Genomic DNA, 72,089 nt, shown 5'->3' with positions numbered 1-72,089 from the left:
ATTGCCCATTGACTTTACTTGCTTCTAACATATTTTACTTGTCTACCTTCAGGAATGTTATTGTGGCTTGGCAGAGGTTATGTACGGAAACCGATTGCTCACCGTATGTTTCGCAATATTTACCCATATGTGGCAACCCTAACTTTAGCCCTGGTCTCTCCAACCAGATATTCAAAGACTGGGAGTTAAAAGGTCTCAAAACCATGAGTCAAATTCGGGATGCAGAAAGTCATCCATTAACGTTTGCAGAAATTGCAAATAAATTTGACTTAGTAGCACGCGAATTCTATGCTTACCTTCAAGTTAGGCACTTTCTTCAAGAGTTGCTTAAGAACTATGGAAATAATTGGTCTATGGGTGAATTGCAGTCTAGGATATCTGTTTATGCATCAGGAATGTATGCAATTTCCCCATTATATTTACTTTTAAATCAGAAAGCTTCGAGTCTGCAGGTCAGCGACATGGTTGCAAAGTGGGCCACCCAATTCCCAGATATAAATGAGCAAACTATTGTTGGGAGCTTTAAAATAAGTCAACAGCGTTGGGTTCCAACATCATGGAGAGAATCGCAGATAAAAGTCGGTCTACAGAGATACTTTAACCCAGGTATTCTATCTAAGTGGTACAATACAAGGGTTCTCTGCTCTAGATGCTCGTCAATAGATGCAGACTTATTTTATTGTCTATGGGGCTGTCCAAAAATCTTCCAGTACTGGAAAAAGATCTCATATTGGATGACTGCAGTTTTGAAACTGGATCATAAGTTAATCCCTATTGAAATTTTCTTTCTGGTGAGATTTCAAGGAATAATCAAAAATTATAGCCTTATAAATACTATTATATTAACTGGACGTAATCTTATCTTTTAATCATGGAAGGCATCTTCAGCACCTACAATGACACAATTTAAAGTAGCTTTGGTTAACCAATTTACGATAGAGCAGTTCAATATACCATATCCACAAGACAAGTATTTGGTCGTATTTTTTAAAAAGTGGGAAATGTTTGTTAGATCCCTGCCCCTAGTATACCAAAAAAATGATTAAACCATTCAGAGAGTCTGAGTTTGTTTTGATAAATATTCTGGCGGACCACTTTCCTGGAGATTGGGCAGCGGGCGCGGAGTGACGAGCTCGGGGGGGTCTGGTGGCGGGAGAGAAGGTATCCATCCCTTTTTTTTTTATGATTTGATTTGTTTTGTTTTGTTTTGTTTTTGTCTGTCTTTGTCTTTCTTTAAAAAAATAATGTGAAAAAAGCAAAGGGGAAGAACGGTTAGCAATATGATATAATGGTCACATATATGGTTGTCCTGTAATTATTACAGGTCATGTATTAATTTTATTAGTCCTTTGATTCTTTCTGTGATATCTATTGGTATTTCTGCAATATTTGTATGTAATATTTTATTAATTGTGGTGCACTGTACTATATTTTTTAATTTGTTTTGTTGTTAAATTTCTTCTCTTTATATCTATAAATAAAGATTTAAAAAAAAAAAAAAGATGTGGTACTGCTCAATTATGACTTTAGATAGATTATATATATGTACAGTACAGTACAGTATATCAATAGCGTGAGGATTGTTAGTGCTCCTACAAGTTCCCATCAGCCCCAGTAATACCTATCAGCCTGTAGGTTGAAGCAAGTCCCACTGCTGTCATTGTCTCCAGCAACTTTTATGAAGGCTGCTAAAGTTTTGCAGAGAGCAAATGGGCTGTGCAGTGCACCATTATGCCACCATATATGACCACTACTATGAAGCCCAAGTTAGGCAGCAAAAAATAAATATGCACATAAAGAAAAATTATGCACCAAATTTGTACCCCCCCCCCCCCCTTAGGGCAACCTTAGGCATCTGCCCTGGGCCCAAAAAGAGATGAGTATTCCTTTAAAAAGTTCCAAAAAGCTTTCTATTTATGATATATTTTAATGTTTTTAATCTTTGTCAATGTTATTTCATTAAGTTATTGTTTATAGTGTTTATAAACTGGAAAAAATGCTACTTATTTCTATTTTGTACTTTACAGATATAAGAACCTTCAAATATATAAAATATGTCAAATGTAAACTACATTTTGCTATTATTCATCTGCAAGACAGATATGACCTTTATTTTCTTTACTGTAAGAGTGTTACAGGGACTATGCATAGCACATTAAAGGTTGACTTCTTTCATTATCTTATCTTATAGACAGGTTGACTTTCTAAATAAATGTACTCCTGGTCTAGATATGTATAAATCAAGACAATGCTAAGTTGACAGTTATGTGTCAGAGTTATTTTATGAGCATCTAATGGTTCTTTTTTTAAATGCACTTGAATGGTCACAGATAATATTTCATTCTCTCTCTGTGAAATGCTATTCAAAACCTACAGCAAAATAAAATCAATGTGAATAGACTATTTTCATTTTGATGGAATATAATAAATATAGAACAAATTTAAGTGCATAGTGTTCTTCCTTTAAAATTCAACACAATAAAATAAAATACAACCAGTATATTTTAGTGTGTTAGCTGTGGTCTCAACTTCTGAAAAATGTCACATATTGAGATCCTTAATTTTCTAAAAAGTAAAGAGTTAAGTAATTTTCTAATTGACCTTGTTCTATTCAGCCCTATTAACAACTGATATTACCACTAGTCCAATAGTCCTAATCAAGTAAGACATTTTACCGCCCATGTTTTTTAATATTGAGTAGACTAGTACTTTTTTCCATGTGGACTAGTAACTTTCTCTTGATTACAAGTTCTGCGTTAGCCTTAAAAAGCAGCGTTAAGGGGTCCTAACGCTGCTTTTTAACACCCGCTGGTATTACGAGTCAGGCAGGTACAGGTGTACCGCTCACTTTTTGTCCGCGACTTTTCCATACCGCAAATCCCCTTATGTCAATTGCGTATCCTATCTTCTTAATGGGATTTGCCTAACGCTGGTATTACAAGTCTTGGAGAAAGTGAGCGGTACAGCCTCTACCTCCAAGACTCCTACCGCATATAAAAGTCAGTAGTTAAGAGTTTTATGGGCTAACACAGGAACATAAAGCTCCTAACTAAAGTGCTACAAAGTACACTAACACCTATAAACTACCTATGAACCCCTAAACCGAGGCTCCCCCACATCACAAACACTATAATAAAATTATTTCAACTCCTAATCTGCAGACTGGACATCACCGCCACCTACATTATACCTATGAACCCCTAATCTGCTGCCCCTAACATCGCCAACACCTACATTATATTTATAAACCCCTAATCTGCCACCCCCAACGTCGCCGCCACCTAACTACACTTATTAACCCCCTAAGTTAAATATAATTTAAATACATCTAAGTAAAATTCTATAATTAAATAAATTAATCCTATTTAAAACTAAATACTTACCTATAAAATAAACCCTAATATAGCTACAATATAACTAATAGTTACATTGTAGCTATTTTGGGATTTATATTTATTTTACAGGCAACTTTGTATTTATATTAACTAGGTACAATAGCTATTAAATAGTTAATAACTATTTAATAGCTACCTAGTTAAAATAATTACAAAATTACCTGTAAAAAAATCCTAACCTAAGTTAGAAATACACCTAACACTACACTATCAATAAATTAATTAATTAAATAAATTAACTACAATTATCTAAAATAAAATACAATTAAATAACTAAACTATATTACAAAAAAAAACAAACACTAAATTACAAAAAATAAAAAAATATTATAATAAATTTAATCTAATTACACCTAATCTAAGCCCCCTAATAAAATAAAATAAAAAAGCCCTCCAAAATAATAAAATTCCCTATCCTAAACTAAATTACAAAGTAATCTGTTCTTTTACCAGCCCTTAAAAGGGCTTTTTGTGGGGCATTGCCCCAAAGTAATCAGCTCTTTTACCTGTAAAAAAAAGAAATACAATACACCCCCAACATTAAAACCCACCACCCACACACCCCTCCTCTAAAACTCACCCGATCCCCCCTTAAAAAAACCTAACACTACCCCATTGAAGATCACCCTACCTTGAGCCGTGTTCACCCAGCCGGGCACTGATGGGGCAGAAGAGGACATCCGGACCGGCAGAAGTCTTCATCCTATCCGGGCAGAAGAGGACATCTGGACCGGCAGACATCTACATCCAGGCGGCATCTTCTATCTTCATCCTTCCGCAGCGGAGCCATCCTCTTCAATTGAAGTCCTAACGAAGAATGAAGGTTCCTTTAAATTACGTCATCCAAGATGGTGTCCCTCGAATTCCGATTGGCTGATAGGATTCTATCAGCCAATCGGAATTAAGGTAGGAAAAATCTGAATGGTTGATTTAATCAGCCAATCTGATTGAAGTTCAATCTGATTGGCTGATTGGATCAGCCAATAGACTTGACCTCGCATTCTTTTGGATCATCCAATCAGCCAATCGGATTGAACTTCAATCCGATTGGCTGATTAATTCAACCAATTGGATTTTTCCTACCTTAATTCCGATAGGCTGATAGAATCCTATCAGCCAATCGGAATTCGAGGGACACCATCTTGGATGACGTCAATTAAAGGAACCTTCATTCTTCGTTAGGACTTTGATTGAAGAGGGTGGCTCCGCGTTGGCTGGATAGAAGATGGCTCCGCTCTTTTACAGGTAAAAGAGCTTATTACTTTGGGGCAATGCCCCTCAAAAAGCCCTTTTAAGGGCTGGTAAAAGAGCAGATTACTTTGTAATTTAGTTTAGGATAGGGAATTTTATTATTTTGGGGGGCTTTTTTATTTTATTAGGGGGATTAGATTAGGTGTAATTAGATTATACTTCTTGCAATATTTTTTTGTAATTGAGTGTTTTGTTTTGTTTTGTTTTGAATATAGTTTAGTTTATTTAATTGTATTTTATTTTAGATAATTGTAGTTAATTATTTAATTAATTTATTGATAGTGTAGTGTTAGGTTTATTTGTAACTTAGGTTAGGATTTATTTTACAGGTAATTTTGTAATTATTTTAACTAGGTAGCTATTAAATAGTTAGTAGCTATTGTACCTAGTTAAAATAAATACAAAATTGCCTGTAAAATAAATATAAATCCTAAAATAGCTACAATGTAACTATTAGTTATGTTGTAGCTATGTTAGGGTTTATTTTATAGGTAAGTATTTAGTTTTAAATAGGAATAATTTATTTAATTATAGAAATTTTATTTAGATTTATTAAAAATAGATTTGTTAGAGGGTGTTAGGGTTAGACTTAGGTTTAGGGGTTAATACATTTAATATAGTAGTGGCGACGTTGGGGGCGGCAGATTAGGGGTTAATAAATATAATGTAGGTGTCGGCGATGTTAGGGGCAGCAGATTAGGGGTTCATAGGGATAATGTAGGTGGCAGCGGTGTCCGGAGCAGCAGATTAGGGGTTAATAGTATAATGCAGGTGGCGACGATGTTGGGGGCGGCAGATTAGAGGTTAATAGTGTAAGGTTAGGGGTGTTTAGACTCCGGGTTCATGTTAGGGTGTTAGGTGTAGAAACTATGGGGCTTCGTTAAGAGCTGAACTCTGCTTTTTTTTTTTTTTTTTTCAGCCAGCTCAGCCCCATTGTATCCTATGGGGAAATCGTGCACAAACACATTTTTCCAGCTTACCGCTACCGTAAGCAACGCTGGTATTACAGGGAGAAGTGGTGCTAAATTTGCTCAACGCTCACTTTTCTGAGGCTAAAGCAGCTATTCAGAAAACTTGTATTACCAGCGTGGTTTAAAGTGAGCGCTGGAAAAAAAAGGAGCGTTAGCTCTGCAAGTTTTTACCGAGAAAACTTGCAATCTAGCCCTTTATTTCCCTGTCTAGTAAACTATAGTGGTATGTTTCCACCCCTTATAGTTTCCATTACAAAAAGATTATGGAGTGAAAAGCATGGTATATTTATTAATATTTTTTTTTTTTTGAAAATAATTTTTTTATTGAAGTTAAAGCATATCTCATCACAACAAGGACTCGCCCTGAGGCCAAAGTTACAACAAAGAAAATAGTACATTGTCTATACAGAGGTATTATTAAGTAAGCAATATGCATATACATTTCAAATCTGGATATGAAGATAGACAGTATCTTAGGCGAGATGAAATAGAACTTCATTTTATTTTATCAGCGTATGAGCTCCACATTCCAATAGTATTTTACCTAAGATCAAAATATTAGTCTGTGGAGATTTAACATGAGTATCAGCCACTCTTGGGCCGAGCTATATAGGGGGGAGGGGGATATTCAGCGGGTAAGCACCGCTATGCTCATAGGGGAAGGAGGTGGGGGGGGGGGCGGAGCCATGTTTAAATGTTAGTAACAGAGGGTGCCTGGAATGGGCATAGAGTTGTCCGATCGAAGAGATCTTATGTTATTGGAGTCTAAGTATTGTCAACGTACTTTACATTATATATGGAACGAAGTGGGGAAGTTACTAATGTCTTCTGTAGTTACATTTAGGCTAAAGAGTAGATGGGTTGCAGAAGGGTTGTTTTAGGTTGCAAAATTTATGTGTCTGTATAAGATAAAGCAGATGCTTTCTTGTCTGGGCTAGTAGCTATTTTCTTAGGAATAAATATCCAGTTATTGGCATATGTCAAGACTTATGTGGTGTCGTGTAGCAGACATTCCATCTATCTTAGTACATTTGAGAAATATTTTAAGCATATCTAAGACATAGAAAACATGAGGAAACTATGACAAAACAGACATAATATAGCATAAAAATTGTATATCAATTAGCCAACAAAAATAGATACCTGTAGGTCTAAAAATAGAATTGAGTCTATATAACACCATACAAATAATAGAGCATGCCTAGACATAAGAAAGTTACCTCTAAAACAGTAAGGAGCTGCGGACCTATACTACGTGTAGATATAACATATACCATTCCTGATAGGGGTTAATATTAGAATAAGAAGTGACCCAGCAATGCATAGAACTAGGTTGAATATGGACCAGGATGCTAGGGAACACCTAAATACATATTTATAGGCACATAGTATCTAAGGGTCAGATAGACCTAACCAGGTCAAGTAACTGCTATATTTAATAATATCACAAGGCCTTTATTATTATCTAGACTTAAAACGCTATTCAATATAGTCATAGCCATTAGCAATAGAGGCTAAGCGTAGGGGAAAGCATTTAGAACTCTTCATATAGACAACAATTTTAGTGTACCTCAACTCAACCATGTACTTTTAAATCAAGCTTCATCATTAACATTTGAGACCTGAGACTCAGAAATAGCATTGTTAAGCATACCACTTGGTATTATATCCCTCTGTCAGGAGATGCCTAGGGTTGAAATAACTGGTAGAGGGGTTACAGCAGGAGAAACAATATAGAAACTCAAATCAAGTGTACGGTAGGAGAAGTAGTAAGATGACTGAGCATGCACCAATTAAGGGGTAGAATTAAAACAAGGCACCCACTTAGACAGATATCTCTATCACCATGTATGCTGCTAGGTATTGTATACATATCTCAGACCAAGTTCACTAAATAAACTATCATGCTGAGCCGTGTCTTCCCAGTGAACACGGCCCAGCAACGTCTACAATAGCTAAAGGAGAGATTATATATTCTTAGATGAGATGTGGGATGGGGGAGTCATCTGCTAATGTAATAGAGTTTACCTGGGATGGGAGAGGAAATCTTAATGAAGCTGGGCGGGGAAAAGACTGAAATAAGTAGGCAAGCTTAATTAAAGGGTTACTACTTGTATGTGCAATAATCTACTGTAAGGCTTATTATGAAAGGAACTAAGCTGGCTGTTATATCTCCTAGAATAATCCTATGAATTCTCCTCAGAGTTACCATTTATATATAAGCATACCATAGATAAGGAGTTCAACAGACATTAGGCATTAAGCAGCACTATTTCTAGAAGTATATATATAACCTAGTAAGGGATAAACTGTGCGCTAGCCTAAACAGTGATAAAAGTAGTTTCAGTATTATATGAGCATGTGCAAATGAGCTAATGTTTCTACACACTGCAAACAGTAACAGCTGGGTACTTAATATATGCAATATAGAGAGCTAATCAAAGATATAATATAGATATATGTGAAACATAGCTAATACTAGGAACTAGAGATTATTACCAACTTTGAAGTCTAAAGCTATTCAGGCTGTGACACGGGAGAGTCTCTCCTGCTTGGGTGGTCACAGTTCTTGGAATACAAGATTAGGTTATAGTATACTAGAAGGTTCCATTGATACGTTTAGTTCTAAAACATTAAGTTAGTGATAGATTATCCATCGCGCAAAATCAATATTGCTTAATGTGGCATTCTGTTACATATGAGACCTTTCATATATCTAGTTAATATTGCAGTACAAACAGCTTAATGACAGCACCAATGCCACTGGACATTTGTGGGTGATGGCACCGTCCTGAACAGTGTCAGCCATACGGATAAAGCATATAATTGCAGTGCAAAGAAAAGTTTCACTGTAAAAACATACATTTAAAACTAGCATATAAATGATACCAACTAATGCGGAAAGTTTAGATCATAACACAATAGAATTAAACAAGGTAGGATTCTGATAAGGGATATAAACTATGATTAACTTTTAAGCTATAAACTGAGGTCAGAACAATATGCATAGCAAATGGTGCCTGTATAGATAATTGAGTTCATTATATATGTATATTGCGTTAGGAATGTGAAAACACATATAAGTTGTCTAGACTGCAAATCTAATGACACAGTCATATTCAGCAGTTAATAATGTAAGCGTATGCGTTCTTTAGCTGACTGGAGAGATATATATTAGATCAGCAAGGTTTAAATAGATCGTAGTTCCCTTTTCAAAGTGTTCCAACAAACAAACAGTCCATCGGCACATAGGGTATTGAGAGTTGACATACTTCACCCGACTCCGTTTCGAATGGCTCTAAACTCATGGCTCTGAGCAGGTATATTTAGTAGTACCCAACTGTGTGCGGACAATTTCCCTGTAGGTATAGACAGCCCTCCGGTCTTCCATGAGTAGGCGGACACATCCTCCGCCATGGCCGCTGACATCTGCTCCACTTCACTCTGGGCTGGCAAGTTACGTGCGGCTATTGATCTCACCGCCGCCGACAAGGCTAGTGGTAGGCACCGCTCTTCAACAATTGATAGGTGCGACTTAGGGTTCAGTGCCAGTTGTAGCGAGCGCTGCATATCTATGCTTTTGAAGAGACTCTCTATTCCCTCTAGTTCCGGCCCAGCGATCTCTGTGTGGACTAATATGGCTGATCTTGCTGGTGCCAGGCCGCTCAGGTCCCGTCTGGGTAGCGCAGGTTGCGGTGGATCAGAGGGGTGTTGAGTAGGCAGTAGTTTGTCTGGCCGGCTATCCACGTGGGTAATGCATCTTGTAGAGTGAGTAGCGCCATCTTGGTCGCGCAGCTTTTCAATGTCAGATCTTAAGCTGTAAAAATGATCATCGGCTTTGACCAAAAGGTCTCCCAAAATAGAAGCGAGGTATATGGGAGATTTCTCCATCTTATAGGCTTAAAAAATAAGCTAGAAAGTTTGTTAACACGGCTTATAGAAAGGCTTTTGGGATCAGGTTTCAGGAGCTCTCCTAAAACATGTCTTTACTCAGTGGCAGTTGGCTCCGCCCCCCCATATTTATTAATATTTTATTAATTTTACATTTTGTTAAAATTAAGGATGATATAAAAACTATATATTACTTTTTAGTCTGGTATTGATTTAACTTGTGGTTCTGTGATAAATACATTTTGAACAATAATTTTCAAATTAAGTTCTCAAAAATGATTAAAAAGTGTGAACTGGGATAATTTATTTTTTTTACCCTTTTTTAGTCAAGAACTTAAAGAAGGGAAATACAATACCTTTAGCACGTTACTATTCATGTACTGTTAAGTATGAGGTTATTTTCATTTGAAAGTAAAAATAAAAAGCAAATACCAAAAGCAAAGAGTCCTCTGGTTAAAAAGAAAGGCAGTCTTTATTTTCAACTGTCCTTAGCAGAAATCCTCAAAGAAAAGAAAGAACAGCCATAGGCCCAAAGTTATCAAAGTCTGGCGGACCTGATCCGACAGTGCGGATCAGGTTCGCCAGACTTTGCTGAATACGGCGAGCAATACGCTCGCCGTATTCAGTATTGCATCAGCAGCTCACAAGAGCTGCTGGTGCAACGCCGCCCCCTGCAGACTCAGCAGGGGGGTGTCAATCAACCTGATCGTACTCGATCGGGTTGATTTCCGGCGATGTCTCTCCGCCTGCTCAGAGCAGGCGGACAGGTTATGGAGCAGCGGTCTTTGTGACCGCTGCTTCATAACTGCTGTTTCTGGCGAGCCAAACACGGGCCATCAAGCTCCATTCGGAGCTTGATACATATGCCCCATGGCGTAAAACAGTAGAAATATATGAACAAATCCCACACTTGAGTCAATCCTACTCACATGTTAAAGAGCTATTATCAGCTCTAGTGTAAGTGTTCTATAAGAATAACCTTCCGGTAATCTTTTTGCTTGAGTCACTATGGTGAAGACCAAAGAGCTGTCGAAGGACACCAGAAACACAATTGTAGACCTGCACCAGGCTGGGAAGACTGAATCTGCAATAGGCAAGTAGCTTGGTGTGAAGAAGTCAACTGTGGGAGCAATAATTAGAAAATGGAAGACATACAAGACCACATAATCTCCCTCGATCTGGGGCTCCACGCAAGATCTCACCCTGTGGGGTCAAAATGATCACAAGAACGGTGAGCAAACATCCCAGAACCACACGGGCGGACCTAGTGAATGACCTGCATAGAGCTGGGACCAACGTAACAAAGGCTACCATCAGTAACACACTACGCCGCCAGGGACTCAGATCCTGCAGTGCCAGACGTGCCCCCCTGCTTAAACCAGTACATGTCCATGCCCATCTGAAGTATGCTAGAGAGCATTTGGATGATCCAGTAGTGGATTGGGAGAATGTCATATGGTCAGATGAAACCAAAGTAGAACTGTTTGGTAGAAACACAACTCGTCGTGTTTGGAGGAGAGAGAATACTGAGTTGCAACCAAAGAACACCATTACTACTGTGAAGCATGGGGGTGGCAACATCATGCTTTGGGGCTGTTTCTCTGCAAAGGGAACAGGACGACTGATACGTGTACATGAAAGAATGAATGGGGCCATGTATCGTGAGATTTTGACTGCAAACCTCCTTCCATCAGCAAGGACATTAAATATGAAATGTGGCTGGGTCTTTCAGCATGACAATGATCCCAAACACACCGCCTGGGCAACGAAGGAGTGGCTTCGTAAGAAGCATTTCAAGGTCCTGGAGTGGCCTAGCCAGTCCTCAGATCTCAACCCCATAGAAAACCTTTGGAGGGAGTTGAATGTCCGTGTTGCCCAGCAACAGCCCCAAAACATCACTGCTCTAGAGGAGATCTGCATGCAGGAATGGGCCAACATACCAGCAAACAGTGTGTGACAACCTTGTGAAGACTTACAGAAAACGTTTGACCTCTGTCATTGCCAACAAAGGATATTTAACAAAGTATCGAGATGAACTTTTGATCTTGACCAAATACTTATTTTCCATCATAATATGCAAATAAATTCTTTCCAAATCAGACAATGTGATTGTCTGGATTTGTTTCCACATTTTGTATCTCATAGTTGAGGTATACCTATGATGAAAATTACAGGCCTCTCTCATCTTCTTAAGTGGGATAACTTGCACAATTGATGGCTGATAAAATACTTTTTTGCCCCACTGTATATTCACCCATAGAAGTCAATAAAGCAAAAAATGGGGCAAAAACCTTTGCGAGTGCAAACCCCAATCGCATGTTCTCAAGTGCGCTAACTCAACATGAAAATATTAATATTTCACATTCCAATGTTCTTCACATAGAAGAATATAACCTATTTATTCATAAATACATATATATATATATATATATATATATATATACACACACACACCCTAAATGGCCACTTTATTAGGTACACCTGTTCAATTGCTTGGTAACACAAATTGCTAATCAGCCAATCCCATGGCAGCAACTCAATGCATTTAGGCATCTAGACGTGGTCAAGAAGATTTGCTGAAGTTTAAACCGAGCATGAGAATGGGGAAAAAATGGGATTTAAGTGATTTTAAACATGGCATGGTTGTTGTGCCAGGCGGACTGGTGTGAGTATTTTCAAAACTGCTGATCTACTGGGGTTTACAGAGAATAGTCCAAAATATCTAGTGAATGGCAGTTGTGTGGATGAAAATGCCTTGTTGATGTCAGAGGAGAATGGGCAGACTGGTTCGAGATGATAGAAAGGCAACAGTAACTCTAATAACCACTCGTTACAACCAAGGTATGCAGAATACCATCTCTGAACACACAACATGTCGAACCTTGAAGCAGATCGGCTACGGCAACAGAATACCACACCGGGTGCCACTCCTGTCAGCTAAGAACAGGAAACTGAGGATACATTTTGTGCAGGTTCACCAAAATTGGACAATAGAAGATAGGAAAAATGTTGCCTGGTCTGATTAGCCTAGATTTCAGATGCAACATTCAGATGGTAGGGTCAGAATTTGGCGTAAACAACATGAAAGCATGGATCCATCCTGCCTTGTATCAACGGTTCAGACTGGTGGTGGTGTAATGGTGTGGGGGATATTTTCTTGGCACACATTGGGCCCCTTAGTACCAATTGAGCATTGTTCAAATGTCACGGCCTACCTGAGTATTGTTGCTGACCATGTCCATCCCTTTATGACTATAGTATACCCATCTTCTGATGGCTACTTCCAGCAGGATACTGAAGCATGTTACGAAGCTCAAATCATCTCAAACTGTTTTCTTGAACATGACAATGAGTTCACTGTACTCCAATGGCCTCCACAGTCACCAGATCTCAATCCAATAGAACACCTTTGGGATGTGGTGGAACAGGAGATTCGCATCATGGATGTGCAGCCGACAAATCTGCAGCAACTGCGTAATGCTATCATGTCAATAGGGACCAAAACCTCTGAGGAATATTTCCAACACCTTGTTAAATCTATGCCACAAAGTATTAATGCAGTTCTGAAGGCAAAAGGGGGTCCAACCCAGTACAACCCAGTACTAGCAAGGTGCACCTAATAAAGTGGCAGGTGAGTATGTATATATATATATATATATATATATATATATATATAGTTTTTTCTACTTGCTAATTTTATATATAGGTATTGATATATGCATATATATTATCATTATTATCGGTTATTTGTAGAGCGCCAAAAGATTCCACAGCACTATATATATGAATATCTATTTAAAAAAAACATACGCCTAGATTTAGAGTTCTGCAGCCAAAGGGGTGCGTAGCTAACGCTGGCTTTTTTCTGGCCGCACCTTTTAAATACCGCTGGTATTGAGAGTTCACAGAATGGCTGCGTTAGGCTCCAAAAAAGGAGCGTAGAGCATATTTAACGCAACTTCAACTCTCGATACCAGCGGTGCTTACGGACGCGGCCAGCTTCAAAAACGTGCTCGTGCATGATTCCCCCATAGAAAACAATGGGGTTGTTTGAGCTGAAAAAAAACCTAACACCTGCAAAAAAGCCGCGTTCAGCTCCTAACGCAGCCCCATTGTTTGCTATGGGGAAACACTTCCTACTTCTGCACCTAACACTCTAACATGTACCCCGAGTCTAAACACCCCTAACCTTACACTTATTAACCCCTATTCTGCCGCCCCCGCTATCGCTGACCCCTGCATATTATTATTAACCCCTAATCTGCCGCTCCGTAAACCGCCGCTACTTACATTATCCCTATGTACCCCTAATCTGCTGCCCCTAACACCGCCGACCCCTATATTATATTTATTAACCCCTAATCTGCCCCCCACAACGTTGCCTCCACCTGCCTACACTTATTAACCCCTAATCTGCCGAGCGGACCGCACCGCTATTATAATAAAGTTATTAACCCCTAATCCTCCTCACTAACCCTATAATAAATAGTATTAACCCCTAATCTGCCCTCCCTAACATCGCCGACACCAAACTTCAAACATTAACCCCTAATCTGCCGACTGGAGCTCACCGCTATGCTAATAAATGTATTAACCCCTAAAGCTAAATCTAACCCTAACACTAACACCCCCCCTAAGTTAAATATAATTTAAATCTAACGAAATAAATTAACTCTTATTAAATAAATTATTCCTATTTAAAGCTAAATACTTACCTGTAAAATAAATCCTAATATAGCTACAATATAAATTATATTTATATTATAGCTATTTTAGGATTTATATTTATTTTACAGGTAACTGTATTTATTTTAACCAGGTACAATAGCTATTAAATAGTTAAGAACTATTTAATAGCTAAAATAGTTAAAATAATTACAAAATTACATGTAAAATAAATCCTAACCTAAGTTACAATTAAACCTAACACTACACTATCAATAAATTAATTAAATAAAATACCTACAATTACCTACAATTAAACCTAACACTACACTATCAATACATTAATTAAATAAAATATCTACAAATAAATACAATGAAATAAACTAACTAAAGTACAAAAAATAAAAAAGAACTAAGTTACAAAAAATAAAAAAATATTTACAAACATCAGAAAAATATTACAATTTTAAACTAATTACACCTACTCTAAGCCCCCTAATAAAATAACAAAGACCCCCAAAATAAAAAAAAATGCCCTACCCTATTCTAAATTACAAAAGTTCAAAGCTCTTTTACCTTACCAGCCCTGAACAGGGCCCTTTGCGGGGCATGCCCCAAAGAATTCAGCTCTTTTGCCTGTAAAAAAAACACATACAATACCCCCCCCAACATTACAACCCACCACCCACATACCCCTAATCTAACCCAAACCCCCCTTAAATAAACCTAACACTAAGCCCCTGAAGATCTTCCTACCTTATCTTCACCATACCAGGTTCACCAATCTATCCAGAAGAGCTCCTCCGATGTCTTGATCCAAGCCCAAGCGGGGGGCTGAAGATGTCCATGATGCAGCTGAAGTCTTCATCCAAGCGGGAGCTGAAGAGGTCCATGATCCGGCTTAAGTCTTCATCCAAGCGGGAGCTGAAGAGGTCCATGATCCAGCTGAAGTCTTCTATCAATGGCATCTTCTTTCTTCCGGATCCATGTTCATCCCGCCGACGCGGAACATCCATCTTCACCGACGACTTCCCAACGAATGACGGTTCCTTTAAGGGACGTCATCCAAGATGGCGTCCCTCGAATTCCGATTGGCTGATAGGATTCTATCAGCCAATCGGAATTAAGGTAGGAAAATTCTGATTGGCTGATGGAATCAGCCAATCAGAATCAAGTTCAATCCGATTGGCTGATTCAATCAGCCAATCAGATTGAGCTCGCATTCTATTGGCTGTTCCGATCAGCCACTAGAATGTGAGCTCAATCTGATTGGCTGATCGGATCAGCCAATCGGATTGAACTTGATTCTGATTGGCTGATTCCATCAGCCAATCAGAATTTTAGTACCTTAATTCCGATTGGCTGATAGAATCCTATCAGCCAATCGGAATTCGAGGGACACCATCTTGGATGACGTCCCTTAAAGGAACCGTCATTCGTCGGGAAGTTGTCGGTGAAGATGGATGTTCCGCGTCGGCGGGATGAACATGGATCCAGAAGAGAGAAGATTGAAGATGCCGTTGATAGAAGACTTCAGGCGGATCATGGACCTCTTCAGCTCCCGCTTGGATGAAGACTTCAGCCGGATCATGGACATCTTCAGCCCCCCGCTTGGGCTTGGATCAAGACATCGGAGGAGCTCTTCTGGATCGATCGGTGAACCTGGTATGGTGAAGATAAGGTAGGAAGATCTTCAGGGGCTTAGTGTTAGGTTTATTTAAGGGGGGTTTGGGTTAGATTAGGGGTATGTGGGTGGTGGGTTGTAATGTTGGCGGGGGTATTGTATGTGTTTTTTTTTACAGGCAAAAGAGCTGAATTCTTTGGGGCATGCCCCGCAAAGGGCCCTGTTCAGGGCTGGTAAGGTAAAAGAGCTTTGAACTTTAGTAATTTAGAATAGGGTAGGGCATTTTTGTGTTTTGGGGGTCTTTGTTATTTTATTAGGGGGCTTAGAGTAGGTGTAATTAGTTTAAAATTGTTGTAATATTTTTCTGATGTTTGTAAATATTTTTTTATTTTTTGTAACTTAGTTCTTTTTTATTTTTTGTACTTTAGTTAGTTTAATTCATTGCATTTATTTGTAGATATTGTATTTAATTAATTTATTGATAGTGTATTGTTAGGTTTAATTGTAGGTAATTGTAGGTATTTTATTTAATTAATTTATTGATAGTGTAGTGTTAGGTTTAATTGTAGGTAATTGTAGGTATTTTATTTAATTAATTTATTGATAGTGTAGTGTTAGGTTTAATTGTAGGTAATTGTAGGTATTTTATTTAATTTATTTATTGATAGTGTAGTGTTAGGTTTAATTGTAGGTAATTGTAGGTATTTTATTTAATTAATTTATTGATAGTGTAGTGTTAGGTTTAATTGTAACTTAGGTTAGGATTTATGTTACAGGTAATTTTGTAATTATTTTAACTATTTTAGCTATTAAATAGCTCTTAACTATTTAATAGCTATTGTACCTAGTTAAAATAAATACAAAGTTACCTGTAAAATAAATATAAATCCTAAAATAGCTATAATATAATTATAAATTATATTGTAGATATATTAGGGTTTATTTTACAGGTAAGTATTTAGCTTTAAATAGGAATAATTTATTTAATAAGAGTTAATTTATTTCGTTAGATTTAAATTATATTTAACTTAGGGGGGTGTTAGGGTTAGGGTTAGACTTAGCTTTAGGGGTTAATCCATTTATTACAGTAGCGGCGAGATTCGGTCGGCAGATTAGGGGTTAATAATTTAAGTTAGGTATCGGCGATGTTAGGGAGGGCAGATTAGGGGTTAATACTATTTATTATAGGGTTATTGAGGCGGGAGTGAGGCGGATTAGGGGTTAATAACTTTATTATACAAGCGGTGAGATCCGCTCGGCAGATTAGGGGTTAATAAGTGTAGGCAGGTGGAGGCGACGTTGAGGGGGCAGATTAGGGGCTAATAAATATAATATAGGGGTCGGCGGTGTTAGGGGCAGCAGATTAGGGGTACATAAGGATAACGTAGGTGGCGGTCGGCAGATTAGGGGTTAAAAAAAATAATCGAGTGGCGGCGATGTGGGGGGACCTCGGTTTAGGGGTGTATAGATAGTTTATGGGTGTTAGTGTACTTTAGAGCACAGTAGTTAAGAGCTTTATAAACCGGCGTTAGCCCAGAAAGCTCTTAACTACTGACTTTTTTCTGCGGCTTTAGTTTTGTCGTTAGATTTCTAACGCTCACTTCAGCCACGACTCTAAATACCGGAGTTAGAAAGATCCCATTGAAAAGATAGGATACGCAATTAACGTAAGGGGATCTGCGGTATGGAAAAGTCTTGGCTGAAAAGTGAGCGTTAGACCCTTTAATGACTGGCTCCAAATACCAGAGGGTGGTAAAAACCAGCGTTAGGAGCCTCTAACACTGGTTTTGAAGGCTACCGCCCAACTCTAAATCTAGGCCATAGAACATATTCTATGTGCAGAACATTGGAAAGTAAAATATTTACATTAATTACATAGTTAAACACTTTAAATATGAATATTGCATAAATATGTTTTTACATGTTTTCATCTCCTTAACAGCAAATTATTCCATTGCTCTCACACACACACACACACACACACACACACACACACACACATATATATATATATATATTATATATATATATATATATATATATATATATATATGTGTGTGTGTGTGTGTGTGTGTATTTCTGTGTTTATATGTATATACATATAAACACATATAAATATGTACACATATATAAACATACTGTACATATATATATATATATATATATATATATATATATATATATATATATATATATATATATATATATGTATACACACACACACATACATATTTAGACATGAATGTGCATGTATCTCAGTGTTTAAGACCTTTGTCTGCCTTTTTTCTAACACATGAGACCTCATATCTTTGAGCCCTTATAACTTTTTTTTGTGCAATATTTTTTTAAAATCCTTTTTATCAGTTGGCGTTGGTATTACAAAGTGGAGTGCAAATATCGCTTTCTTTAAAGCAATATTTAGTGCTCCACTTGTAATCTGGCCCTTAATGTCCCCTTACTACTCTGATTTAAAAAAAAAAACCAAGGCTTTTGAATGCTTTTTTATTGGTCTGTAACTTAGACGATAATTTAATACAACCCCTATTACCCAATAATATTAATATTTAATGTATTATCCTACATTTCATGTTCAAGAATAGCTATATTTCTATCAGTGTCAGATAAAGTTTTGGGTCTTTCTTTGCCAGTGTCCTGCTTTGTGTTGCAATATACATATTTCACTGTATTACTACTGCAAGTTCATTCTCACAGCTTGGTGAGTCTTCCTTTGACTAAATTTGTGGATTCTCTGCAAGCTCTGGTTCTCTGTTTCTTGAAGATATTGAAGTATTGAAGATTGACCTGCATCTATATGTGTTTAGCTTGCTCTTGCACAATTCTGATGTTTTCCACTCACATAATGCTTGGTTGGGATATGTAGTTTATAGAAACGTATGGTCAATTTAAAGAGACATAAACCAGGTTGTGCATATCCTAAAAGGGCTAATTAATTAAAAAATAGTTTGCATTAAAAAAAATGTTTAAAAATTGCTGGCAAGTATTTTAAAATAATTTTCAAAAATAAGCTAAATGAATTACATCGCTAAGCTGCCATGAGCAGCCAACTCCACCTGCCCTTATCAGTGTTTAGACACAGGCATTGTATTTAAACTGAGTTCACAGCTTCTAGGCATGGTCCAGCAGATAAACCCTATGCAATTTTGCATTCTACCAAAACAACAATAGATATAGATACAGCAATAGAAGGAAATGTGTGGGGGGAGTTAGAGCTTCACAATTTAGAAACTAAAAAGAAAGGGTTAGTAGGGGGTAGTTATCAACGTGTCTACTTTACCAGCCTTTGCCGGTTCAATACGCCCGCCTAAGCTCGCCTACCATTGCCGCCGCGGACCTGCAAAATTTAGCCTAAGTTATCAAAAAAGCTGTCAAAAAGCCGCGCACCAAGTACGGGGCGATGAGCAGTGGACTGTGAGAGTTATCACTCATCCGTTCTCGCTGCTCTTTGACTTTTTGACAGCTTTATTGCTAGCCTGTCACTAAGCACCCACACTAACTACACTGTTCTACCCCCTATACCGGCGCCCCCGGAGCCCCCCGCAACTCAATAAAATTATTAACTCCTAAACCGCCGCTCCTAGACCCCGCTGCAACTCTTATAAATGTATTAACCCTTAAACCGCCGCTCCCGGACACCGCCGCCACCTACATTATACCTAGTAACCCCTATCCTGCCCCCCCTATACCGCCACCCTCTATAATAAAGTTATTAACCCCTATCCTGCTGATCCCAGACCTCGCCGCAACTAAATAAATAGTTTAACCCCTAAACCGCCACTCCCGGACCCCGCCACAACCTATATTAAACTTATTAACCCCTATCCTGCCCAACCTACACCGTCGTCACCTATAATAAATTTATTAACCCCTATCCTGCCCCCCACTACACCGCCGCCACTGTAATAAAATTATTAACCCCTAAACCTAAGTCTAACACTAACCCTAACAGCCCCCTAACTTAAATATTAATTACATAAATCTAAATAATATTTCTCTTATTAACTAACAGCTAGATTTAGAGTTCTGCGGCCAAAGGGGTGCGTTAGCTACGCTGGCTTTTTTTCTCCCGCACCTTTTAAATACCGCTGGTATTTAGAGTTCACAGAAGGGCTGCGTTAGGCTCCAAAAAGGGAGCGTATAGCATATTTACCACCACTGCAACTCTAAATACCAGCGTTGCTTACGGACGCGGCCAGCTTCAAAAACGTGCTCATGCACGATTCCCCCATAGGAAACAATGGGGCTGTTTGAGCTGAAAAAAAGCCTGCAAAAAAGCAGCGTACAGCTCCTAACGCAGCTACATTGTTTCCTATGGGGAAACACTTCCTAAGTCTGCACCTAACACCCTAACATGAACCCCGAGTCTAAACACCCCTAACCTTAAACTTATTAACCCCTAATCTGCCGCCCCCGCTATCGCTGACCCCTGCATATTATTATTAACCCCTAATCTGCCGCTCCGTACACCGCTGCCAGCTACATTATCCCTATGTACCCCTAATCTGCTGCCCCTAACATCGCCGACCACTATGTTATATTTATTAACCCCTAATCTGCCGCCCCCGCTATCGCTGACACCTGCATATTATTATTATTATTATTAACCCCTAATCTGCCGACCGGAGCTCACCGCTACTATAATAAATGTATTAACCCCTAAAGCTAAGTCTAACCCTAACACTAACACCCCCCTAAGTTAAATATAATTTAAATCTAACGAAATAAATTAACTCTTATTAAATAAATTATTCCTATTTAAAGCTAAATACTTACCTGTAAAATAAACCCTAATATAGCTACAATATAAATTATAATTATATTGTAGCTATTTTAGGATTAATATTTATTTTACAGGCAACTTTGTATTTATTTTAACCAGGTACAATAGCTATTAAATAGTTACTAACTATTTAATAGTTACCTAGTTAAAATAATTACAAAATTACCTGTAAAATAAATCCTAACCTAAGCTACAATTAAACCTAACACTACACTATCAATAAATTAATTAAATACAATACCTACAAATAACTACAATTAAATAAACTAACTAAAGTACAAAAAATAAAAAAGAACTAAGTTACAAAAAATAAAAAAATATTTACAAACATTAGAAAAATATTACAACAATTTTAAACTAATTACACCTACTCTAAGCCCCCTAATAAAATAACAAAGCCCCCCAAAATAAGAAATGCCCTACCCTATTCTAAATTAAAAAAGTTCAAAGCTCTTTTACCTTACCAGCCCTGAAAAGGGCCCTTTGCGGGGCATGCCCCAAAGAATTCAGCTCTTTTGCCTGTAAAAAAAACATACAATACCTCCACCCCCAACATTACAACCCACCAGCCACATACCCCTAATCTAACCCAAACCCCCCTTAAATAAACCTAACACTAAGCCCCTGAAAATCTTCCTACCTTATCTTCACCATGCCAGGTTCACCGATCCATCCACAGAAGTCTTGATCCAAGCCTCCGAAGTCTTGGAACAGCCAATAGAATGCGAGCTCAATCTGATTGGCTGATCGGATCAGCCAATCGTATTGAACTTGATTCTGATTGGCTGATTCCAATCGGAATTCGAGGGACGCCATCTTGGATGACGTCCCTTAAAGGAACCGTCATTCGTCGGGAAGTCATCGGTGAAGATGGATGTTCCGCGTTGGCGGGATGAACATGGATCCGGAAGAAAGAAGATTGAAGATGCCGTTGATAGAAGACTTCAGTCGGATCATGGACCTCTTCAGCTCCCGCTTGGATGAAGACTTCAGCCGGATCATTGACATCTTCAGCCCCCCGCTTGGGCTTGGATCAAGACATCGGAGCCAGGACGGATCGGTGTGATACCCGGCGAGGTAAAAATAAGGTAGGAAGATCTTCAGGGGCTTAGTGTTAGGTTTATTTAAGGGGGGTTTGGGTTAGATTAGGGGTATGTGGGTGGTGGGTTGTAATGTTGGGGGGGGGTATTGTACGTGTTTTTTTTACAGGCAAAAGAGCTGAATTCTTTGGGGCATGCCCCGCAAAGGGTGCTTTTCAGGGCTGGTAATGTAAAAGAGCTTTGAACTTTTTTAATTTAGAATAGGGTAGGGCATTTTTTTATTTTGGGGGGCTTTGTTATTTTATTAGGGGGCTTAGAGTAAGTGTAATTAGTTTAAAATTGTTGTAATATTTTTCTAATGTTTGTAAAAAAAAATTATTTTTTGTAACTTAGTTCTTTTTTATTTTTTGTACTTTAGTTAGTTTATTTAATTGTATTTATTTGTAGGTATTGTATTTAATTAATTTATTGATAGTGTAGTGTTAGGTTTAATTGTAGGTAATTGTAGGTAGTTTATTTAATTTATTTATTGATAGTGTAGTGTTAGGTTTAATTGTAACTTAGGTTAGGATTTATTTTACAGGTAATTTTGTAATTATTTTAACTAGGTAACTATTAAATAGTTATTAACTATTTAATAGCTATTGTACCTGGTTAATATAATTACAAAGTTGCCTGTAAAATAAATATTAATCCTAAAATAGCTACAATATAATTATAATTTATATTGTAGCTATATCAGGGTTTATTTTACAGGTAAGTATTTAGCTTTAAAAAGGAATAAGTTATTTAATAAGAGTTAATTTATTTCGTTAGATTTAAATTATATTTAATTAGGGGGGTGTTAGGGTTAGGGTTAGACTTAGCTTTAGGGGTTAATACATTTATTAGAGTAGCGGTGAGATCTGGTCGGCAGATTAGGGGTTAATAATTGTAGGTAGGTGGAGGCGACGTTGGGGGCGGCAGATTAGGGGTTAATAAATATAATATAGGGGTCGGCGGTTTTAGGGGCAGCAGATTAGGGGTACATAGGGATAATGTAGGTTAAGTCGGTATACGGAGCAACAGATTAGGGGTTAATAATAATATGCAGGTGTCAGCGATAGCGGGGGCGGCAGATTAGGGGTTAATAAATATAACATAGTGGTCGGCGATGTTAGGGGCAGCAGATTAGGGGTACATAGGGATAACGTAGCTGGCGGCAGTGTACGGAGCGGCAGATTAGGGGTTAAAAATGTTAATAGAGTGGCGGCGATGTGGGGGGACCTCGGTTTAGGGGTGTATAGATAGTTTATGGGTGTTAGTGTACTTTAGAGCACAGTAGTTAAGAGCTTTATAAACCGGCATTAGCCCAGAAAGCTCTTAACTACTGACTTTTTTCTGCGGCTGGAGTTTTGTCGTTAGACTTTTAACGCTCACTTCAGCCACGACTCTAAATACCGGCGTTAGAAAGATACCATTGAAAAGATAGGATACGCAAATGGCGTAGGGGGATCTGCGGTATGGAAAAGTCGCGGCTGCAAAGTGAGCGTTAGACCCTTTCCTGACTGACTCCAAATATTAGCGGGCGGTAAAAACCAGCGTTAGGAGCACTTAACGCTGGTTTTGACGGCTACCGCCCAACTCTAAATAGTTAATCCTATTTAAAACTAAATACTTACCTTTAAAATAAACCCTAATATAGCTACAATATAAATAATAATTATATTGTAGCTATCTTAGGATTTATTTTTATTTTACAGGCAACTTTCAATTTATTTTAACTAGGTGCAATAGCTATTAAATAGTTATTAACTATTTAATAGCTACCTAGTTAAAATAAAGAGAAATTAACCTGTAAAATAAAAACTAACCTAAGTTACAATTACACCTAACACTACACTATACTTAAATAAATTATTCCTTTTTAAAACTAAATACTTACCTGTAAAAAAAACCCTAAGATAGCTACAATATAATTAATAATTACATTGTAGCTATTTTAGGATTTATATTTATTTTACAGGTAACTTTGTATTTATTTTAGCTAGTTAGAATAGTTATTAAATAGTTATTAACTATTTAATAACTACCTAGCTAAAAGAAATACAAAATTACCTGTAAAATAAATCCTAACCTAAGTTACAATTAAACCTAACATTACACTATCATTAAATTAATTAAATAAATTAACTACAAATAACTACAATTAAATACAATTACATAAACTAAAGTAAAAAAAATAAAAAAAGCTAAGTTACAAAAATAAAAAAAATAAGTTACAAACATTTAAAAAACATTACAACAATTTTAAGCAACTTACACCTAATCTAAGCCCCCTAATAAAATAACAAAGCCCCCCAAAATAAAAAAATGCCCTACCCTATTCTAAATTAAAAAAGTTCAAAGCTCTTTTACCTTACCAGCCCTTAAAAGGGCCTTTTGCGGCGCATGCCCCAAAGAATTCTGCTCTTTTGCCTGTAAAAGAAAAATACAACCCCCCAACATTAAAACCCACCACCCACATACCCCTAATCTAACCCAAACCCCCCTTAAATAAACCTAACACTACCCCCCTGAAGATCATCCTACCTTGAGTCGTCTTCAGCCAGCCGACTCACCAATGGAACCGAAGAGGAGATCCGGAGCGGCAGAAGTCATCATCCAAGGCGCGCTGAAGAAGTCTTCCATCCGATGAAGTCATCATCCAGGCGGCGCTGAAGAAGTCTTCCATCCGGGCGATGTCATCTTCCAAGCGGCGTCTTCAATCTTCTTTCTTCCGGATCCATCTTCATCCCGCCGACGCGGAACATCCTTCTTCCCCGACGGACTAACAATGAATGAAGGCTCCTTTAAGGGACGTCATCCAAGATGGCGTCCCTTCAATTCCAATTGGCTGATAGGATTCTATCAGCCAATCGGAATTAAGGTAGGAAAAATCTGATTGGCTGATTGAATCAGCCAATCAGATTGAGCTCGCATTCTATTGGCTGATCGGAACAGCCAATAGAATGTGAGCCCAATCTGATTGGCTGATTGGATCAGCCAATCGGATTGAACTTCAATCTGATTGGCTGATTCAATCAGCCAATCAGATTTTTCCTACCTTAATTCCGATTGGCTGATAGAATCCTATCAGCCAATCGGAATTGAAGGGAGGCCATCTTGGATGACTTCCCTTAAAGGAACCTTCATTCAGTCGTCGACCGTCGGGGAAGAAGGATGTTCCGCGTCGGCAGGATGAAGATGGCTCTCAACGGGGAGAGCCGGCTGAGAAAAAGTCTAACACCTGCCAAAAAGCAGCGTTTAGCTCAGTAACGCAGTCTCATTGATTCCTATGGGAAAACACATTTTATGTTTACACCTAACACCCTAACATGAACCCCGAGTCTAAACACCACTGATCTTACACTTATTAACCTCTAATCTGCCGCCCGACATCGCCGACACCTACATTATATTTATTAACCCCTAATCTGCCGCTCCGGACATCGCCGCCACCTACATTATACTTATGAACCCCTAATCTGCTGCCCCCAACATCGCTGACACCTACATTATATTTATTAACCCCTAATCTGCTGCCCACAACATCGCCGACACCTAAATAATGGTATTAACCCCTAATCTGCCGCCCCCAACGTCGCTGCCCCTATAATAAACATATTAACCCCTAAACTGCCGTACTCCCGCATCGCAAACACTAATTAAATATTATTAACCCCTAATCTGCCGCCCCTTACATCGCCGCCACCTACCTACATTTATTAACCCCTTATCTGCCGCCCCCAACGTCGCTGCCACTATATTATATTTATTAACCCCTAAACCTAAGTCTAACCCTAACCCTAACACCCCCTAACTTAAATATAATTAAAATAAATATAAATAAAACCTACAATTATTACCTAAATTATTCCTAGTTAAAACTAAATACTTACCTGTAAAATAAACCCTAAGCTAGCTACAATATAACTAAATAGTTACATTCTAGCTAGCTTAGGTTTTATCTTTATTTCACAGGCAAGTTTGTATTTATTTTAACTAGGTAGAATAGATTAGTTACTAAATAGTTATTAACTATTTACTAACTACCTAGCTAAAATAAATACACATTTACCTGTAAAATAAAACCTAACCTGTCTTACAATTAAACCTAACCTTACACTACAATTAAATAAATTCCTTAAATTAAATACAATTAACTAAATTCAATAAAATTAGCTAAATTAAAAAAAAAAACACTAAATTACAGAAAATAAAAAACAAATTACAAGATCTTTAAACTAATTACACCTAATCTAATACCCCTATCAAAATAAAAAAAGTCCACCCAAAATAAAAAAAAACCCTTAGCCTAAACTACCAATAGCCCTTAAAAGGGCCTTTTGCGGGGCATTGCGCCAAGGAAATCAGCTCTTTTACCTGTAAAAAAAAATACACACAACCCCCCAACATTAAAACTCACCACCCAGGGGGGCGGAGCCAACTACGGAGCTGTCAGGACGTGCAGAGCTGGAGCTCTCCTGATATCATCACCCAAAACTCATCTAAAACAACTAGTAAGCTCCCCAAATCCCCCTTAATTGGCATTAATTTCCCCACTTACTCTTACACCCTATCCCTGGGTCACTCATCTGGCTCCGGACGATTTCTATACTTCCTAAGACCTTCTCCTCTGTTCCCCTACACCTGCATCCTCATATAATACCCTTACCGGACACCGGAGATAACTCCTCGCTCATCGATACCCTACCAGCTCCTCCGAGACCACCCGATGGTGATTTGACCACCCCACAGCATTCTGCCTGTCTGCCGCTATCTAAACAGCTGAGGCGGCTCCACAGAAAAGCCCGCGAACGGCGGCCATCTTGTTCAGGCTCCCCTGTGTATTCACTGCCGCACGGGACCACGGAGCTCATTACCACTCTGTGAGCACTCACCTCACCTTTGCCGGCCTCACACGCTGGACACTTTGCAACTGAGACCCGCTCCCTCTCACAGCCCTGACAGGCATTCCGGATCGCACACAGCCCTGCAAAACTACAGATCTGAACAGACGCTGACAGATCTGCAGATACATTCGCTGCCATCATCATACCGGCTTTTCCTGTCATTACACCGGAGTGAGTACATGTTTAACTATGGTTACATGGGGGTAGAATTATTCATCTCAGTGCCTGTTAATTATACTGCTCATCGGCATAATCCCCCCCTTTCAGCAGAATTGAAACAATTACTGGTATGTGACATCCCTGCATGCATGAGGCCTGAGACTTCTCTCCAGACCGTCTGATTTTCATCTAGCAGCCTCTTGCTCTCACATTACTGGCAGTACAGTGGGACCTATAACTGAGCCTCTGCAAATAATCTCATTACCCTTATATTTTCTTCTGCAGTGCTCATCTAATACCTACATTCTTACTCCAGATTATAAGGCTACCCTTCATAGGGATACCACAGTGCAGAACAGTGCAGAACTCTTACACTGATACCACATAGACTGCGCTAGATACCTCTAAAGAATATCCCCCTCTCCCACCTTTCCCGCGCCCATCCATAGGCGCGGGTCATATCCAAATCCCTTTTACCGGTCTCACCCAGAGGTGGTATATTTCCTGGAGAGGGGAAGACATTCATTCATCCATACCCTAATCTAGAAGCAGGTTTAAGGTTTTTCTTCCTCTGCATATAACAAAGAGAATGAAGGGCTAGGGCATCATGCTCTAAGAGGAGCGGGGCGGGTGCTCCCCCCAATTATCAATTCTATCTGGATAGCAGTCGCTTTTTTTTTTTCTCTGTGTTTTTTTTGTATCTTTTTTTATCTCCATCATGGCACAATCTATCAAAAGAAAGCCAAAGCATCAGGACAATCCTAAGAGGACCCTCACAGACCACTTTCACAGCAAAAATTTCTCGGACCCAGATCTCTCAGGTGAAGACTCTAGAGACTCAGCAGTCCCACCACTTGATCATCCCAAATCGGAGACATCACGTAAAGATAAAACAACACTATCTCAGTCCACCTTTCTGGAATCTATTAAAATCCTGACCGATAAAATGGACACTCACTACTCGTCCCTGAGGCAAGAGCTTCGCCAATCAGTTGGCGAATTGAAACGTGAAATATCCGCCTTAGGAGAGAGAACTGAGATTATTGAAAGAAAGCATGAAGACCTTGCAACTGACCATGCCAATCTCTTAGCCTATGCCCAGTCCTTGGCAGAACAGATTTCAGATTTGGAATCTAAGCTAGCAGATAATGAGGACAGATCCCGCCGTAACAATCTTAGGATTCGCGGTATCCCGGAGGATATCCCCTCACCTGGACTCCAGAAATACCTGACTACTTTATTCAAAGATCTCCTAAATTCCACGAATGATCAAGATCTTCTAATGGACAGGGCACACAGGTCCACACGCCCTCGCAACTCTATACCTGACACTCCTCGAGACGTCATTGTACGCTTGCACTACTACACTACCAAAGAAAGGATTATGAGAGCCTCCTTCACTAACAGGCCTCTCAAAGAACCCTACCATAACTTACAGATCTTCCCTGATCTCTCCCCGCATACGCTAGCAAAGAGGAGAACCTTCCATCAGTTCACGCTAGCCCTGAGACGGCATAAGATCAAATACAGGTGGGGATTCCCTGTGAAGCTATATGTACAACATCAAGACCGCTCCTACACAGTCTCATCTCTAGACCAAGGCATGAGACTCTTAGCCACTTTAGATCTTGCTGCACCCCCTGACCTTCCCCCCAGGAAAAAAGGGAAAACAGGCGACCTCAACGTCTCAGCCCCAGAGTGGCAACTCCACAACCCCACTTCTATACAACAGGAACCAGAACCATCCTGATGTCACCTCTTGCACGCCTAGCTTATCCCAAAGCTTGCCCTCTGGCCTAACAGGGACACTCTCCCCCTGGGAAGTATACCTGTTTTTCATATAGAAGTCCATGCTGAGGATGGGAGTGCACTCACGGGTACACATCTTACTCCTTTTTCACTTTCCCATCCTCGGCCTCTCTCAACAAGACTTCCTACAAGGACATCTCCTGGACAGGTAAGCCCTGAGCTCACATACGGGTACTTATCTTACTCTACTTCAGCTCATGGCTCTCCCTTATCTCAAACTTTTGTTCTAACTGTTTATATTTAATATGTTTGCTGTTTACAAGATACTGTAGAAGGGTTCTGTCTTTCTACTTTGAAATGCTACCTAAGTTGATAAGTTCTGTTCTTTTTTACTTTGAAATACCACCTAAGCTAAATGGACTCTACCTTTAAGACTAAATATATTTTATGTACACTGATGTTAAAGGAACCTCATTTATAAATGCCTAGATAGGTTACTGCCTTTGAGTTCACCCTATGTTTTGGAAGGAAAAAAAAGGTTTATTTTTGTTGAAAAACATAGATTATCTCACTCAGTTCACCCCATCTACTATCAATGCATTGTACCTTTTTATTTCAGGTTCCCTACACCAAGACCTCCTTTGTTATTGCTATACCTGATATGTCAAATGTTTGGTCAGAAATGTACCCACATTTTACATTCACCCTGCTGACAACACCACTTGATGTCTACATTTAAACACCTTCCCTCACGATATCCTCACTATCATACCAGAGTACCCTCCCCACATATTCTCGCACATTGCTATCCCTCCTCATATGCCTTTCCAACCCAAATTGGGGGGCGCTACTGCCCCCGCTACCTCTTTCTTTCTCTAAATCTACACCCCTTCATTCCCCAAACCCCACATATATACATCTACCGTCTACTCTGACCTAATCATAGCCCCCCTCTCTCTCTGTTTTCCACCTTCCTCTCTCCTCCATCACCACTAGCTCTGCACTATATCGGTACCCTTTTCCTTCATACCCCTGACTAGCTCCAACACCCTCCCATTTATTCACTTCCATTGACTTAGCTCTTAAGGCTCCGCCCCCCCTCCCCCTTTTCCCCACCCCCCTTCCCCTTTCCCCTACATTCACTGTCATTCCTCACATCCAATTCCCACGCCTGCTTCCTTCCCCTCCCCCCACCCTCACCCCCTCTTATTTTTTTAATCCAAGCGGCTTTGGCCCGCTGTTCCCCCCTCCCCGAAAAATAATCTCCAGAAAGTCAAACATCCTCTAATCAGATGTGCCTTTAATCAACACCCATTACATGCTATTGACACCAACCAATTAACTCTCCCCCTTTTTTTTTTTTTTTTTTTTTTTTTTCCCCCTACTCTCTCTCTTTCCTTCTCCCCTGCCCCCACTCCCCTTATCCACTCCTAGCATACACCCCAGTATGGCCATGAAGGGATTACACTTCCTAACCCTCAATGTCCAGGGACTAAACTCTCCCACCAAGCGCAGTCTCTTATTAAATCTCCTACGCAAAAACCATATTGACATAGCCTTCATCCAGGAGACCCACTGGACCCCAACGCAGGACACTCGCCACACTTCCAAACACTACCCCATACTCCTTGAGGCCACATTCCCTTCGAAATCCAGGGGAACCGCTATCTATATAGGCAAAAATGTCCATTATGACCCGATTTATGTTGAGTATGACACTCAAGCACGCTTCATCATAGCTGTATGCAAGGTAAACACTCACCTGGTTACCCTCGTCAACATATATGCTCCAAATACAAAACAAGTTAAATTCCTTAGAACCCTTCTCAATTCCGTAACAACAATCATGCAAGGCGACCTAATAGTAGGGGGTGACTTTAACTTAGTCTGGGACATACGGGTCGACAGAAGGGGACCTCCTCTTTCTAGCCACGACAGGGCAACTCATTCACTATCGACAGCCTTTCAATCACTAATGGCACAATTCGAGTTATATGACATATGGCGCGCCCTGCATCCACAGGATAGAGAATTCACTTTTTATTCATCCCCGCACAAGTCACACACTCGCATAGATTACTTCTTTGTACGTGCAAAATTCCTGGATTATGTCCACTCTGTATCTATCTCCCCCATATCCTGGTCCGATCACGATTCAATCCACCTATCTATAGGCCCACACGTCCGCCCACCCCCCCTTACTTGGCGCCTACAGGACTGGACCCTCACAGACCCATACCTCAAGACCTCCCTTCAGAACACGATCCTAGACTATATCGCCCTAAACGATAATGACCAGACTACCGCCCAAACTCTATGGGCTGCTCTGAAGGCAGTGGTGAGGGGACATCTTATGCAGTTCGAAACCGAGGCACGTTCAAGAAGTAAGCTTACCTTATCTTCTCTGAACACCCAACTCCGCCAACTAAAGTTAGATCTCTCTCATCTGTACTCCCCCTCCACAAATGACAAGATAATTGACACAATGAAACAAATCCAAGCCCTTGAACTTAAAAAAACTCAAACCATGTTAGAAAAATTCAGAAGGATCTATTACCATTTTGGTAATAAAGCTTCCTCTCTTCTAGCTAATAAACTTAAGAACCGAACAGCCCAAGCTAGAATCAGGTCCATACAAACCACAATGGGAGCACACGTCTACGCCCCTGCTGATATAGGAGGTGCTTTTAGACAATATTACTTAAACCTATACAACATTGAGGCCGGCCTGGAATCTCCGGCTTGCTCTATAGAGCAGATATCTGAGTACCTCAAATCCCTCGCTCTCCCCTCCCTAACCCCGGAGGACGCTTCCTCCCTTACGACCCCGATCACAGTACAGGAAATTTCAAAAATCATCTGTAATTTGAAGCTAGGGAAAGCACCTGGCCCAGATGGCTTCACAGCCAGGTTTTATAAAACCTTTCACCCTCAGATTGCCCCTATTCTTTGCAAATTCTTTCAGGAAATATTCGCGGGAGCATCTTTTACTGCGGAATTCTTGGAAGCTGTGATAGTCACGATTCTAAAACCGGGCAAACCCCCTGACTTATGTAGCAGCTACCGTCCCATTTCATTAATTAATCTGGATACAAAAATATATGCCAAACTCCTAGCTAATAGAGTTACAAAGGTCATTTCCTCCCTTATAGCAGGGGACCAAGTTGGGTTTATCCCAAACAGAGAAGGGGTAGATGCGACCAGGCGGATATTGGATATCCTCCACATCGCAGACCGTGGGGACACTCCCTTCCTGGCCCTGTCATTGGACGCTGAGAAGGCGTTTGACAGGGTCAGGTGGGATTTCCTATGGCAAACCATGGATACTTTCGGTTTTCCCGATTCATTCATTAGGGCAGTCAAAACTCTCTATAACCAACCAACGGCCACTATCAGAGGAGTGGGATTTCAATCCCCCAAATTCACTATAACAAATGGCACCAGACAGGGGTGCCCCCTCTCCCCACTCTTGTTTGCCTTGACCATTGAACCCCTTGCCCAATCCATCAGAAATGATCCCCAGACTATAGGACTCCCCATTGGACCTTGTGTCCATAAAATTTCCCTCTACGCGGACGACATCACTCTCTTTCTGACATCACCCGAAAATTCTCTACCGGCAGTTTTCACTATCCTAGAGAAATTCGGCACCTTGAGCTTTTATAAGCTGAATGTGACTAAAACAGAAGCCCTCCCCATAAATCTTTCCACGGTAGCCCTAACCTCCATCCGGTCGAAATACCATTTCCAATGGAAATCTACCTCCCTCAAGATCCTGGGAGTCCGTCTCAGCCCAGATCCTGCCGATACTATCACACAGAATTATACTGACAGACTACCGGAGTTCAGGAGGCTCCTGGAATCCTGGGAGTTTCGGGAAATCTCCTGGACAGGTCGCATTTCTGCGATAAAGATGTCTTTCCTCCCCAAACTCACTTACCTCCTAAGATCTATCCCATATAATATTCCTAGAACACTTCTCAATAGATTCCAAAGCTTGATTACTACCTATGTCTGGAAAGACCGTCGCCCCAGAACGTCAGGTCGCACACTTGAAAAACCGATTATATCAGGAGGCTTAGCTCTCCCAAATATAATTTCGTATTACAACGCCGCTAGACTATCACACATCCTTCGTTGGAATGACCCTGATAGACAACTAAACTAGTACCCTTTAGAGTCCTCACTGCTGCCTTCGGGCGTAACCCTTCCTGACATTCTCTGGATCCCCACTCATCACCGACAAACTATTGACAATTTACATCTGGTCTTTAAACACGCACTGCGATTCTGGGACCAGATTAGACATAATTTAGACATTTCTCCCCATCCTTCTCCTATCCTGACAATTTCTGCTGCTCTATACTGCCTACCTGATTCTCACTTTGACCTATGGTCACAGTTAAAAACACTTCGGATTTCAGATCTTTATGAGGGAGATAACTGGCTCCCCCCCCCCTGCAATGTGCGCTAAACTCAAACTACCACCCAAACTACATTTCGAAGGATTCCGCTTAAGCACTCGCCTTCGTACATGGGGCTATCCCAAACAAACTTTGCGCCCAATCACAGCCTGGGAAAAGATGTGGCACGGGGCTCATAACCTTAGACACCTTTTATCTTCCCATTACAATCTACTCACTAATCCAAACCCCCCCCATAAAATAGCTCAACATCAGGCCTGGGAGAGGGAAATAGGTTTCACTGTCGCTTTAGATATATGGCATGACAGAATCAAGATCACCAAAAAGCTCCTTCACTGTGCCACATTGTGGGAGCTTCACTACAAGATCCTAGTCCGTTGGCACCTTGTCCCAACTACTTTACACACAATATGCCCATCACAATCGCCTGAGTGCTGGAGAAAATGCAAACTGCATGGCACCCAACTCCACATCTGGTGGTCTTGCCCTGTCATCCAGCCCTTATGGAAAAAAGTTTACACACTTATCCAATCCCTCGGCCTCACCCCTCCATTCACCCCGGAAGCTGCCCTTCTACACATGCAGATACCGAATTCTCCCCCCTCTAGAGAAGCTCTCACAATCTATGTTCTCATGGCCACAAAATTAACCCTAGCAAGGGCATGGAAAACGGTAGAGCCTCCGACCCTATCCCAAGTAATTTCCACTGTACACTATATAGGCCAAATGGAGCAATACTCATACAAAGTACTGGACAAGACTGACTCTTTCCACGAAATTTGGTTCCCATGGATGGCGAAATTTCCAAACTGGTCGTCAAACTCTTAGATACCATCCCAGACTCCTTCCTTGCCTTCCATCTCCCCCCCTTTTTCCTCTCCCCCCCCCCCCCCCCTTCCCCCACCCTTTTTTTTTTTTTCTCTTTCTTCTCTCTCTTCTTCCTCCTTCCCCCTTTTATTCCTCCCTAACCTCTTATCGCACTCATTATCTATAAGCTTTACCCCTACAAACTTTAACAAAATTTATGTGTCAACACTATCACATCCTAACCCTCTGATACAGTATATATCTGTAGATTCAGACCAGATCTCCTTCAGAAAAGAGACCCTATTCTTGCCTAAGCCCACCTTCCTTATAATATTACACACGTACATAACTGCTCAGTTTATACCATATCCATTTGTGTATCTATGTATTCCAGTTTTACATATGTACAGCCTAACTCTTCTGTATTTTTAGGCACTACTGTTCTGTAATAATTTTGTCTCAATAAAAACTTTTGATTGAAAAAAAAAAAAACTCACCACCCACACAACCAACCCCCCAAATAAAACCCTATCTAAAAAAACCTAAGCTCCCCATTGCCCTGAAAAGGGCATTTTGATGGACATTGCTCTTAAATGGGAATTTAGCTGTATTGTGGCACAAAGCCCTAACCTAAAACTAAAACCCACCCAATACACCCTTAAAAAATCCTAACACTAACCCCCGAAGATCCACTTACCGGGAGAAGTCTTCATCCAAGCGGCAAGATGTCCTCAACGAAGCCAGCAGAAGTGGTCCTCCAGATGGGCAGAAGTGGTCCTCCAGACGGCATCCTCTATCTTCATCCTTCTGAGGCGGAGCGGGTCCATCTTCAAGACATCTGGTGTGGAGCATCCTCTTCCAACGAAGACTACCCAACGAATGAAGGTACCTTTAAGTGACGTCATCCAAGATGGCATCCCTTAGATTCCGATTGGCTGATAGAATTCTATCAGCCAATCTGAATTAAGGTTGAAAAAATCCTATTGGCTGATGCAATCAGACAATAGGATTGAGCTCACATTCTATTGGCTGTTCCAATCAGCCAATAGAATGCAAGCTGAATCCTATTGGCTGAATTCTATCAGCCAATCGGAATCTAAGGGACGCCATCTTGGATGACTTCACTTAAAGGTACCTTCATTCGTTGGGAAGTCCTCGTTGGAAGAGGTCAGATGTCTTGAAGATGGACCCGCTCCACGTCGGAAGGATGAAGATAGAAAATGCCGTCTGGATGAAGACTTCTGCCCCTCTGGAGGACCACTTCTGCCAGTCTGGAGGACCACTTCTGCCGGATTCGTTGAGGACATCTTGCCACTTGGATGAAGACTTCTCCCAGTAAGGTTTTCTTCGGGGTTAGTGTTAGGATTTTTTAAGGGTGTATTGGGTGGGTTTTATTTTTAGTTTAGGGCTTTGGGCCACAATAGATCTAAATTCCCTTTTAAGGGCAATGCCCGTCCAAATGCCCTTTTCAGGGCAATGGGAGCTTAGGTTTTTTTAGTTAGGGTTTTGTTTGGGGGGTTGGTTGTCTGGGTGGTGGGTTTTACTGTTGGGGGGGTTGTGTGTATTTTTTTTTTAAAAGAACTGATTTTCTTTAAGGGCAATTGGTAGTTTAGTTTAGGCTCAGGTTTTTTTTATTTTGGGTGAGCTTTTTTTATTTTGATAGGGCTATTAGATTAGGTGTAATTAGTTTAAATATCTTGTAATTTGTTTTTTATTTTCTGTAATTTAATGGGGGGGTTTCGTGGTAATTTAGCTAATTTTATTGAATTTAGTTAATTGTATTTAATTTAGGGAATTTTTTTAATTGTAGGGTTAGGTGTTAGTGTAACTTAGGTTAGGTTTTATTTTACAGGTCAAGTTGTATTTATTTTAGCTAGGTAGTTATTAAATAGTTAATAAAATTTAGTAACTATTCTACCTAGTTAACATAAATACAAACTTGCCTGTAAAATAAAACTAAAACCTAAGCTAGCTGCAATATAACTATTAGTTATATTGTATCTAGCTTAGGGTTTATTTTACAGGTAAGTATTTCGTTTTAACTAGGAATAATTTAGGTAATAATTGTAGGTTTTATTTATATTTATTTTAATTATATTTAAGTTAGGGGGTGTTAGGGTTAGACTTAGGTTTAGGGGTTAATAAATATAATATAGTTGCAGCAATGTTGGGGGCGGCGAAGTTAGGGGCAGTAGATTAGGGGTTAATAATATTTAACTAGTGTTTGCGATGCGGGAGTACGGCGGTTTAGTGGTTAATATGTTTATTATAGTGGTGGCGACGTTGGTGGCGGTAGATTAGGGGTTAATAAATGTAGGTAGGTGGTGGAGATGTTAGGGACAGCAGATTAGGGGTTAATAATATTTAACTAGTTTTTGCGATGCAAGAGTATGGTGGTTTAGGGGTTAATATGTTTATTATAGTGGCGGCGATGTCCGGAGCGACAGATTAGGGATTAATAATTTAATTTTAGTGTTTGCGATGCGGGAAGGCTTCGGTTTAGGGGTTAATAGGTAGTCTATGGGTGTTAGTGTACTTTTTAGCACTTTAGTTATGAGTTTTATGCTACAGCTTTGTAGTGTAAAACTCATAACTACTGACTTTAAAATGCGGTACGAATCTTGACGGGATAGGGTGTACTGCTCATTTTTTGGCCTCCCAGGAAAAGCTCGTAATACCTGTGCTATGGAAGTCCCATTGAAAATAGACTATACGCAAATTGCGTAAGTTGATTTGCAGTAAGGCCAAAAAAGTGTGCGCTGCCCCTAAATCTGCAAGACTCGTAATACCAGCGGTAGTGAAAAAGCAGCGTTATAACCTGATAACGCTGTTTTTTCACTATAACGCAAAACTCGTAATCTAGCCGAAAGTTTGTATCTGACTGCTTGATATTATACAAACCAAGTATAATGTTTCACATCTAGATACATGATTCTCAGAGGTATTATTCACACATCTATGATATATATTGATATCTAGAGAGTTTAAGTGTTTTTAAACATGTATGATTGAATAGTTAAACCAAAAAAGATTAAGTATGAATGGTTCCTGTATTATTCAGGGAGAATTTTTCCTAAATAATTGCAAGGATAAAGCACTCTTTTTAGTTACAGACTTGTAACTCATTTATCTACGAGTCTCAGTGCTATATTGCCCCCCTAACAGGTGCTTGTTGATTACAAAAATATTTGGCACCTATAGGTACTTACCATTAGTACTTCTTTACCTACTATGTTGTTACTATTATATATAAAATATGTATTTACAGACATATATAAACATATAAACACATAAATACATATGTACACACATATAGACACAAACACACACACACATATATATATGCATTGGAGCCCTTTGCAGTGAAGTAGATGAAAACATGATCATTCATATTTATGCAATATCCTGCAGTGTAAATTTGCTGTCCTCTCAAAATAACTCAACACACAGCCAACAAAAGTGAGTACACCCCTAAGTGGAAATGTCCAAATTGGGCCCAAAGTGTCAATATTTTGTGTGGCCACCATTATTTTCCAGCACTGCCTTAACCCTCTTGGGCATGGAGTTCACCAGAGCTTCACAGGTTGCCACTGGAGTCCTCTTCCACTCCTCCATGACAAAATCACAGAGCTGGTGGATATTAGACACCTTGTGCTCCCCCACCTTCCATTTGAGGATGCCCCACAGATGCTCAATTGGGTTTAGGTCTGGAGACATGCTTGGCCAGTCCATCACCTTTACCCTCAGCTTCTTTAACAAGGCAGTTGTTGTCTTGGAGGTGTGTTTGGGGTCGTTATCATGTTGGAATACTGCCCTGCGGACCAGTCTCTGAAGGGAGGGGATCACGCTCAGCTTCAGTATGTCACAGTACATGTTGACATTCATGGCTCCCTCAATGAACTGTAGCTCCCCAGTGCTGGCAGCATTCATGCAGGCCCAGACCATAAGACTCCCACAACCATGCTTGACTGTAGGCAAAACACACTTGTCTTTGTACTCCTCACCTGGTTGCCACCATACGCGTTGACACCACCTGAAACAAATAAGTTTATCTTGGTCTCATCGGACCACAGGACATGGTTCCAGTAATCCATGTCCTTAGTATGCTTGTCTTCAGCAAACTGTTTGCTGGCTTTCTTCCTTCGGGGATGACAGCCATGCAGACCAATTTGATGCAGTGTGAGGCGCATGGTCTGAGCACTGACAGGCTGACCCCCCACCACTTCAACCTCTGCAGCAATGCTGGCAGCCCTCATATGTCTATTTCCCAAAGACAACTTCTGGATATGATGCTGAGCACGTGCACTCAACTTCTTTGGTCGACCATGGTGAGGCCTGTTCTGAGTGGAACCTGTCCTGTGAAACTGCTGTATGGTCTTGCCCACCATGCTGCAGGTCAGTTTCAGGGTCTTGGCAATCTTCTTATAGCCTAGGCCATCTTTACATAGAGCAACAATTCCTTTTTCAGGTCTTCAGAGAGTTATTTGCCATGAGGTGCCATGTTGAACTTCCAGTGACCAGTATGAGAGAGTGTGAGAGCCATAACACCAAATTTAACATAACTGCTCCCCATTCACACATGAGACCTTGTAACACTAATGAGTCACATGACACCGAGGAGCGAAAATGGCTAAATGGGTCCAGTTTGGACATTTTCAATTAGGGGTGTACTCACTTTTGTTGCCAACGGTTTAGACATTAATGGCTGTGTGTTGAGTTATTTTGAGGGGACAGCAAATTTACACTGTTATACAGGCTATGCTCTCACTACTTTACATTGTAGCAAAAGTTGCTCAAGAATCTTATTCCCAATAGTTGATCACATTCTATACACTATTGAAACCTTGGGGAACCCGTGTCCCCAAGGTAAAAATCCAAAATGCCTGTCTTTTGTGTAGTAGTTTAATGATATCCCCTGTTTAGGGGTTCTGACAAATTCAATGACCAACCATTTAAGTAGAGAAATGTCATTACAGTGAACCTTTACAAAGTGTTTAGCTAATTCTGAGCTGAGTTTGGATATGTTGAATTCAGAAAAGTGTTGTCTAATCCTCTCTCGCACGTCACGTGTAGCGCATCCTACATCTTGCATGTTATTACAACTACACCAGATAAGGTACACCACATTTTTGCTTCTACAATTCACACATGACCCAATGGTGAATTGTTTACCAGTAACTGAACTAGTGAAACTATCATTCCTATCAATGTGGCTGCACGGGATGCACAGACCGTATCCACACCTATACATTCCCTTATTTTTTAACCAGGCACTACCTGTGTTTGCTGGACGTAACTCACTCACTAGGTGACAAAATGTTACCAATGGTAGGTCCTCTCCTCTATGAAAAGTGGCAGCACTAGTCAGTTATTCCACTTAACTGGTCATCTGCTGAGAGCATTGGTAGATGTTTGCATATAACTTTACATTTTTTTTGTCATAGTCAGTAGAATATTGTGTAACAAACATGATAGGTTATCTTGTGGATGATGCAGAATTCTCCCTTCTTATTACATCTCTTAACAGTGTGTTCCTATCTAGAGTGTCAACCTCAGTTTTGGCTCTCATGATGGTATCCCTCTGATAACCTCTTGTTAAAAGCCTATTTACTAGATCCTGGCTCTGCTTATCATAGTCCAATTGATTGGAACAATTGCGTTTGGTACAGATAAACTGGCCTTTCTCTATGGCATAAGGGACCCTTTTTGGATGACAGCTTCTGCCGTGCAACAAGGTATTGCCTGATATTGGCTTCCTATAGATAGTAGTATGTGAGCTCTATGTACTAAGCAGTCAGTTTTCTTTTCGTGTCAAATTTTGCGTCTTTATCCGTGCACGGATCAAAATTCACATGTACTAAGCAGTCAATCATGCATAAATATGCAGTTTTTTACTAGCGAGCGTACCTGTCTGCTGCTACTCGATCTGACTTGTTTTTTCCACAAAAAAAGACCTCACTCGCCAAAGAACTCACAATTATTCATAATTACTAAACAGTCAACTTATCCACTCATAACATTCTCATTGGATTCGCGGAAATCCTCTTGCCACCATTTAGGTGGCAAGCATAATACAAAGCAATAGGCGGTCCGAGACTGACGCTAAAGTAGAGCTTAACACAAATTGTGAAAGTAGTGTAATACTTAAATTTTTGTCAAGTTGTCAGTAATGGAGTCAATTCTTCATTTGTTCATACTTCGATTCATCCAAATTCGACGTAGAAGGCAGATTCAAGAAGCTCCTGTGGATGATGACAGAAGAAGGAGAAGAGTACCAAGACTATTGCTCCCAAGAGTGGGTTTACATGACCTTTCTGACAGACCAATTGTTCAATGATTTCAGATAGATACTTGTACTCTGTACAACAAAATCTCCCAATATCTGGAGCCAATGACGGCGCGATCACGGGCCATTCTAGACTACTAAAGCTGTTGGCGGCATAACATTTTTTTTGCAACTGGTTCTTTTCAGACAGTTTCAAGCGTCATCATCGGAATTAGTCAGTCTGCTTTTTCACGTCACCTTTCCATGGTAATTGATGCATTGATGGTTGTATTTCCGCATTATGTTTGTCTCCCATCTACCCAAGAAGAGTGGCAATTAGACAAGGCCAATTTTTACAGGATGGCAGGGATGCCAAATGTACTTGCTGTACTCATATTGCTGTTAGACCATCACGTGACCGTGAAGAGGTGTTTAGGAACAGAAAGCATTATCACTCTTTAAATGTCAAGAGGGTGTGTGACCCCAATATGAAAATTATAAGCATACGTTCCAATTTTACTGGATCTTGTCATGACTCATACATTCTTCAGCAGACTGGATTGTACTGTAAATTTGAGAACAGAGAGATGCCTGAGGGATGGATGTTGGGTAAGCTATTGCGTCAAAATGATTAATTTAAAATAATTACATTTACCTACTTTGTCACTAATTGATTTTAAAATTGTTAATTACTTTCTATTCTAAAATTTGTAATGTAAAAAAAAAAAATATGAAAAAAGGGCAATGTAATCAAAAAATAATTTTATTTACCAGGCAGACGTAGATTATCTCTTTATCACAGTTTTTGACAGCCTACTTGTTAATATTAAAATACTTTTAAACAAAGTTTATTTACCATTGTATACGCTCATGCAGACAGCACCCTTGTAGGGTTTGATTTAACACTTTCACTCTGTAATCCTATTAGCCTGATTCAGTTGGTAACATCTATTGAAGTATATATTTTTTTTTCGTTGCATATAAGTAAAATAGCAAGTCAGATCCCAGTGTAGCGCATTTGTCTCTGGATTTCAATATCCATAAATAAAAAATGGAACATAATTTTGGTTTAACATAAAATTGGTTTTAAAAAGTATTCCTAATTATATTGTCTTATTTGCTTCATTATCTTGTTATCCTTTGTTTAAGGAACAGCAATGCACTACAGGTTTCTAATGGAACACATGGCTGAGCCAATGAGAACGTGTATATATATATTTAGCCCCAAATCAGCAGCTATAAGCCTATTTGCTTTTTAGCTTACTTAGATAAACCTTTCAACAATGGCTAAGAAGGGAATCAATCTAATTAAATATTGGAACTAAATGTCAAATTAGTTCAACACTTTATACTCTTTTTAATTCTTGAATGTATAATTTTTACCTATGGCTAAGAAGGGAATCAATCTAATTAAATATTGGAACTAAATCTCAAATTAGTTCAACACTTTATGCTCTTTTTAATTCTTGAATGTATAGTTTTTACTTTACTGTCAAAGATAATATCATATTTTTTTTAATCTTACAGGGGATGCAGGATACTCATTATCCGAATGGTTACTTACTCAATATCAGAATCCTCAAGGTAGACAACATATACGATTCAAAGAGTCCCATAGAAGCACAAGAGGCATAATTGAGAGGACATTTGGTTTATTAAAAATGTGATTTCGTTTTCTCGATTGTTCAGGAGGTGTGATGCAGTATGCACCAGAGAAAGTGGCCAAAATTATCTTGGTTTGCTGTATACTGCATAACATAGCCATTAGGAGACGATGTGAAATTGAAGATGAAACACCAATACACATGGAGGAATTCCCTGATGACATTTGTATTGAAGCTCCAAACAAACGTGGAACTATGGACAGGGTTTCTGAAAATTATTTTGACAACTGAATATTGATTGAATTATTTTTTTTTAAAGTTTAATAAAAAAATATAGTATTATTATATCTGGGGGGTTTTTTACAAATACAATAACTAATTTTCATAAATGAAACATTTTTAAAAATAAAACTATATATATACTTTGTAATGCATAATTATTTTCATTCCCCCACACATTTTTAATATTGTATTACATACTTTAAGCATCTTTTACAAAATTAGAATAGAAGGCGTGGCTTTCACTTGTGGTCCAATATGGAAGAAGATCTTATTGAACAATGTTTTTAATCATGTCCATTATACATCTCAGAAGATAACATGATGTAACAATAAAGTTTTTTTTTTTTGGTGTTCAATGACAGGATAAAAAGTTAAAGATTAAAAACAGATGAAACTAAGCTTAATGCCACCTTCAAACTATTGATATTCATTGATAGATAACAACAATAACATTGGAAGGAAAAATAACACTAGCTAAAACTATTCATGCAAACATATAATAAATATTAATTGTGCTAAATGGATTAGTAATTTACAAACTTAAGTGTATTTTTTGGTTAATAACAAAAAACTACACAATGTAAAAAAAGACGTTTTTAAAAATGGAAAATAAATCATTATTTATAAAATAAATAATATATGCTCTGATATAAAACAGAACACATTAATCAGGCGAGACTGTTATTTGGCGACACGTGACAAATTAATTTAATTCTTCGTCAAACATGTCTCGACCAAAGCCATTTACAGCTGGTGAATTAATTATTTTAGTATACAGTATGGATAGATAGTTCCCTAAAAAAATTGGAGGAGTTTGAGCTTTGAAACAAGATTGTAGGGATAAGATTATGTATGAGATGTTACGTAGAATGTATTGAGTTTCTAATATCAAGCGATTAAGACGTCAATGCCTTAGAAAATATAGCGATTTAAAAAGGAGGGAGCCAGAGTATTACCACTCCATTAAAAGACTGCTGTGGACCTATAAGTATTTTAATTGTGTCATCTTAGAAACAATTAAAATGTCTATTTTGATAGTTTCAATGTTTTCTCTTTAAGCTTTGTTATTATAGCTTAAAGGGACACTGGTACAGTTCTATGCAAAAGTTTAGGCACCCTTGACAATTTCCATGATTTTTTTTTTATAAATAATTGGGTGTTTGGATCAGCAATTTCATTCTGATCTATCAAATAACCGAAAGACACAGTAATATTTCAGTAGTGAAATGAGGTTTATTGGATTAACAGAAAATGGGCAATATGCATCAAAACGAAATTAGACCGGTGCATAAATTTGGGCACCCCAACAGAAATATCAATATTTAGTAGAGCCTCCTTTAGCAGAAATAACAGCCTCTAGATGCTTCCTATAGCCTGTAATGAGTGTCTGGATTCTGTATGAAGGTATTTTGGACCATTCCTCCTTGCAAAACATCTCCAGTTCAGTTAGGTTTGATGGTTGCCAAGCATGGACAGCCCGCTTTAAATCACCCCACAGATTTTCAATTATATTCAGGTCTGGGGACTGGGATGACCATTCCAGATGTACTTGTTCCTCTGCATATATTTCAGAGTAGATTTTGAGCAGTGTTTTGGGTCATTGTCTTGTTGAAATATCCAGCCCTGGCGTAACTTTTACTTTGTGACTGATTCCTCAACATTATTCTCAAGTATCTGCTAATATTGAGTGGAATCCATGCGACCCTCAACTTTAACAAGATTCCCAGTACCGGTACTGGCCACACAACCCCATAGCATGATGGAACATCCACCAAATTTTGCTACTGTGGGTAGCAAGTGTTTGTCTTGGAATGCTGTATTGTTTTGCAGCCATGCATAAAGCCCCACTTCTGGCCTTAACAAGAACTGTGCCTTTGGTCTTCAATTTCCTCACTATGTTCCTCACAGTGGACACTGACAGCTTAAATCTCTGCAACAGCTTTTTGTAGCCTTCCTCTAAACCTTAATGTTGAACAATCTTTGTTTTCAGGTAATTTGAGAGTTGTTTTGAGGCCCCCATGTTGCCACTCTTCAGAGGAGAGTCAAAGAGAACAACAACTTGCAATTGGCCACCTTAAATACCTTTTTTGACCGTGTTTGCAGAAAAGGCTTCTTCCGCATCACTCTCCCATACAGCTTCTCATTGTGCAAAGTGCGCTGAATTGTTGAACAATGCACAGTGACTCCATCTGCAGCAACATGATATTGTAGGACTTTGGAGGTGGTCTGTGGGCTGTTTTTGACCGTTCTCACCATCCTTTGCCTTTGCCTCACCGATATTTTACTTGGCCTGCCACTTCTGGCCTTAACAAGAACTGTGCCTGTGGTCTTCCATTACCTCACTATGATCCTCACAGTGGACACTGACAGCTTAAATATATGCAACAGCTTTTTGTAGCCTACCTCTAAACCTTAAGGTTGAACAATCTTTGTTTTCAGGTCATTTGAGAGTTGTTTTGAGGCCCCCATGTTGCCACTCTTCAGAGGAGAGTCAAAGAGAACAACAACTTGCAATTGGCCACCTTAAATACCTTTTCTCGTGATTGGATGCACCTGTCTATGAAGTTCAAGGCTTTATGGGCTCACCAAACCAATTGTGTGTTCCAATTAATCAGCGCTAGGTAGTTACAGGTTTTCAAACCAACAAAATGACAAGGGTGCCCAAATTTATGCACCTGTCTAATTTCGTTTTGATGCATATTACACATTTTCTGTTAATCCAATAAACCTCATTTCACTACTGAAATATTACTGTGTCCTTCAGTTATTTGATAGATCAAAATGAAATTGCTGATCCAAACACCCAATTATTTATAAATGAAAATCATGGAAATTGTCAGGTGTGCCTAAACTTTTGCATACAACTGTAAATATTTAACTTTCAGGATTCATATATGGATAAGTATAAGCAACTTTCCAATAATTTCCTATTACCAATTTTTTTATTTCCATTCTTTTAATGTATGCTTTTAAGCAGGCCCATTTTGGTTTAAGAATCATTATTGAGCTTGTTTATTTGTGGATAAAATTTTGCCACCAATCATCAAAAACTAGCCATGGTGAAGAATAATTGAAAAAAATCCTTTGGAGCACCCAATCCTGCTTTTCATCAAAAATTAACAATAGAAAGAAAGAAAAATCAATATTAGGATTAAAATAGAAAATGTATTAGAATTGCATGCTTTATCAACATCAGATAATATATAAAATTATATGCAAGTATCATCTTCTACCCATGTTCTCTATCAGCAATGTTATTGTTCTTAAGATTACATTCTTGTTTTACCAATCAAGATTGCAAGAGAATAAAGAAAAATGCTAAACAGTAGTAATTTGACAAATGTTTCTAAAATGAGAAATCTATATGAAATTTGGAAATAAATACACCTAGATTTAGAGTTTGGCATTAGCCGTCAAAAGCAGCATTAAGGGGTCCTAACGTTGCTTTTTACCGCCCGCTGGTATTTAGAGTCAGGCAGGAAAGGGTCTAACGCTCACTTCCTTACCGCGATTCCAGGCTACCGCAGATCCCCTTATGCCAATTGCGTATCCTATCTTTTCAATGGGATCTGCCTAACGCTGGAATATAAAGCTCTTAACTACTGTGCTACAAAGTACACTAACACCCATAAACTACCTATGTACCCCTAAACCGAGGCCCCCCACATCGCCGCCACTATAATAAAAAATTTGAACCCCTAATCTGCCGACCGCACACCGCCGCCACCTACATTATACCTATAAACCCCTAATCTGCTGCCCCTAACATCGCCGACCCCTATATTATATTTGTTAACCCCTAATCTGCCCCCCCCAACGTCACTGCTACCTAACTACACTTATTAACTACTAATCTGCTGACCGGACCTCGCCGCCACTATAATAAATGTATTAACCCCTAAACCTCCGCACTCCCGCCTCGCAAACACTATAATAAATTGTATTAACCCCTAATTCTACCCTTCATCCGGTAGAAGTCTTCATCCAAGCGGCAAAGAAGAGGTCCTCCATCCGGTAGAAGTGTTCATCCAGGCGGCGTATTCAATCTTCATCCATCCGGAGCGGAGCCATCTTCAACTGAGCCGACGCGGAGCCATCCTCTTCAACCGACGACTTCCCGACCAATGAAGGTTCCTTTAAGGGACGTCATCCAAGATGGCGTCCCTTCAATTCCGATTGGCTGATAGAATTCTATCAGCCAATCGGAATTAAGGTAGAAAAAATCTGATTGGCTGATGCAATCAGCCAATCAGATTGAAGTTCAATCCGATTGGCTGATCCAATCAACCAATCATATTGAACTCGGATTCTATTGGCTGATCGGAACAGCCAATAGAATGCGAGTTCAATACGATAGGCTGATTGGATCAGCCAATCGGATTGAACATCAATCAGATTTTTTCTACCTTAATTCCGATTGGCTGATAGAATTCTATCAGCCAATCGGAATTCGAGGGACGCCATCTTGGATGACGTCCCTTAAAGGAACCTTCATTCCTCGTTAGTCCGTCGGGGAAGGAGGATGTTCCGCATCGGCGGAATGAAGATGGATCCGGAAGAGAGAAGATAGAAGATGCCACTTGGAAGAAGACATCGCCCGGATGGAGGACCACATCGCCCGGATTGGATGAAGACTTCGGCTCGGCTGAGTGAAGATGACTGAAGGGGGTTAGTGATAGGTTTTTTTAAGGGGGGTTTGGCTGGGTTAGAATAGGGGTGTGTGGGTGGTGGGTTGTAATGTTGGGGGGTATTGTATTTTCTTTTACAGGTAAAAGAGCTGATTACTTTGGGGCAATGCCCCGCAAAAAGCCCTTTTAAGGGCTGGTAATAGAGCTGATTACTTTTGTAATTTAGAATAGGGTAGGGAATTTTTTTTATTTTGGGGGCTTTTTTATTTTATTAGGGGGCTTAGATTAGGTGTAATTAGCTTAAACTTCTTGTAATATTTTTTAATTTTTTGTAATTTAGTGTTTGTTTTTTGTATTATAGATTAGTTTATTTAATTGTATTTTAGTTTAGCTAATTGCAGGTAATTTATTTAATTAATTTAATGATAGTGTAGTGTTAGGTTTAATTGTAACTTAGGTTAGGATTTATTTTACATGTAATTTTGTAATTATTTTAACTAGGTAGCTATTAAATGGTTATTAACTATTTAATAGCTATTGTACCTAGTTAAAATAAATACAAAGTTGCCTGAAAAATAAATATAAATCCTAAAATAGCTGCAATGTAATTATTATTTATATTGTAGCTATATTAGGGTTTATTTTATAGGTAAGTATTTAGTTTTAAATAGGAATAATTTATTTCATTTTCGGAATATTATTTCGTTTAATTTAAATTATATTTATGTTAGGGGGGTGTTAGGGTTAGGGTTAGAGTTAGGTTTAGGGGTTAATAACTTTATTATAGTAGCGGCGATGTTGGGGGGGATTAGGGGTTAATAATTGTAGGTAGATGGCGGCGATGTTAGGGAGGGAAGATTAGGGGTTAATACAATTTATTATAGTGTTTGCGAGGCGGGAGTGCGGCGGTTTAGGGGTTAATACATTTATTATAGTGGCAGCAAGGTCTGGTCGGCAGATTAGGGGTTAATAAGTGTAGGTAAGGTAGCGGCGACGTTGGGGGGCAGATTAGGGGTTAATAAATATAATATAGGGGTCGGCGGTGTTAGGGGCAGCAGATTAGGGATTCATAGCTATAATGTAGGTTGCGGCGGTGTCCGGAGCGGCAGATTAGGGGTTAATAGTATAATGCAGGTGTCAGCGATAGCGGGGGCGGCAGATTAGGGGTTAATAAGTGTAAGGTTAGGGGTGTTTAGACTCGGGGTTCATGTTAGGTTGTTAGGTGCAGACTTAGAAAGTGTTTCCCCATAGGAAACAATGGGGCTGCGTTAGGAGCTGAACGCTGCTTTTTTGCAGGTGTAAGTTTTTTTTTTCAGCCCAAACTGCCCCGTTGTTTCCTATGGGGATATTGTGCACAAGCACGTTTTTCCAGCTTACTGCTACCGTAAGCAACACTGGTATTGAGGGTTGAAGTGGAGCTAAATTAGGCTCAACGCACCCTTTTTTGAGCCTAACACAGCCCCTCAGACAACTCTAAATACCAGCGTTGTCTTAAGGGTGCGCTGGGAAAAAAGCAGCGTTAGCTACGCGGGTCTTTACCGACAAAACTCTAAATCTAGGCGATAGTTTTCTTTAAACAGACATAAAACCAACATTTTTTCTTTCATGATTTATAATAATAAACATGCAATTTTAAACCATTTAAAAATGTACTTCTATTAAATAATTAGCTTCATTTTCTTAATATCCTTTGCCTTAAAACATATCTAGATAGGCTCATTATCTGCTGATTGTTGGTTGCACATAGCCCTGGCGTAACTTTAACTTTGTGACTGATTCCTCAACATAATTCTCAAGTTTCTGCTAATATTGAGTGGAATCCATGCGACCCTCAACTTTAACGAGATTCCCAGTACCAGTACTGGCCACACAGCCCCACAGCATGATGGAAGATCCACCAAATTTTGCTCCTGTGGGTAGCAAGTGTTTTGGAATATATCGAGGGAGAGAGAGAGCGCTGAAACAGTTCACCTCAAAGTACACAGGTTGATATAAAAAAATCCCCAGATAAAATTGATGATTAAAATCTATATGAATTGTCTTCCTGCGCTAAAGGCCAGGTTATGTGGTCCTAAAGCTAAAACATTTGAGGTGACACTGAATATATGGAAATAATCACTCAGGACATAAAATATGTTAGATATAAGCTAATATTTATTATTGATAAAAGAGATGATTAAAATATATTCTATGACAATTTATTTTTAAAAATTTATTAAAAAATTGATTGAAAATTGAATTTAATTGAATTTGTATTAAAAAGCTGATATATTAAAATATATTCGGCAAAAATAACAGAGGCAAAAAGATAAAGAGATAAAATATAGGTGAGGTGAGTGTACTGAGCAGAGGATATAGTTAGTATACACAGCACATATAATTAGTATGTTAGTATAGTTAGTGGGGTTATTATAACAACAGATGCGGTTAGTATACAACAGGTGTAATGAGTGCAGTGGATTTGATTGAGGTTAAAGTGTAAACTATAAAATGTGTCAGCTAAAGGTGTATAAGCTAAAGGTGTGTGTGCTAAAAATATATTATAAACTAAAATAGTGTAAGCTAAACAGCTATAGATTGAATATACCTAAATTCATGTAGTAGACAGTTGTGCAAAAAAGCAATGTAAATAGAGCTTAGGTTAAAAGGTAAAGTTAATAAAGCTAAGTTAATAAAGCTAGAACAATGTAACTAAAATTTAGTATAAAGAATAGCCATTTCAAACACAATTGTGATAGAACTGTAAAGTGGATCTGAAGTTTTAAAAAAGTTCTTTTCTGTGCACAGATAAAGAGTGTTGGCATATGCAAAATGTTGGGCAAGTGAAATTTTCAGTGCCGTCTCCTTTTAATATTAAAAGTACCTTGTAAGATCAGACTCAAAGTCTGTTTTGTAGTTCAATCCTATAGTAAACGCAAGTGAAGTAATCCGAAGTTCAGGTAATACCAGGTTACCTTAAGCTGCTTTTTTTCAAGGAAGCATCTGTCAGGTTGTGAATATAATACCTTATTTCTTTCTTTCCTTGTCCTTTATGGTAAAGCCAGGTTACCACTTTGAAATTCGAGCAGCATACAGGACTGTTGTGGCGTTATTGTGGGGCTTCCGCGTCTGGAAGCAGAGTAATTTTTGTCCAGTCTTTTTCCTGCTGATGGTAGTCTGACGTCACAGACTACGGTGGCTCAAATTGGCCAAAAAGAAGTAACGCGTTTCGGTCGTGGACCTTTCTCAAACTTCTGATTTGCTCCGTGTCCTTCTTGGTCTTTATATAGCAGAGCTTATAGCTTGACGTATGTAAGCACCTCCTTATTTATTGTCAAAAGGCTAACATCTATGGGAAATGGGCAATTATCGTTATAATCATATATGGCTAATGATACAAAAACTGATTAATATATTACAGCTAAAAAAAGAAAACAATATGTGTGTACATTTTACGAGTGGGGGAAAGTCATATTTAAAAACGTATCTTATAATAATGTGTCTTATAAAAAAATGTCATATATAGAAGTGTAAAATAGTATACTTTTTGCCTGCGAAGTTTTTGCTGATTTTTGGAGGCAACATTGCTTATAAGCCAATTATATTTTTGGCTTTTCTCAAAACTTACATAGATAGGGAAAAAAGGTAAAAACATTAATAGGGAAAAAAGGTAAAAACATTAAAAACATTAAATGCTGCTATTTAGTCTATATAAAACAGATAGATTATAGAGGGGGTATTTTTGTACGTGTAAATTTAATAATTTAATAATGGATCGTTATGAATTTATACATCGATTTTTTAATTTTTTATTAAAAAATTGATTAAAAGATCTGTTCATTGAGCCTATAACTACATATTAAAAGTCTTATGATTTAAAGTTTATAACTTAAAGTTAGAAGTACATAACTCAAAATATTAAACTGTATTATATATTTCATTATATTGAACTATATTATATATTGTCTTCAAATGACAGTTAGTGTAGAACAAATTTAATCCCTAGACGTCCATCAGAGGACTAGAAGTTCAAACTATGTCTTATTTATTATATAGAAAATAATATAGATACTTTATTCATGCAGAAAACTCCCTAGATTGAACTCTAAATTCATGCCTTTAGGAGTTAGGGTATCTAGATCAAAGATCCATTTGGCCTCTAATCTTAGGAGGGCATGAGTTGGATTCCCTCCTCTCCAATTTCTCTTCAGTTTATCTATAATGGTATAGCTGAAATGTTTCAAATTTCCATTATTGCATGTTTTGAAATGTTTCGGTACTGGGAGTTCTTTATTTCTATCATCATTCATATGTTCAATGGATGAGATATGTTCTCTAATACGGTCCCGAGCTGTTCTATCCGACTCACCTACATACTGGGTTCCACAGCTACATTCTAGTAGATATATAATATGTTTGTCAGTACATCTATGGGTCCCTTTTATGTGGAATTCTTTGCCTGTTGTTGTGGATCTAATAGACTTTCTTTTTGTGGCATATTTGCAGGCCTTGCAAGTACAGCATGGAAAAAATCCTTGCACGTCCCTTCCCCATAGGTCTTTTTGGTCTTTCATATTTGATTTCTTTTTTAGATCTGTAGGTACTAACATGTTCTTTAGATTTTTTGATTTTTTATATATTATTTTTGGATATTCAGGTAGAGATGAACCCAAAACTGTGTCTTTTTTCAGGATGGGCCAGTGCTTTTTCATTATTCTTTCTATGATCTCTTTATTGCAATTAAATTGTGTTATAAATGGAAGAAAAATGTCTCCATTTTTTGGCTTATCTATTTTGTGTGTATTGAGCAGTTTTTCCCTTGGTTTATCTTTACACATAAGCATTTCTGCTTCTATTACTTCTTTTTTGTATCCCCGCTCTGTAAATCTATTTATTAAAATATTTGACTGTTGTAAATAATCTTCCTCGTTATTACAGTTCTTTCGTATCCTAGTGAATTGACTTTTCGGAATATTGTCCTTCCATCTCTCTAGATGGCAACTGGTCGCATGTATATAGTTATTTGTGTCAACAGGTTTAAAATAGGTTTTGGTAAAGATTTTATTTGCTTCTATTCTGATATCCAAATCTAAAAATTGGATATTTGAGTGGCTGCTGGTATAGGTGAATTTTAGATTGTTTAAATTGTTATTCATGCGAGATATAAACCAGTCTAGTTCTTCTATTTCCCCTTTCCACACTATCAGAATATCATCTATATACCTCTTGTAGAGAACCAGGTTTGCTCCCAGATCTATGGAGTCTAGAAAAATATGTTCCCAGAGACCCATAAATAAATTGGCATAGCTGGGAGTCGAATTCTATCTAAATAAAGATCACTCCCTACCCAAAGAGCAAAAAGAATTCATTATAGAGAGTATTAAGTTTATCCTCAACCACAACTTTTTTGTTTTTGAGGAAAAAAATTTCGTTCAGCAATGTGGCACAGCAATGGGAACCAGGTTTGCTCCCAGCTATGCCAATTTATTTATGGGTCTCTGGGAACATATTTTTCTAGACTCCATAGATCTGGGAGCAAACCTGGTTCTCTACAAGAGGTATATAGACGATATTCTGATAGTGTGGAAAGGGGAAATAGAAGAACTAGACTGGTTTATATCTCGCATGAATAACAATTTAAACAATCTAAAATTCACCTATACCAGCAGCCACTCAAATATCCAATTTTTAGATTTGGATATCAGAATAGAAGCAAATAAAATCTTTACCAAAACCTATTTTAAACCTGTTGACACAAATAACTATATACATGCGACCAGTTGCCATCTAGAGAGATGGAAGGACAATATTCCGAAAAGTCAATTCACTAGGATACGAAAGAACTGTAATAACGAGGAAGATTATTTACAACAGTCAAATATTTTAATAAATAGATTTACAGAGCGGGGATACAAAAAAGAAGTAATAGAAGCAGAAATGCTTATGTGTAAAGATAAACCAAGGGAAAAACTGCTCAATACACACAAAATAGATTAGCTAAAAAATTGAGACATTTTTCTTCCATTTATAACACAATTTAATTGCAATAAAGAGATCATAGAAAGAATAATGAAAAAGCACTGGCCCATCCTGAAAAAAGACACAGTTTTGGGTTCATCTCTACCTGAATATCCAAAAATAATATATAAAAAATCAAAAAATCTAAAGAACATGTTAGTACCTACAGATCTAAAAAAGAAATCAAATATGAAAGACCAAAAAGACCTATGGGGAAGGGACGTGCAAGGATTTTTTCCATGCTGTACTTGCAAGGCCTGCAAATATGCCACAAAAAGAAAGTCTATTAGATCCACAACAACAGGCAAAGAATTCCACATAAAAGGGACCCATAGATGTATGTAGGTGAGTCGGATAGAACAGCTCGGGACCGTATTAGAGAACATATCTCATCCATTGAACATATGAATGATGATAGAAATAAAGAACTCCCTGTACCGAAACATTTCAAAACATGCAATAATGGAAATTTGAAACATTTCAGCTATACCATTATAGATAAACTGAAGAGAAATTGGAGAGGAGGGAATCCAACTCATGCCCTCCTAAGATTAGAGGCCAAATGGATCTTTGATCTAGATACCCTAACTCCTAAAGGCATGAATTTAGAGTTCAATCTAGGGAGTTTTCTGCATGAATAAAGTATCTATATTATTTTCTATATAATAAATAAGACATAGTTTGAACTTCTAGTCCTCTGATGGACGTCTAGGGATTAAATTTGTTCTACACTAACTGTCATTTGAAGACAATATATAATATAGTTCAATATAATGAAATATATAATACAGTTTAATATTTTGAGTTATGTACTTCTAACTTTAAGTTATAAACTTTAAATCATAAGACTTTTAATATGTAGTTATAGGCTCAATGAACAGATCTTTTAATCAATTTTTTAATAAAAAATTAAAAAATCGATGTATAAATTCATAACGATCCATTATTAAATTATTAAATTTACACGTACAAAAATACCCCCTCTATAATCTATCTGTTTTATATAGACTAAATAGCAGCATTTAATGTTTTTAATGTTTTTACCTTTTTTCCCTATTAATGTTTTTACCTTTTTTCCCTATCTATGTAAGTTTTGAGAAAAGCCAAAAATATAATTGGCTTATAAGCAATGTTGCCTCCAAAAATCAGCAAAAACTTCGCAGGCAAAAAGTATACTATTTTACACTTCTATATATGACATTTTTTTATAAGACACATTATTATAAGATACGTTTTTAAATATGACTTTCCCCCACTCGTAAAATGTACACACATATTGTTTTCTTTTTTTAGCTGTAATATATTAATCAGTTTTTGTATCATTAGCCATATATGATTATAACGATAATTGCCCATTTCCCATAGATGTTAGCCTTTTGACAATAAATAAGGAGGTGCTTACATACGTCAAGCTATAAGCTCTGCTATATAAAGACCAAGAAGGACACGGAGCAAATCAGAAGTTTGAGAAAGGTCCACGACCGAAACGCGTTACTTCTTTTTGGCCAATTTGAGCCACCGTAGTCTGTGACGTCAGACTACCATCAGCAGGAAAAAGACTGGACAAAAATTACTCTGCTTCCAGACGCGGAAGCCCCACAATAACGCCACAACAGTCCTGTATGCTGCTCGAATTTCAAAGTGGTAACCTGGCTTTACCATAAAGGACAAGGAAAGAAAGAAATAAGGTATTATATTCACAACCTGACAGATGCTTCCTTGAAAAAAGCAGCTTAAGGTAACCTGGTATTACCTGAACTTCGGATTACTTCACTTGCGTTTACTATAGGATTGAACTACAAAACAGACTTTGAGTCTGATCTTACAAGGTACTTTTAATATTAAAAGGAGACGGCACTGAAAATTTCACTTGCCCAACATTTTGCATATGCCAACACTCTTTATCTGTGCACAGAAAAGAACTTTTTTAAAACTTCAGATCCACTTTACAGTTCTATCACAATTGTGTTTGAAATGGCTATTCTTTATACTAAATTTTAGTTACATTGTTCTAGCTTTATTAACTTAGCTTTATTAACTTTACCTTTTAACCTAAGCTCTATTTACATTGCTTTTTTGCACAACTGTCTACTACATGAATTTAGGTATATTCAATCTATAGCTGTTTAGCTTACACTATTTTAGTTTATAATATATTTTTAGCACACACACCTTTAGCTTATACACCTTTAGCTGACACATTTTATAGTTTACACTTTAACCTCAATCAAATCCACTGCACTCATTACACCTGTTGTATACTAACCGCATCTGTTGTTATAATAACCCCACTAACTATACTAACATACTAATTATATGTGCTGTGTATACTAACTATATCCTCTGCTCAGTACACTCACCTCACCTATATTTTATCTCTTTATCTTTTTGCCTCTGTTATTTTTGCCGAATATATTTTAATATATCAGCTTTTTAATACAAATTCAATTAAATTCAATTTTCAATCAATTTTTTAATAAATTTTTAAAAATAAATTGTCATAGAATATATTTTAATCATCTCTTTTATCAATAATAAATATTAGCTTATATCTAACATATTTTATGTCCTGAGTGATTATTTCCATATATTCAGTGTCACCTCAAATGTTTTAGCTTCAGGGTAGCAAGTGTTTGTCTTGGAATGCTGTGTTCTTTTGCCGCCATGCATAAAGCCCCTTGTTATGACCAAATAACTCAATATTTGTTTAATCAGTCCACAGCACCTTCTTCCAAAATAAAGCTGGCTTGTTCAAATGTGCGGTTGAATACCTCAAGCGACTCTGTTTCTGGCGTGTGTGCAGAAAAGGCTTCTTCCGCATCACTCTCCCATACAGCTTCTCATTGTGCAAAGTGCGCTGAATTGTTGAACGATGCACAGTGACACCATCTGCAACAAGATGATCTTGTAGGACTTTGGAGGTGGTCTGTGGGCTGTTTTTGACCGTTCTCACCATCCTTTGCCTCACCGATATTTGACTTGGCCTGCCACTTCTGGCCTTAACAAGAACTGTGTCTGTGGTCTTCCATTTCCTCACTATGTTCCTCACAGTGGACACTGACAGCTTAAATCTTTGCAACAGCTTTTTGTAGCCTTCCTCTAAACCTTAAGGTTGGACAATCTTTGTTTTCGGGTCATTTGAGAGTTGTTTTGAGGCCCCCATGTTGCCACTCTTCAGAGGAGAGTCAAAGAGAACAACAACTTGCAATTGGCCACCTTAAATACCGTTTCTCATGATTGGATGCACCTGTCTATGAAGTTCAAGGCTTTATGGGCTCACCAAACTAATTGTGTGTTCCAATTAATCAGTGCTAGGTAGTTAGAGGTATTCAAATCAACAAAATGACAAGGGTGCCCAAATTTATGCACCTGTCTAATTTTGTTTTGATGCGTATTGCACATTTTCTGTTGATCCAATAAACCTCATTTCACTACTGAAATATTACTGTGTCCTTCTTTTTTTTGATAGATCAAAATGAAATTGCTGATCTAAACACCCAATTATTTATAAATGAAAATCATTGAAATTGTCAGGTGTGCCTAAACTTATGCCTAAACTGTAAATATTTAACTTTCAGGATTCATATATGGATAAGTATAAGCAACTTTCCAATAATTTCCTATTACCAATTTTTTCATTTCCATTCATTTAATGTATGCTTTTAAGCAGGTCCATTTTGGTTTAAGAATCATTATTGAGCTTGTTTATTCGTGGATAAAATTTTGCCACCAATCATCAAAAACTAGCCATGGTGAAGAATAAATGAAAAAAATCCTTTGGAGCACCCAATCCTGCTTTTCATCAAAAATTAACAATAGAAAGAAGAAAAATCGATATTAGGATTAAAATAGAAAATGTATTAGAATTGCATGCTTTATCAACATCAGATAATATATAAAATTACAGGGAATGAAGAATTATTAGGCAAATTAGTATTTTGACCACATCATCCTCTTTATACATGTTGTCTTACTCCAAGCTGTATAGGCTCGAAAGCCTACTACCAATTAAGCATATTAGGTGATGTGCATCTCTGTAATGAGAAGGGGTGTGGTCTAATGACATCAACACCCTATATCAGGTGTGCATAATTATTAGGCAACTTCCTTTCCTTTGGCAAAATGGGTCAAAAGAAGGACTTGACAGGCTCAGAAAAGTAAAAAATAGTGAGATATCTTGCAGAGGGATGCAGCACTCTTAAAATTGCAAAGCTTCTGAAGCGTGATTATCGAACAATCAAGCGTTTCATTCAAAATAGTCAACAGGGTCGCAAGAAGCGTGTGGAAAAACCAAGGCGCAAAATAACTGCCCATGAACTGAGAAAAGTCAAGCGTGCAGCTGCCAAGATGCCACTTGCCATCAGTTTGGCCATATTTCAGAGCTGCAACATCACTGGAGTGCCCAAAAGCAAAAGGTGTGCAATACTCAGAGACATGGCCAAGGTAAGAAAGGCTGAAAGACGACCACCACTGAACAAGACACACAAGCTGAAACGTCAAGACTGGGCCAAGAAATATCTCAAGACTGATTTTTCTAAGGTTTTATGGACTGATGAAATGAGAGTGAGTCTTGATGGGCCAGATGGATGGGCCCGTGGCTGGATTGGTAAAGGGCAGAGAGCTTTAGTCCGACTCAGACGCCAGCAAGGTGGAGGTGGAGTACTGGTTTGGGCTGGTATCATCAAAGATGAGCTTGTGGGGCCTTTTCGGGTTGAGGATGGAGTCAAGCTCAACTCCCAGTCCTACTGACAGTTTCTGGAAGACACCTTCTTCAAGCAGTGGTACAGGAAGAAGTCTGCATCCTTCAAGAAAAACATGATTTTCATGCAGGACAATGCTCCATCACACGCGTCCAAGTACTCCACAGCGTGGCTGGCAAGAAAGGGTATAAAAGAAGAAAATCTAATGACATGGCCTCCTTGTTCACCTGATCTGAACCCCATTGAGAACCTGTGGTCCATCATCAAATGTGAGATTTACAAGGAGGGAAAACAGTACACCTCTCTGAACAGTGTCTGGGAGGCTGTGGTTGCTGCTGCACGCACTGTTGATGGTGAACAGATCAAAACACTGACAGAATCCATGGATGGCAGGCTTTTGAGTGTCCTTGCAAAGAAAGGTGGCTATATTGGTCACTGATTTGTTTTTGTTTTGTTTTTGAATGTCAGAAATGTATATTTGTGAATGTTGAGATGTTATATTGGTTTCACTGGTAAAAATAAATAATTGAAATGGGTATATATTTGTTTTTTGTTAAGTTGCCTAATAATTATGCACAGTAATAGTTACCTGCACACACAGATATCCCCCTAAAATAGCTATAACTAAAAACAAACTAAAAACTATTTCCAAAACTATTCAGCTTTGATATTAATGAGTTTTTTTGGGTTCATTGAGAACATGGTTGTTGTTCAATAATAAAATTAATCCTCAAAAATACAACTTGCCTAATAATTCTGCACTCCCTGTATATGCAAGTATCATCTTCTACTCATGTTATTGTTGTTAAGATTACATTCTTGTTTTACCAATCAAGATTGCAAGAGAACAAAGAAAAATGCTAAACAGTAGTAATTTGACAAATGTTTTTAAAATGAAAAATGTACATGAAATTTGGAAATAAATAGTTTTCTTTAAACAGACATAAAACCAACATTTTTTTTCCATGATTTATAATAATAAACATGCAATTTTAAACCATTTAAAACTGTGCTATAGTTAATTGTAACTATTTTAGGATTTATTTTTATTTTACAGGCAACTTTGTATTTATTTTATCTAGGTACAATAGTTATTAACTATTTAACAGCTACCTAGCTTAAATAAATACAAAATTACCTGTAAAATAAAAACTAACCTAAGTTACAATTACACCTAACACTACACTATCATTAAATAAATTATTCAAATTTAAAACTAAATACTTACCTGTAAAAAAAACCCTAAGATAGCTACAATGTAATTAATAATTACATTGTAGCTATCTTAGGATTTATATTTATTTTACAGGCAACTTTGTATTTATTTTAACTAGGTATACTAGCTATTAAATAGTTATTAACTATTTAACAGCTACCTAGCTAAAATAAATAAATAACCTAAGTTACAATTACACCTAACACTACACTATCATTGAATGAATTATTCCAATTTAAAACTAAATACTTACCTGTAAAATAAACCCAAACGGCTAGATTTAGAGTTGGGCGGTAGCCGTCAAAACCAGGGTTAGAGGCTCCTAACGCTGGTTTTTACTGCCCTCTGGTATTTGGAGTCAGTCAGGAAAGGGTCTAACGTTCACTTTTCAGCCGCGACTTTTCCATACCGCAGATCCCCTTACGTCAATTGCGTATACTATCTTTTCAATGGGATCTTTCTAACGCCGGTATTTAGAGTCGTGGCTGAAGTGAGCGTTAGAAATCTAACGACAAAAATCCAGCCGCAGAAAAAAAACAGTAGTTAAGAGCTTTCTGGGCTAACGCTGGTTTATAAAGCTCTTAACTACTGTGCTCTAAAGTACACTAACACCCATAAACTACCTATGTACCCCTAAACCGAGGTCCCCCCACTCTATTAAAAAATTTTAACCCCTAATCTGCCGTCCGCACGCCGCTGCAAGGTACGTTATACTTATGTACCCCTAATCTGCTGCCCCTAACACCGCCGACCCCTATATTATATTTATTAACCCCTAATCTGCCCCCCTCAACGTCGCCTCCACCTGCCTACACTTATTAACCCCTAATCTGCCGACCGGACCGCGCCGCTATTATAATAAAGTTATTAACCCCTAATCCGCCTCACTCCCGCCTCAATAACCCTATAATAAATAGTATTAACCCGTAATCTGCCCTCCCTAACATCGCCGACACCTAACTTCAAGCATTAAACCCTAATCTGCCGACCGGAGCTCACCGCTATTCTAATAAATTTTTTAACCCCTAAAGCTAATTCTAACCCTAACCCTAACACCCCCCCTAACTTAAATATAATTTAAATCTAACGAAATAAATTAACTATTATTAAATAAATTATTCCTATTTAACCCCTTAATGACAACTGACGTACCAGGTACGTCCTGCAAAAACTTGCAGTTAGTGACAATGGACGTACCTGGTACGTCAGTTGTCTAAGAGAGTGCTGGAAGCGATCGCAATCGCTTCCAGCAGCTCTCAGGGTATTGCAGTGATGCCTCGATATTGAGGCATCCTGCAATACCCTTTAAAAAGCATCCGATGCAGAGAGAGCCACTCTGTGGCCCTCTCTGCACCGGTAGCGATGGGGCCGTTCATTGGTGGGTGGGAGCTTACAGGGAGGAGGGTGGGCGGCCCATCGCTACCCGGCATCCGGTTCCTTCAAGTGCATTGTGCACGCCGGATGCCGGGAGCGTGCGGGGGGGGGCTGCGTGCACGCGCGCGCGTGCGTGTGTGTGTGTGTGTGCGCGCGCGCAGCAATCACTGGCACTGCCACCAATGAATTTTGGTAAGAGGGAGGGGGGCAGCAAACAGTTAAATTTTTGTAATAATAATAGGATCTGGTAGGGTTAGGGGGGTGGGGGTACTGGGGGGGGGCAGCTACACTACAGAAAAATGGAAAAAAAACATTTAAAAATAAAAAAAAAACCACTTTATTTTTTGGGGAAAACTGGGTACTGGCAGACAGCTGCCAGTACCCAAGATGGTGGCAATTAGGTAGGTAGGGAGGGTTAGAGAGGTGTTTGGGGGGGATCAGGGAGGTTGGGGGTTAAGGCAGGGGTCCATCACAGCTGAATAATTAAAAAAAACAAAACAAAAAAAAAAACACCTTTTATTTTAGTACTGGCAGACTTTCTGCCAGTACTTAAGATGGCGGGGACAATTGTGGGGTGGGGGAGGGAAGAGAGCTGTCTGGGAGGGATCAGGGGGTGGGATGTGTCAGGTGGGAGGCTAATCTCTACACTAAAGCTAAAATTAACCCTGCAAGCTCTCTACAAGCTACCTAATTAACCCCTTCACTGCTGGGCTTAATACAAGTGTGGTGCGCAGCAGCATTTAGTGGCCTCCTAATTGCCAAAAAGCAACGCCAAAGCCATATATGTCTGCTATTTCTGAACAAAGGAGATCCCAGAGAAGCATTTACAACCATTTGTGCCATAATTGCACAAGCTGTTTGTAAATAATTTAAGTGAGAAACCTAAAATTGTGAAAAATGTCACTTTTTTTTTTATTTGCTCGCATTTGGCGGTGAAATGGTGGCATGAAATATACCAAAATGGGCCTAGATCAATACTTTGGGTTGTCTACTACACTACACTAAAGCTAAAATTAACCCTTCAAGGTCCCTACAAGATCCCTAATTAACCCCTTCACTGCTGGGCATAATACACGTGTGGTGCGCAGCTGCATTTAGCGGCCTTCTAATTACCAAAAAGCAACGCCAAAGCCATATATGTCTGCTATTTCTGAACAAAGGGGATCCCAGAGAAGCATTTACAACCATTTGTGCCATAATTGCACAAACTGTTTGTAAATAATTTCAGTGAGAAACCTAAAGTTTGTGACAAAATTTGTGAAAAAGTGAACAATTTTTTTTATTTGCTCGCATTTGGCAGTGAAATGGTGGCATGAAATATACCAAAATGGGCATAAATCAATACTTTGGGTTGTCTTCTAAAAAAAAATATATACATGTCAAGGGATATTCAGGGATTCCGGACAGATATCAGTGTTCCAATGTAACTAGCGCTAATTTTGAAAAAAAGTGGTTTGGAAATAGCAAAGTTCTACTTGTACTTATTGCCCTATAACTTGCAAAAAAAGCAAACAACATGTAACCATTGGGTATTTCTAAACTCAGGACAAAATTTAGAAACTATTTAGCATGGGTGTTTTTTGGTGGTTGTAGATGTGTAACAGATTTTGGAGGTCAAAGTTAGAAAAAGTGTGTTTTTTTCCATTTTTTCCTCATATTTTATATATTTTTTATATTAAATTATAAGATGTGATGAAAAAAATGGTATCTTTAGAAAGTCCATTTAATGGCGAGAAAAACTGTATATAATATGTGTGGGTACAGTAAATGAGTAAGAGGAAAATTACAGCTAAACACAAACACTGCAGAAATTTAAAAATAGCCATTGTCATTAAGGGTAAGAAAACTGAAAAATGGTCCGGTCATTAAGGGGTTAAAGCTAAATACTTACCTGTAAAATGAACCCTAATATAGCTACAATATAAATTATAATTATATTGTAGCTATTTTAGGATTTATATTTATTTTACAGGTAACTTTGTAATTATTTTAACCAGGTACAATAGCTATTAAATAGTTAATAACTATTTAATAGTTACCTAGTTAAAATAATTACAAAATTACCTGTAAAATAAATCCTAACCTAAGTTACAATTAAACCTAACACTACACTATCAATAAATTAATTAAATAAAATACCTCCAATTACCTACAATTAAAACTAACACTACACTATCAATAAATTAATTAAATACAATACCTACAAATAAATACATTTAAATAAACTAACTAAGTTACAAAAAATCAAAAAATATTTACAAACATAAGAAAAATATTACAACAATTTTAAACTAATTACACCTACTCTAAGCCCCCTAATAAAATAACAAAGCCCCCCAAAATAAAAAAAATGCCCTACCCTATTCTAAATTAAAAAAGTTCAAAGCTCTTTTACCTTACCAGCCCTTAAAAGGACCTTTTGTGGGGCATGCCCCAAAGAATTCAGCTCTTTTGCCTGTAAAAAAAACACATACAATACCCCCCCAACATTAAAACCCACCACCCACATACCCCTAATCTAACCCAAACCCCCCTTAAATAAACCTAACACTAAGCCCCTGAAGATCTTCCTACCTTATCTTCACCTCGCCGGGTATCACACCGATCCGTCCTGGCTCCGAAATCTTCATCCAAGCCCAAGCGGAGGCTGGCGATCCATAATCCATAATCCGGCGGCTGAAGAGGTCTAGAAGAGGCTCCAAAGTCTTCATCCTATCCGGGAAGAAGAGGCAATCCGGACCGGCAACCATCTTGATCCAAGCGGCATCTTCTATCTTCATCCGATGAGGAACGGCTCCATCGTGAAGACCTCCAGCGCGGATCAACCTTCTTCTTCCGATGTCCAACTGAAGAATGAAGGTTCCTTTAAGGGACGTCATCCAAGATGGCGTCCCTCGAATTCCGATTGGCTGATAGGATTCTATCAGCCAATCGGAATTAAGGTAGGAAAATTCTGATTGGCTGATGGAATCAGCCAATCAGAATCAAGTTCAATCCGATTGGCTGATCCGATCAGCCAATCAGATTGAGCTCGCATTTTATTGGCTGATCGGAACAGCCAATAGAATGCGAGCTCAATCTGATTGGCTGATTGGATCAGCCAATCAGATTGAACTTGATTCTGATTGGCTGATTCCATCAGCCAATCAGAATTTTCCTACCTTAATTCCGATTGGCTGATAGAATCCTATCAGCCAATCGGAATTCGAGGGACGCCATCTTGGATGACGTCCCTTAAAGGAACCTTCATTCTTCAGTTGGACGTCGGAAGAAGAAGATTGATCCGCGCTGGAGGTCTTCACGATGGAGCCGTTCCTCATCGGATGAAGATAGAAGATGCCTCTTGGATCAAGATGGTTGCCGGTCTGGATCGCCTCTTCTTCCCAGATAGGATGAAGACTTTGGAGCATCTTCTGGACCTCTTCAGCTGCCGGATTATGGATTGCCAGCCCCCGCTTGGGCTTGGATGAAGATTTCGGAGCCAGGACGGATCGGTGTGATACCCGGCAGGGTGAAGATAAGGTAGGAAGATCTTCAGGGGCTTAGTGTTAGGTTTATTTAAGGGGGGTTTGGTTAGATTAGGGGTATGTGGGTGGTGGGTTTTAATGTTGGGGGGGTATTGTATGTGTTTTTTTTACAGGCAAAAGAGCTGAATTCTTTGGGGCATGCCCCACAAAAGGTGCTTTTAAGGGCTGGTAAGGTAAAAGAGTTTTGAACTTTTTAATTTAGAATAGGGTAGGGCATTTTTTTATTTTGGGGGGCTTTGAGTAGGTGTAATTAGATTAAAATTGTAATATTTTTCTTATGTTTGTAAATATTTTTTTATTTTTTGTAACTTATTTCTTTTTTATTTTTTGTACTTTAGTTAGTTTATTTAAATGTATTTATTTGTAGGTATTGAATTTAATTAATTTATTGATAGTGTAGTGTTAGGTTTAATTGTAGGTAACTGGAGGTATTTTATTTAATTAATTTATTGATAGTGTAGTGTTAGGTTTAATTGTAACTTAGGTTAGGATTTATTTTACAGGTAATTTTGTAATTATTTTAACTAGGTAACTATTAAATAGTTATTAACTGTTTAATAACTATTGTACCTGGTTAAAATAATTACAAAGTTACCTGTAAAATAAATATAAATCCTATAATAGCTACAATATAATTATAATTTATATTGTAGCTATATTAGGGTTCATTTTACAGGTAAGTATTTAGCTTTAAATAGGAATAATCTATTTAATAATAGTTAATTTATTTCGTTAGATAAAAATTATATTTAACTTAGGGGTGTGTTAGGGTTAGGGTTAGACTTAGCTTTAGGGGTTAATACATTTATTAGAATAGCGGTGAGCTCCGGTCGGCAGATTAGGGGTTAATGTTTAAATTTAGGTGTCGGCGATGTTAGGGAGGGCAGATTAGGGGTTAATACTATTTATTATAGGGTTATTGAGGCGGGAGTGAGGCGGATTAGGGGTTAATACATTTATTATAGTAGCGGTGCGGTGCGGTGCGGTCGGCAGATTAGGGGTTAATTATTGTAGGTAGGTGGAGGCGACTTTGTGGGGGGCAGATTAGGGGTTAATAAATATAATATAGGGGTCGGCGGTGTTAGGGGCAGCAGATTAGGGGTACATAGGTATAATGTAGGTAGCGGCGGTGTACGGAGCAGCAGATTAGGGGTTAAAAAAATATGCAGGTGTCAGCGATAGCGGGGGCGGCAGATTAGGGGTTAATAAACGTAAGGTTAGGGGTGTTTAGACTCGGGGTTCATGTTAGAGTGTTAGGTGCAGAGGTAGGAAGTGTTTCCCCATTGAAAACAATGGGGCTGCGTTAGGAGCTGAACGCTGCTTTTTTGCAGGTGTTAGGTTTTTTTTCAGCTCAAATGGCCCCATTGTTTTCTATGGGGGAATCGTGCACGAGCACGTTTTTGAAGCTGGCCGCGTCCGTAAGCAACCCTGGTATCTAGAGTTGCAGTGGCGGTAAATATGCCTGTACGCTCCCTTTTTGGAGCCTAACGCAGCCATTCTGTGAACTCTAAATACCAGCGTTATTTAAAAGGTGCGGGAGAAAAAAAGCATGCGTAGCTAGTGCACCCCTTTGGCCGCAGAACTCTAAATCTAGCCGTAAGATAGCTACAATTTAATTAATAATTACATTGTAACTATCTTAGGATTTATATTTATTTTACAGGCAACTTTGTATTTATTTTAACTAGATACAATAGTTATTAAATAGTTATTAACTATTTAATAACTACCTAGCTAAAAGAAATACAAAATTACCTGTAAAATAAATCCTAACCTAAGTTACAATTAAACCTAACACTACACTATCATTAAATTAATTAAATAAATTAGCTACCAATACCTACAATTAAATACAATTAAATAAACTAAACTAAATTTAAAAAAAAAAAAACGGGGGTGGAGCCTAGCCACCGACAGAGATGGCTGCAACTTGTTAGTGCTCTGTGGTCCCTTGTGTAACTTGACAGAATTTGGAATGATCAACTAGCTTAAAAATATCCCAAAACACCTAGTGAGGGTTCCCCAAACCTCAATCAAGCTACTGTGTATCTAAATTGGACAGCTGATTTGTGAGTGAGGTGATCACTTGGGGCAGGGCGCCACTAACGGAGCGCATCGCCCACAGCTCAAGTGAGTACTCTTCCCTGAAGAACCGGGAGCAATCTACACTCACCTACTCCCTGAGCCCGGGCAATAATGAGGAGACAGTGTCTGATGGACTAACGGCATTGGGTGCTCCTCTGTGGTCTCACGATCACATTTGAAGCTAAAAGGCTGCACCCACATGGCCCGCCTGAGCCGCCAGTAACCCGGGCTTTGACACCAGAGACCCAGCTCAGGAGCTGCCTGTATGAGACGGACCGATCCCCTTTTAGCAGCAAACACCTTTTATCTGGTATGTTGGCTTGACCTAAAGGGCAGCACAAGGCCTGGTAAGCTTATTGAAAACCAGGGGCAATAGAGGCACACACTAGGCCAGACACCGCACCAATCACCAGAGGAAAAATTAACATAGCTTCTTAAGCCACATAACTTTTCCTGACCTGCACGGACTTAAGGCAGCACCTGGAAGGAGCTAACACACGGGGTATTCTATAGAAGTAGGCCCTCAGAAGTTTCTCTCATCCAATATAGTGACCTGCCATAGACTCCCCAGCACCAACAAACTCACTGACTTCGGACAGATAAGAGATCTAAATAGAACCGGGGTCAGCAACATACCCAAGGGGGTCCCAATACCCTTAATTATGGCCAGCAAGAGAAACATTAAACCCCACAAAGGAACACAATCTTCTGTAATGGAGAACTTTTTGATCTCGGCAGATCCAGCTATACCCCCCAGCAAGACAGCCCATGAAAGTGCACGGCAACCCACCACAACCTAGGCACATGAACATGAGCCTGGCACACAGGCACATTGCTATCTTACAAAAAAATGACATCATCCATCTTTCCTCTAAAGAGGACATAAAGAATGCCATGCTGGATTTTAAGAGTATGTTTGGGGAGCTTAGGAGAGACATTATAGCTGTAGACAGGCAAGTCACGCAGGTTGAAGAGAAACAGGAGACCCTTAGTTCTGATATGCAACAGCAATCTAGCTATTTACAAGCTCAGTAGGGCACAGTGCACAATCTCATGGATCGGATAGAAGATCTCGAGAATCGGAGCAGGAGGAATAATCTTCGGCTTCAGGGTATCCCCGAGGCATTGGACCCTCCAGCGCTGCACCAGTACATTCAGGAGTTTATCAGATACCTCAAAAATAATGCATCAGCGCAGGAAGTACAAATAGAAAGAGACCACAGGGCCTTGCGCCCCAAACCACCAAATAGAGCACCACCAAGAGACGTCATAATGAAGTTTCTTTCCATTAAGGACAAAGAAGAGGTCCTAAAAATGGCTAGGGCAAAGCACCCTCTAACATTTAGGGGTGCAGAGATCCAGGTGTTTTCAGATTTGTGCCCTACAACATTGCAAAAGAGAAGAGACCTGAGACATATTACATCAGCTCTAAGGGAAAAGAATATCCCTTATAGGTGGGGTTTTCCCACTTGCTTAATAGCCACCAAAAATAACGCAACTTATACCCTCAGAACTCCGGAGGACCTCCCAAACTTCGCACAAGCACTTGGCCTTGACATCAGGCTTCCCCGGGACAACAAAGCCGCCCCTCAAGTCCCTCTTAATAGAGGTCGGGGGGTAGCACAGCAACCTCAAGATTGAATTTTCTTTCCTCCCAAGTACTCCTGATTGGGACCTTGTTTCTCTGAATCTCTCAAGTTCAGGACCTTAGCAACTGACTTTAGGGGAACATACCTCTTTTCTTGCTGGGACTGTGTGCCAGATCTCACTGATGAGCCCTTAGGTCGTATGTGAACTGAACCTTCCTATATTGCTGTGAATGTATATTTTATATTTATCTGCCTGCATTGATATTGTTGTTGAATGTGCAAATTGTCTTATTATTTAACAAATACCTAGGTAAGACCTAAACCTAAATATAGAACTGTACAAAATGTTTTCTTCTGAAGCAAACTCCAATGTAAGACTCACAGATGTATTATGTAACAAATATCTAAGTAAGACTCACATCTACACACGGAGATATGCAAATTGTTTTATTTTTTAACCAACACCTAGGCAGGACTTATATCTTGACCCAGAATTGCGCAAAGTTGCTTCGTCACACTCACTTAACAGCGGGTATTACAGCATTAAACATCACCCCAGTTGTCCATGTCAATCCTCAGGGGAAGGGGCTCTATGGTATACACCCACCTAAATTCACAGCGAGACACAAAGGCCAGTCAGAACAGACGAGACCAATTGGGGCACCCTATGTGTAGACGCATAAATAGGGATGCTGCAGATAGTACTAACTTCCGGGACACATCACTCCAATCATGTTGCTAAGGGGGAAATAGCTAGGTCATATAGTTAGTGATCATAGATCATTCTGAGTTACAAAGTTAATGTTATCTGTTTATGTTAAAAGCAAGAAACACAGGGACAACTACCCCTAATTGGTTAAGTAGTTGATACAGTTTTTTACCTACATAGAACTTCTTGGTAATTATTGACACTCTAAGTTATTTGGATTGTTCTATAATATATAACATTTCATTTTAGTAAACTTGGTCCTCTCTTAAGGGGACATTCTTTACTTCCCCTCTTCCCTCCATCTCACTCACTTCCAAATCACCCCTTTCCACTCCTACCTCCTTTTACACCTAAAATCTCCCATCTCCATTTCATCGCTTTAAGACCCTCCTTTCCCCCCCATTTTTTTTCTTTTCTCTCTCTCCCCTCCCTTCTCGTTCCCTCCTGACTCTCCCCACCTACCTCCTGTGTGTACCCTCCCTCAGTCCCTTCCCCCCTTTGTTGTCATCAAGACCAAACACTTGACATGGCGCAGCGGCGACTAAGACACAGGTCTCATCCAGCTGAGCTCATATCGATAAACACGAAGGGACTTAATAGCCCCAACAAACGCTCCATTGTACTCAAAGACTTGCAGAGGATAGGAGGTGACATCATATTTTTACAGGAGACTCATTTCCTGGCCAATCATGAACCAAAATGGTTCAGCCGTCACTACCCGACTGCATATTTTGCATCGGGTCCCGAAAAAAAAAATGGAGTTGGAATCCTCTTGAGTAAGGGAACACAGTTTCAACTATCCCAGATTCACAGGATCCAGAGGGCAGGTTTCTGCTGCTCACTGGTGTCTTATATGGCAGGCCCATCATGCTAGCGAATGTTTGTTGCCCTAATGTTTCACAGCACCTCTTCCTGCCAAAAGTCACTCGTAAAATTCTTGAAATACAGATAGGGGTTCTTTTTCTTGGTGGAGACCTTAACGCTTCCCTTGATCCCTCCCTTGACACTTCCAATGGCATCTCCAGCACTCCTCAGAGAGTTCGGAAACAGATGACCGCGGCGTTGGCGGAGCTAGCAGTCCATGACATATGGCGTACGCATCACCCGCAGGCCAAAAACTATACCTTTTACTCGCATCCACATAGGAAAAATTCCAGGATCGATTATCTATTTACAGATTCTACAGGCCTAATTATCACTAAAAGTAGTAACATCTTTGCAATCACTTGGTCTGACCATGCCCCTGTAGGATGTTCTATCCAATGGCCTAACGTCCCTATCACCCCCTTCGTGTGGAGACTGGATGACATGCTCCTCGAAGACCCAGTTTTCAATTCTAAAATCCAGAAGTTCATAAAAAAAATCTTTCTCCTTAATGCTAATGAGCAGCTGAGAGACACTACCATCTGGGAGGTGCATAAGTGCACCATTAGGGGACTTCTGATCAGGCAGAAAGCGAGACATAAGAGACTAGGTAGAGAGTGTTACAATGCCCTGCTATCCCAAGTTGAAAAGTCAGAACTATATCATAAAAAACACCCACAAGACGAAGCCGGAATGGATCAGCTGAACTTGGCCAAGAAACACTTACTTCAGTTTTTGAAGGAAGGGTACCAAAAACAAGCTCTTATACTAAGGCAACTTTATTTTGAGCAGGGTGATAAACCTGGAAAGCTCCTTGCCAGAGCAATTGCGAGGAAAAAACTGAAAGCATACGTGCACCATATGAAAGATACACAGGGTCTGGTTAAGACTGATGGTGACTCCATTGCGGAGGTCTTCAGGGGCTATTACGAGTCCCTATATAATTTATGTAGCCCTGAACGGGCAGGGGGAGCTGCTCCCGCTTTCGAATGTGGGAAGGGGGACATTCTTAAGTACCTCGGAGATGTCGATCTCCCCAGGCTTGCGGACACGGACTCAGAATTCCTGGACTCTCCGTTCACGAACGAGGAAGTTCAAAGGGCTATAAAAGATCTTCCATCGGGTAAGTCCCCAGGACCTGATGGCTTTGGCCTCAAATATTACAAACTCTACGCGAATATCCTTGTCCCGGAACTAACTAATCTATTTAACTCCCTGGCGGCTGCTCCTGACCTCCCAGGCTCCATGCTGGAGGCTTACATCGCAGTAATTCCCAAGCCTGGGAAACCCCCGGATAGGCCTGAAAACTTCAGGACTATATCCCTGCTCAATTCAGATGTAAAGATACTAGCAAAGGTGTTGGCTACCCGACTTAATAGATTCTTGCCCGGTCTAATCTCTACTGAGCAAGGAGGGTTTATCCCTGCCCGAGAGGCCAGGGATAATACTCTTAAGGTTCTTCAGTTGATAAGCCATGCTCATGAACATAATTTACCGCTGGCTCTGGTCACGACAGACGCGGAAAAGGCGTTTGACAAGGTCAGTTGGCTATTCATTCGGTTAACACTGCAAAAATTCGGCTTTGGGTCTGGTTTTATAAATAGAGCCATGTCCTTATACTCTGCCCCAAACGCCAAAGTGAGAGTTAACGGCACCCTCTCGGAAACCTTTCTGATCAGAAACGGGACGAGACAGGGGTGTCCCTTGTCACCCCTCCTTTTTGCTCTTATAATCGAGGTCCTGGCGAGTAAAATCAGAGCCAATCAAGCCGTGAGGGGAATCCTCGTCAGCGGCGTTGAACATAAACTGTCGATGTACACCGATGACGTCCTCCTCTCTCTGGAAGTGGCCCTGATGGAGTTCGAGAGTTATGGTAGATTCTCGAACTTTCTCCTTAATCCCTTGAAGTTGGAGATTTTAAATATATCAGAACCAGTCGATGCCTTTGCTACCCTTAGCATAAACTGATAAAAATAGCCAAGCACAAAATTAAATACTTAGGAATTACAATTACACCTAACATATCGGAGATAGTCGACCTGAATTATAAAAATATTCGGGACGAGATCATCAAGGATCTCACTAATTGGAAAAATAAAACTATCTCGTGGATGGGCCGCATCGGGGTGGTCAAGATGAACATTCTACCAAGAGTCTTGTACATTCTGCAGACGATCCCGGCCTCAGCAGCCTCTCAGTATATCCACCAAATCCAAGCAGCCATGGAGACGTATATATGGAACGGGATTAAACCCAGAATCAAACAGCACACCATATACCTGCCTAGAGAGAGAGGAGGGCTGGGGGTCCCACTGCTGCGGGAATACCAGAGAGCTATCGCTCTCCAGAGAATCGTGGAGTGGAGTAGAAACTCCTGTGACAAACGGTGGATACAAATAGACAATGAGATTCTTAGACGCGGAAATGTGTGGTCATTGGCCTGGATTTCTGTGGGGAGCCGTCCGACACCTGTATCGGCATATCCTATGATAGCCGAAACCCTGGACCCGGGACAAAATATTGACAGAAGGTACTTGCGTGTCCTCCACCGCATCACCAAATATACCGGTGTGGGAGAACCCAGATCTGGGAATGGAAATTAAGCCACATACACAGGGTGACACATATACCCTTGCAGAGGCATCAGTCTCTAATATCCTACAACAAGACAAACTTAAACCACAGGCGGAACTGATAGAATGGGACTGGACCATATTTGCGTCTTGGTTCAGATGTGCACAAATTACACATTATCTGAGCACCCATAGGGAGCGAGGGGCACTGTCCAGACACAGGACAACGTTTGAGGTGTTATGTACAATGCATTAGGCCCCGACTCACCTTATTTCCCAAATATACAAAATCCTTCTGACTAGAGGTGGATCGGAGCTCCCGTCGTATGCAGCCGCTTGGCAAACAGAGCTAGATCTGGAGATATTGGACAAGGAATGGGCAAAGATCTTTATGAGAGCTAAGAAAACCTCGACATCTGCGAAAGTACAAGAAAAGCACTACAAGCTTCTGAGTCGTTGGTATCTGACTCCTCTAAGGTTGCATAAAATTTATCCCAAGGCCAGTAGGGAGTGCTGGAGATGTTGTGGAGAGGAGGGATCAATCCTCCATATCTGGTGGACATGCCCTCATATAAAGCCCTATTGGGAGGAGGTGCAGGGAGAAATGAGCAAACTCCTGAAAATTATAATCCCCCCAAAACCAACTTACTTGATTTCCCATGGTAGGAGAGGACAAATATCTTCTTTTTTTACTGATGCTAAATGGTGCTAAGGGGCTTATACCAGCCCACTGGATGAGCCCACAGACCCCAAACGTGCAGGAATGGAAGGCTAAGGTGGGGGACTTGCTTAGGCTGGAACGCTATCATTTTCTTAAAACTTGGAGAATGGCCACACATGAAATGATGACGCTGACCTGGGAAGGTAAGGGACTGTAACTGCTAGACTCTGGGCACAACTTTGACTGTACAGTTACCACTGCCTGCATTTGCCCCACCTCCTGCTCTTCTCTCCTTCCCACCCTTTCC

The sequence above is a fragment of the Bombina bombina genome, chromosome 6, assembly GCF_027579735.1.
Source record: "Bombina bombina isolate aBomBom1 chromosome 6, aBomBom1.pri, whole genome shotgun sequence".
NCBI classification, from domain to species: domain Eukaryota; kingdom Metazoa; phylum Chordata; class Amphibia; order Anura; family Bombinatoridae; genus Bombina; species Bombina bombina.
This window is presented reverse-complemented; position numbering follows the sequence as displayed.